The 70,273-nt window shown below is 50.4% G+C and overlaps 4 protein-coding genes and 4 pseudogenes across 8 annotated transcripts; all 8 read left to right on the top strand.

The window, feature by feature from the left end:
- The first annotated feature begins 2,537 nt into the window (after positions 1-2,537).
- Positions 2,538-7,488, top strand: LOC306955856 (feather keratin Cos1-1/Cos1-3/Cos2-1 pseudogene; annotated as a pseudogene). The gene is made up of 3 exons: positions 2,538-2,566; positions 6,760-6,832; positions 7,162-7,488. The product of its transcript is annotated as a feather keratin Cos1-1/Cos1-3/Cos2-1 pseudogene (transcript).
- A 2,660-nt stretch (positions 7,489-10,148) lies between these two features.
- Positions 10,149-10,896, top strand: LOC306955936 (feather keratin Cos1-1/Cos1-3/Cos2-1-like; annotated as a pseudogene). Its single transcript has 2 exons — positions 10,149-10,247; positions 10,570-10,896. The product of its transcript is annotated as a feather keratin Cos1-1/Cos1-3/Cos2-1-like (transcript).
- Positions 10,897-21,246: 10,350 nt separating this feature from the next.
- On the top strand, positions 21,247-21,963 carry LOC306955817 (feather beta keratin-like; the record flags this gene model as incomplete). The annotated part of the gene is made up of 2 exons (XM_079547188.1): positions 21,247-21,325; positions 21,656-21,963. 2 exons carry the CDS (start codon positions 21,247-21,249, stop codon positions 21,961-21,963), a joined length of 387 nt encoding a protein of 128 aa, XP_079403314.1.
- Positions 21,964-27,176: 5,213 nt separating this feature from the next.
- Positions 27,177-27,482, top strand: LOC306955855 (feather keratin Cos1-1/Cos1-3/Cos2-1 pseudogene; annotated as a pseudogene). Its single transcript has one exon. The product of its transcript is annotated as a feather keratin Cos1-1/Cos1-3/Cos2-1 pseudogene (transcript).
- An 8,675-nt stretch (positions 27,483-36,157) lies between these two features.
- Positions 36,158-36,893, top strand: LOC306955893 (feather keratin Cos1-1/Cos1-3/Cos2-1-like; the record flags this gene model as incomplete). The annotated part of the gene is made up of 2 exons (XM_079547263.1): positions 36,158-36,236; positions 36,586-36,893. 2 exons carry the CDS (start codon positions 36,158-36,160, stop codon positions 36,891-36,893), a joined length of 387 nt encoding a protein of 128 aa, XP_079403389.1.
- Positions 36,894-53,237: 16,344 nt separating this feature from the next.
- LOC306955652 (feather keratin Cos1-1/Cos1-3/Cos2-1-like) lies at positions 53,238-53,957 on the top strand (the record flags this gene model as incomplete). The annotated part of the gene is made up of 2 exons (XM_079546978.1): positions 53,238-53,316; positions 53,650-53,957. The coding sequence occupies 2 exons, from the start codon at positions 53,238-53,240 to the stop codon at positions 53,955-53,957; spliced, it is 387 nt and encodes a 128-aa protein (XP_079403104.1).
- An 8,732-nt stretch (positions 53,958-62,689) lies between these two features.
- LOC306955757 (feather keratin Cos1-1/Cos1-3/Cos2-1-like) lies at positions 62,690-63,421 on the top strand (the record flags this gene model as incomplete). Its single annotated transcript, XM_079547121.1, has 2 exons — positions 62,690-62,768; positions 63,114-63,421. The coding sequence occupies 2 exons, from the start codon at positions 62,690-62,692 to the stop codon at positions 63,419-63,421; spliced, it is 387 nt and encodes a 128-aa protein (XP_079403247.1).
- Positions 63,422-66,898: 3,477 nt separating this feature from the next.
- LOC306955854 (feather keratin Cos1-2 pseudogene) lies at positions 66,899-67,204 on the top strand (annotated as a pseudogene). Its single transcript has one exon. The product of its transcript is annotated as a feather keratin Cos1-2 pseudogene (transcript).
- Positions 67,205-70,273: the final 3,069 nt, after the last annotated feature.

Below are 70,273 nucleotides of genomic sequence, written 5' to 3'. Positions count from 1 at the left end.
CAGGATTGGCCAGCCTGCTGTTTGCTGGCCAACAGATGCGTGCAGTCACCCACTCCTCTCACACACATCCCCACACTCGTGCTCATCCCTCAGACATTGCCATGGCATCTCAGCCTGCCAATCCTCCTCTCCCAGGCTTTGTGATTCCTTACCCACCTCTCTCTAAGACTTGAATACTCTCCTCCCGGTCACTGGTTTAATCCTGATGTGCTCAGGATGTTGTTTTGGTTGCTGGCACCCAGATCTCTCCTGCACAGCAGTCTCAGCATCTACTGGCCTCGACCTTGAGGTGCTCCCACATGAGAAAGAGAGCACAGTTTATTTCAGCACTGCACAGACAAGTCAGGGCTTATTAAGGAGACAGGTTGGGCAGTGGTGCTCAGGCATAGGGCTCATCCCAGCAGGTGTACTGACTGGAAATTTGTGACCTCCCTCCTCTGCACTGCATTACCTTGTTCCTTTCTGCAACCTTTTTGTGACACCTTTGACCTTTATATAAACATTCATTAAAATGTCTGCATAGCCCCACGAGTCCCTCAAGAGCATTCCCTATCTTTCTTTTCATCTTATTGCTTGTGACTCACAAAGCTCAGGCTCAATGACTTCAAGTCTATGAAACGTAGTTCCCTATATGTCCATCAGTTAGGGGTTGAAGAGTTCTATCTGCCTCGTCTCCCTTTTGAATGACCTTAAGAATGACCCTTACAGACTGGGGTCATTCTGTACTTTGTCTATCAGTTTCTTTTACTTGTAATTCCCTTTAAGCTCATAAGGGACTTGATCCATAGCCTTCAAGAACCAATAGCCCTCACAGCCAAACACGTTACAGTGGCCTCTGCTGAAACTGCACCTCACTGCCAGCGGCCCTGAATCCCCTCACAGAATCACGTCGCCTGAGAATAGAGCTATTGTGGGGATCGCTTGAAAGTGTCTGTGACCTCGACATGCCGTGTTCATGAGGGTGTGCAGCTGGAACGCCTTTCTCCGGAGGATGCCGAGCGGTGCGAGGGACGCGTTCCATGTCAGCACTGCCAGCTCGGCGGCGCCGGGAGGGAGGAGCGGCAGCGCCCCCTGCGGGCCCGGACGGCACTGTGCCCCCGCCCCGCCCCAAGCGGTTCGTGCCCGGCCGCAGCCCCGGCTTCGCTTCCCGTGCGCCCACGGCGCAGTAATACAGCGCCGCGTCCCCGAGCCGGGGCCGGGCGAGACACAGGGCGCTGGAGCGGCGGTCTGCCGACACCCACAGCTGCCCCTCGGGGTCCGGCACCTCCTTGGAGCCTTTAGCTGTGCTGACGATGAATACGAGTCCTCGGTCCCGGAGCTGACGGTACCAGTAGATGTATTCATATGACTGTATGTTGGGGTGTGAGCAGGTGATGTTGATGCCGGTGCCCTCGGTAGTCTCTGCCGCTGGCTCCTGCTGCACCTGGGCTCTGCTCACAGCCACTGCCGAGAAGAAAAGAAGCAGCAAAATCAGAAGAATCGTTTTCTCCCATAGCAATTTCTTGCATGAATAGAGAGGTGCACGAGGTCGGAAAGAAGCTTAAGGGACAGAGGCGTTCGCGACCCCGTCCCCCCGCAGCCCCGCAGTCCGGCCCCGCCGGCGGCAGCCCCGCGCACCCAGGAGCACCGCGGCCAGCCCCGCCAGCCCCGCGGCCCGGCACTGCCGCATCCCGCCGCTCCGCCGCCCGCGCCGCGCTGCCCCCGCCAGCCCCGGCTCTGCTCCGCCCGCGCCGCCTCCTCCCCGCCGCCGCCGCCGCCGCTAGCTCCGCCCCGGGCTGCTCCAGACCGCCTCGCTGTCTTTCGCGTGTCTCTTAATGCCATGTACAACATCTGCTTCAAGGGACATATCTGAAGAAGGAGCAAATGGAGTGCAGTTGGTCAGTAATTCCCTGAGTTCCCTTTCTCGGTCCTTCTACATGTTTCAGATGCATGTTTTTTGTTTTTGTTTTTTTTTTTTGTAGGTACGTCTTCAACTCATGGACACAAGTATGTTGAACTGGAACAAGATTTCCATAAGGATTTCTCCCTTATAGGGAATAATGTTCCACTCTCCAAAACTCTGAGAAGAGATTCAGGGAACTGGGAGGCCTGGGGACAAGTCTTATTCATGGGAACTGAGGAAAAGAAGCATTCAGTATTCCAGTGTTTTCCATTTTGCTTCTCACCATTTCCACTGCCTCAGAGACCAATGAGTATACATTCTCCTCAACCAGAGCAGTTTGCATCCCTGTCAGACACAATAGAGGCAAGTGCTCACAAGAGGAAACAACGTTCAGATGCATGGGATATGATGCAGTCATCTGAGAAACCCATTCAGGAGAAATTCCAGAGAAATTTCAGATTAGGACAGTGGCCTAACAGCGTTCCTAGTGATGTGTGGTACACAGAGAGACTGTGAAGAGAGGGAATTGCAGTGGGAGCCTAGCAAAAAACTTTGAAGCCATTGACCTTGACTAGACAAGCTTTGCATTTAGGAATTGAGGAGCCCTTCTGTTATCTCTGAGGAACTGCAGTGATGGAATCAGCTGGAGTGCACCATGCCCAGCTGTGCTCTGTGTGCCAGAAGGTAAATGTCAGAAACAGAGTTCCATCATAGATGGAGAAGATGGAGCTCTCTATGGAAATGTTCTGCACAGTGTGATTTGGGTAAATCTACTGGTTGTGTCTGATGCTGAAGAAAGATGGGGTTCCCAGCACCAGAATGAAGCTGTGATGTATTTTCTGACACTAGACCTCTTCCCATTGTATCTTAATAAATCCAACACTTAATTTCACACTTTGTTGATGTGCCTTCCTTTGGGGACCTGGAAAGGATCCTGAACAACTTCTGCTCCCGTATTCTCCCCCCAGGGCAAAACAGGAGGAGGCAAAGGAGGCTAGCAGAATTTTCCTGAGAGCAGCATGAAGTGGAATAAAGTCACACCCAAGAACTGGGCTACTTTTTGCCAGAAGGGCCCCAAGGAGCCCCTACAGAGTGACTCAACATGACATGACATTGTCTTTGCTGGACTCTTCCAGTGCAGGAGCTGAATCTTTTGTCCAAATGGATTTGTGTTGTCCAGAAATACTTGAGTCTCTCTTTCAGCCATTGTAAGGTGCCTTCAGCAAGGACTGAACGTGGCATAAAGCTGGAAATGAAAGTGAACAGCACAGGTAAACAATGTGCTGCCTATGCCTGCGATATTTTGCATTCAATTGGACCTTCTCAGAAAATATTCTTGTTGTTCTTTCCCCTCAGAGATCTCTACTAGCACCCCTCAAAACCAGCCTCAAGTGACCTGCTTGCCTCTCTACAATTCTTGGCTAGGAAATATGGGCCCTGAAGCAACACCGCTGTAGGAATGATTCTTGTCTGTTCCTGCTGCTCCCACACTCAGTGTCTACTCTGGGAGTGATTGTATTTCCTTCTTCAGACTCATTAAATATTTGCAGCACCCTTTATTGTGTCCTTCCCTGCTTCTGTGGAAGAAGGGTGGTTTCTTCTTAATCCAACAGCAGTGGCAAAAGCTAACTGGACATAGCAGTGGTTGTCTCAGGATAAGAGAAACAAGAAGATGTAATGTATGCAAAGGAACAGTTGAAACAGTTGAATCTGGCAACTGCCAAAGCATTTGGTCTGGGAATGTTTTTTGAGGGATAAGTTTTCAAAGCATGGCAAGTGTGTGTTTCTCCCTGTGGGGAGATGTAAACTGATACTGAAATTCCCCTGCATTCCCCAGGCTTTGTGCACCTGCTGTCAGATCTCCTGCACTGCAGCCAAGCCTCAACAGTGCAGAAGGGCTGCTGCTGGGAGGTGTCAGGTGAGGATGCATTTGGGGGATGATGGCAGGGCTGGATTTGGACAGTGTTGCATGTGAGGGTGTCCCAGTCACAGCACTCTTCAGCACAGTGCCTTCCTTGGTCCACTTGTTTCCAAGAGGAGAGAATCCACAAGTTCCCTTTGTGTTGCATTTCCTGCTGTTTTCCACCTAGAGACTTGCAGTCATACCTTCTTTCTGGCCACTCCTGGCCACGCACACTTCAGGTACAGGTATGCACTCATCACTCATGCTCATGCACACACATGTCTGGAGAGGCAGGGGCTGAGGCCTTGTGGAGCTGACTGAGGAGACACTAGGGACCTTTCTGGCAGATCAAGGCTGCAGTGCTCTGAGCAGGACAAGGCTCCAGATGAGCTGCCAGCACGGTTTGCAGATGTGCAGATATGGCCCAGTGGGAGGAGCCCAAGGAGGTCATGCAATTTCCCACAAGGCAATGGCATGAGGAAGAGAATTGAAACCAGACATCCAGGCCACCTGCCTGAAACAATTGGAGCGAGTTGGGATGGAGAAAAAGAGGAAGACATGGCAGACCCGCATGCAGGGAAGCCCCAGGCCAGCATCACTTGCCTGCGATGGATCCATCTCAGCACTTTGAGTCCTCTGCCATCACTCACTCATTCCTGGCCCAGAAGTCCTGGGGCCTCTCAATCCCAGCACTCAGAAGAAGCCTGCAGGAGGGAATGGTTGTGGCACAAGCCAGAAAATGAACAAGAGCACGAAGGGAAGCAGCCACACAGCTCATGTCAGTGACTACACTCCATTCTTCACAAGCACCACAGAAAATTGTCACTTCCATGAAGGCTATGCCTGGGCCTGGGCAGGGCAGTGCAGGGTCTCCATTAAAGGCAGCTCGATTCCTTCACCCTCTAATCAACATCTCTCACCTCTTTCTTCCTGGTATCCACGTGAGTCTGAAGCCCTTCTCCCATGTCCTTTGCTGATCATGCCTGTGTGGGGCTTGGCTGAGATGTATTTTCCACTGACAGAGACAGCAGCCTTGTTGCATCTGGCCAGGCTTTTCACATCACACCTGCATAAAGTGAAGACAATCTTTTACCCCTTTCTTCATTTTTATACGGCCATAAGCATCTTCCTTTGGATTAAAGGCTGAGATTCCTGGGATTGTTAACTTGGAGGAGTCAAAGAGGGGATCATATCAGTGCTTATAAATACCGAAAGGGAAGGTGTCAAGAGGATGGGACCAAGAACTTTTTATAGTGCCCAGTGTGGGAACGCGCACCAACACTCTCACAGGAATCTCCATCCGAGCATGGGAAAGGACTTCTTTACTTTGAGCATGAAAAAGCAGAGCACTGGAACCAGCTGCCCAAAGAGCTTTTGGAATCTCCTTCTCAGCAGATACTGAAAACCCACCTGACCCCTTTGATCAAAAGCTGCAATGACACTGTGGCAGAACTCCACTGTCATACCTGTGCCCCCTCCTGTCATGGTTCTAGATCTGGTTCTATCTGCCTCCTTCCACAGCTCCTTCCTACAGAACACTGCTGTGAGATCCTGCATCTCTGCTGCCGTTGGCAGCATCCTCAGCAGTGATGGAGTCCCCATCAGTTCTGGGCACAGTGAACTGTCTTGTACTTCCACATGCTACAGCAGCAGATGGTTTCCCGCTGTTCTAAAGACACTCATGAGAGCCCAGGCAAGGTTCCCTCTGAATCCAGAAGATATGAGGACTGAGTTCCTGGCCATTGATGTCAGAAAGGCTGATTGTCCAGTGCTTTCTTCTAAAAACAGGGCAGCTAGGGCTCACTGGAAACAAAACTAAAGTCTAATTTCCCCATCTTCTACTCTCTCTTCTCTCTTTCCTTTCTTCTGTGCATGTAGACTTGAACACCCCAAAAGCCTTCCTGGACTTCTGCTGGCTGCTCTCCCTTTGTAGGGCAGTCAAATAAGTTTTCTGTGGAATCTCCTCAATAGATGATGGGCACAAATTTCTGTCAGCTCCTGGTTCCTGTTTACACTGACAGAGCTCTCTCGAAGTGAGATCATTTCTCTCTTCAGAGTCCTTACAGTTTGTTTGTATCCCAAACTTTGCCTCCACATGATCCTTTTTGTGGTAGACTCATGTAGCCAAGAAAGAAGGGCAATCTTTATTATCAGAGGATAAGCTGAGGACATGAAGGGAGACTTTCATCCTCAGGAGAAATGGAGAGACGTGGATTTGATAAATGGTGAACTCCATGGAGAAGCAATGGGTTGGATGCTTGTAGTCAAGAGGAAATGTCTACCCTGGCTTCTCTGACAACGTGTCCTGTGTCTACCATTTCTCTTTACTTACTTTTAACATCGATTCTTTTAATAATCCCTTTTCCTCAAAGATTTCTTTTAGTAAGACCTACAAAGAGTCTGGTCTGACCTACTTTTGATTTTTTGCACCCCTCTTTGCTACAGCAACAAAGAAATGGTCCTGTGATACCCAGGAGATTTCTCTTCTGATCATAAAAATGGAAATGGGACAGTCAAGTCTTCTGGGAACTGCAGTTCATTCTTCTCTTCTGAGACAGGTAAAGGAACTATCAACAATCCATGGAACTACACAATTAACTCTTTAACTCCCAGTGCACTACATGATTTTATGATATGGAACACAGATAACAGAAATTGTAAAACCATGACTGCCCCACTGCACTGAATCAGGCTGGCTTCACTTGCCTCCTCCAGACCTGATCAATTCTAGAGCTGAGGCACTGGCCTCACCACTGCAATTCTGCCCTATGAATCTTTGAGCCTTTAATCACAGCACTTCAAAGAATTCTTTATTAGAGAATGGTCACATCATAAACCTGGAAATGAAATCGCAGCACTGTAAGAAATCAAAAAACCAGCCCACATAATGAGAAGGGACATCTTGCATTGAAAATTAGCTACTCACAAAATTATGGCCTATGAAAACGGTGCCTCTGGACCTGCAGTGATGAAGGACCAGTATAAAAGGCAGCCCAGTTCCCATCTCTTCCATCCACTTCTCTTCCCTTCTCCTTGTTGGGAACCAGGTAAGTGTGAGGCCCTTTTTTCTCCTCTTAAATGAATAGAAATGTTATCAGATAGTGGAGCTCTACACTGTGAGAGAACATGGAGGAGATTATGTCTGCTCAGGAAGTGCTTGGAACACCAGCTCATATGGCTTTAGATTTATGCACTCTAAGAGACTCTTGCACGGCCATTCAGTTCTTTGTGGGTCCCTGCATAATGAAGAGATGTGACCTTCTTTCTCAGCCTACCCCTCTAACCTTCGCAGTTCCCTTGTCTTCTTTGTGAGAGGCGACCCAGGCTGCCCCTCACATATCCTCATGCTCTACTTCCTTCTATCCCTCTCTCCCAGGTGCACCTCCATCCCTGAGACATGTCCTGCTACACCCAGTGTGTGCCATGCCGGCCCTGCGGCCCGACCCCTCTGGCCAGCAGCTGCAATGAGCCCTGTGTCAGGCAGTGCCAGAACTCCACCATCATCATTGAGCCCTCTCCCGTGGTGGTGACCCTGCCCGGACCCATCCTCAGCTCCTTCCCGCAGAACACCGTTGTGGGCTCCTCCACCTCCGCTGCTGTTGGCCGCATCCTCAGCTCTGAGGGCGTGCCCATCACCTCGGGGGGCTTTGACTTGTCCGGCTTGGGCAGCCTCTCCTGTGGCAGAAGGTGCCCGCCCTACTGAAGCCACTGGTCCCGGAGAAATTCTTCCAGAAAACAGGAACGTGGTGCTGGATCAACAAGACATCTTCAAGCCCCTGCATTCAGATTACCTGACCATCCTCAACTACTCTAGGAAGTACTGGCAGGAAGAGGCATGCCTGGGCTTCCAGTAAAGCTGGCTCATGCCTCCGCTTCTGTTCCTCTCCCCACATACCTACCTCCTTCTCCAGTTTTTCTTTCTATTTCTCTTTTTTTTTTTTTTTTTTTTCCCCCTGTGCCCCTCTTTGCATGAACTCAGTCTTTGAACTTAAACATGGGATCAGGCAAATCTTGCACTGTGAAGCCTCCTCTGAGGGTGATTTCATTTTCCTCTGTAAACATTCATTAAAGATTTCTGCATCTCATTTGAGCATTTGATGTTTATTTCCACTGTGTATGGCCCCCAGAACTACCCAGGGAGAATGGCTCTGCTCCTGGGAGGTATAAGATGAGAGGTTAAGGAGATCCTTCTCCATTCGTAGAAGAATGGGATGATGTGATACATGAAATAGAAACAGAAATGTGTGGAGCTCTCTAGGGTGTCCAGCACAGCTCCGGCTGTCAGTTGTGTTGTCCTGCCAACCTCAAACATGGGTGTGTTTAACTCACATTGGCTTCAGTCAAGAGCTGCTGCGGACGCAGTGCTCGTTTCTGTGGAGAGCTCAGGGCGGCGCACCGCGGTCAGGATGGAGTTTGGCGGCCATGCAGGCAGCGCCCCCTGCGGGCCCGGACGGCACTGTGCCCCCGCCCCGCCCCAAGCGGTTCGTGCCCGGCCGCAGCCCCGGCTTCGCTTCCGTGGGTCCACGGCGCAGTAATACAGCGCCGCGTCCCCGAGCCGGGGCCGGGCGAGACGCAGGACGCTGGAGCGGCGGTCTGCCGACACCCACAGCTGCCCCTCCGGGTCCGGCACCTTCTTGGAGCCTGTAACGGCGCTGACGAGGAATGAGGGGGCTCGGCCCGGTAGCTGACAGTACCAGTAGATGTAGCTGGCTTGTATACTGGGGTGTGAGCAGGTGATGTTGATGCCGGTGCCCTCGGTGGTCTCTGCCAACGGCTCCTGCTGCACCTGGGCTCTGCTCACAGCCACTGCCGAGAAGAGAAGCAGCAGCAAACTCAGAAAATCCATTTTCTTCCGCAGAAATTTCATGCAGGAGGAGAGAGAGGTGCACGAGGTCAGAAAGATGCCAATCATTCAGAGGCGAGCGCGGCCCCGTCCCCCCGCAGCCCCGCAGTCCGGCCCCGCCGGCGGCAGCCCCGCGCACCCAGCAGCACCGCGGCCAGCCCCGACAGCCCCGCGGCCCGGCACTGCCGCATCCCGCCGCTCCGCCGCCCGCGCCGCGCTGCCCCCGCCAGCCCCGGCTCTGCTCCGCCCGCGCCGCCTCCTCCTCGCCGCTGCCGCCGCCGCCGCCAGCTCCGCCCCGGGCTGCTCCAAACCGCCTCGCTGTCTTTCGCGTGTCTCTTAATGGCATCTAAAGACATCTGCATGCATGGGGGATGAGCTCCACCTATCATGTATATGTTTCAAAAAACATCCTCAACTTATATTCATTACTTATGTTGCACATACACAAATGCTTTCCCATACAGTATACAGATATTCCATACTTCCACATAAAATCATGGACATACGGTTCTGCCTCATAGCGCACATTCCACATTTTTGTGCTGGTGATCCCACAGCCTCTGGATGAAGTCATTACACTTCCTCCCTGTGTTCACTGCATGAACCCCATGTCCAACAATGCTCAGTTAGCTCTTGGCCTCACTCACACAATACTTGCTTACAAAAAATGAGCTGGTTCAAAGCAGAACTTCCCTCACCTACTCAATACAAGATGTTCAGCATATCACTGTTATCTGGTTAGTACAAGGGCACAGATTCTTCCTGTTACCTAAACAGAGTCCAGTGTATCCTTCAAGGAGCATTGGCAAGCTGAACAATATTGCCACAACTGGCATCACTAGGAAAAAAATAGTTTAATGTGAAGGTGGTCAATGAATCCTGGCAAAGAATTTCTAGAGATGTGGATGATGCCTCATGCTTGTCGGGGTTGGCAGACATTTTAATAACGCTTTCATGACCATGCTTTTCCTTGTGGTTAGCACTAATGACGTCAGGTAGTTGAAGCTGATGATATTTGCAAGTGCCTTCCAATTCCTCTCCTGTCTATTAGCTCTGCTAGCAGGAAGACAGAGATTAACAGAATCTTTTGGCAGCCTGAAGTGCCCCTGATGTGACCAGGACAGCTGTTATGTGGAACACACAAGTCAAACACATACTCAACTCCTCATGTGCACATACGTGGAGTCATGCAAAACTCTGTACCCACAGGCAACTGCATAAATCCACTTGCACGCAGGCTCCAGTTATTTCACACTAATCATGCTGATATCATTTGGATTTGCTGGATTCTTCCAGCACGTGAACTGAGTGCTCTGCCCACACTGATGTGTGCTACCTGGAAATACTTGGGTTTTTCTTCCTGCCACTCAAAAGATGCCTTTCATGGGCAAAGGGAGTGACATAAATCAGGATGTGACAAGTAGCAGCAACACAGGAAACCAACACACAGCCCATAACATTAGCTGAGATGTTTTGCATTCAAAGAGATTCTTGTCATAAAATAATCACTGCTTCTAGGGATGCCTCTGGAAATGGGGCAGTTTGAGTCCACTATAAAAGCCAGCCCAGCTCCTTGCTCTCCCATATACTTCTCTTGCCTTCTTCATCTGGGGAACCAGGTGAGTGTGAAGCCCCTTCTTGTTCTCTTGCTTCTCCAAACAGAGTTCTGAGCTCAGCAGAACTCTCAGCTGCTATTAGTTCTGTTCCATGCCTGTTTCTGCTTGTCATGATTGAGAAGTAGGGAGAATGATTGTCATGGGAGGAGGGTGGTAAATAGGTGGGTTATGGTCTTGGGCCCAGTAACCTTCATTGGACTCTGTCAAGATGAGACCAAGAATCCCTTGGACATCCCTAAGTTCCCAGCACTGCATGTACATTGATTTCCTCATAGTGTGATGCTCGGCTGGTCCTCACGCATCCCCATGTTCTGCTTCCAAACAGGTGCACCTCCATCCCTGAGACATGTCCTGCTGTGACCAGTGTGTGCCATGCCGGCCCTGCGGCCCGACCCCTCTGGCCAGCAGCTGCAATGAGCCCTGTGTCAGGCAGTGCCAGAACTCCACCATCGTCATCCAGCCCTCTCCCGTGGTGGTGACCCTGCCCGGACCCATCCTCAGCTCCTTCCCGCAGAACACCGTTGTGGGCTCCTCCACCTCCGCTGCTGTTGGCAGTATCCTCAGCTCTGAGGGCGTGCCCATCACCTCGGGGGGCTTTGACCTCTCCTGCATTTCCAACCGCAGCTGTGGCAGAAGGTGCCCCCCCTGCTAAAGGTGTTGGATGCTGACCCAGGCAAGGACCACCAGAAATGCTGAAAATGGCATTTGAGAGAATAAAAAATGTTGTGCTCCTGTTTTCGCCCCACAAGACAGAGATGTATAGGCCAGCCTGGAGTCTCTGACAACATGGAGAAAGTCTGCTGATACTCTTTTTCTTCCTATCTAACATTATTACTGTATTTTCCCTTTAGACATCTCTGTTAGTAACCCCAAAATGCACCCTTAGTAACCTGCTTACCTCCCTAAAACCCTGGGCTGGGAGACAGGACTCTGTGGCAATGCTGCCATAGGAAAGAGGAACTGATTCCTGTCTGCTCCTGCTGCTCGCTGTGCACAGGGCCTCTGCTTGGGGTGGCATCATTTCTCTTCAGACTCATTAAACACTTTCTGCATCTCTTCTTATTTTTTTCTGCATTGGTGTTTGTTTGTTGTTGTTTTTCCCTCCACTTGCGTAGAGGGTGGCCAAAGGAGAAAGCAATGCCTTTGATGAGAACAAGCCAGGAAAACTCCATCACTCCTCTGTTTACTGGAGGTCAGTGCACACTGCAGACATTCACTTTCCAAGCACTCTCTCTTGAAGGAGAGGAAGAGATTCCAGGATGTTCCTCCACCACCAATGACCATCAGTCCCTGCCTTGATGTGTTTCTCCTTAACAGTTCTCCTTGACCCTTCAGAAAATCATGTGAATGGGAATGCTGATGAATGTCATTCTCAGGAGATGATTTCTGTGCCTGGGGAAGGCCCAGGGAAGCCAGAACTCCCATCAAACTCTTTGGGAAGAGTGTTCCTCTTGGTTTGGGTGGAGCTGTGCTGGGGAAGAAGACTCAGAGAATGATGTTTCCAAAGACCATCAGCAACTGGGAAGGCAAATTTGTCTCATGTTTGATGACATTCTGTCTCCTCCATTTTCCTATGTATTCAACCTCCAGATCCAGGGAGCAAAACTCTGCGGTGCCTGTGGATGGACTGTGGGTAAAGCATCCCTCTACAGTTGTAACACCTTCTGCAGAGCTCCTGTCTGGCCCACATTTTTCCAAGTTACCTATGGCTGAATGGATGCACAAGTCAGTACTGCTACCAGCTACAAGCCTACCCTTCTCCAGGACAGACCCTCTGTGAGAGCAGAAATCACCACCTGCACTGAGACATGTCAGTGCATCTAGATTCTGCACTCAGCAGCATCCGTGTACTTTCCCTCAGTCACATGGGAATGCATCAGCCCAAATACAGAACACTGTCTTCTCCCAGGTACCAAGATCCTTCGGTGTACCCTGAGCCCTGGGGATGAAACAGCCCTTGTGCTCCATGTAGTACTGCTGCTCTCCAATAACGGATCAGGTTCTTTTCACATCAGCACATTGTGGGGATCTGTGTTATGGGTGCTTTACTTTCACACAGATTCCACATGCTGCCAGCACCACAGGATTGGGATGCAGCATGGGGTCATTCCTGCATGTTGCAAGGATGACAGCACCATTCCTGGGGATAGGTTCTGTGCCAGGCAGTGTTGGCCCATGTGAGATTCAGTCTGGAATGCTGCATCCAGGCCTGGGGTCCTCAGCATGAGAAGGATGCAGAGCTGCAGGAGTGGCTCCAGAGGAGAACTACGGAGATCCTCAAAGGGCTGGAGCACATTGCCTGAGAAGTTGAGGGAGATGGGAATGTTCAGCTTGGAGACAAGAAGGCTCTGGGGAGACATCTTTGCAGCCTTCTTGTATTAACAGGAGCTTCAAAACTGCAGGAAAACTGGGATTGTACATGGTCTGATAGACAACACTGAGAGTGACGAAACATGGATGTGGGCTCCTCCACCTCCGCTGCTGTTGGCAGCATCCTCAGCTCTGAGGGCGTGCCCATCACCTCGGGGGGCTTTGACTTGTCCGGCTTGGGCAGCCGCTCCTGTGGCAGAAGGTGCCCGCCCTGCTGAAGCCGCTGGTCCCGGAGAAATTCTTCCATGAGCCACGAACGTGGCGCTGAATGAAGAAGGAATTCTTCAATCCTGTGCTTACAGAGCACCCGTTTGTGCTCACTACTCTAGGAATTGGCGAGAGGAAAGGGCAATCCTGGGCTTTCTGAAAACATGGCTTATGTCTCTCTATTCCTGCACCCACCTTTTTCTCTCCATTTTTTTTTCTTCCTTCATTTTGTTTTTTTCCTCCATACTCCCCTTGAGAGCCTCTGCTGGGAAACAAGGCCCCATGCACTGCATGAACTCAATCAGGTGAATCCTGTACTGTGGAGGCCCTGCTCTGAGTGATTTCCGTTCTGTCTTTAAATATTAAGTAAAGATGTTGGCATCTCACTTTGAGCTTTCAGTGTAAACTCCCACCATGTATGGTCTCTGGAACGGCCCGGGGAGAATGGTTTTGCCCTTGGTGGGTATAAGAGGAGGGTTTAAACTGACCCTTCTCTATTCCCAGAAGAAAGGGAGGTTAAGTCACACTACAGAGGCTCTGTCACTGGTCACTAAACCTTGCAGCAGAAGGAGATATCCCTGGCTACTGCAGTGGAAGTGACAATCAGACTTTAACTTGCAGTGTACCTTCCCACATCTACAGCCACACGTCCTGCAAATGGAGATCACAACCACTGATGTCCCCTCATGAAAGTGGGAATGTGGGGGAGGCCATGGGTGAAAGCCATCCAGCAGGCTTTTGGGAATGGAAATCCCTTTTTCACATCTGTGCTTCAGTGGGGAAGAAGGAGAAGATAGAAGATGGAACAGGACTGCGTGAATGTCCCTCTGGTGTCAAACACACCTCATGCAGTCACTCCTGCAGCTCCCACAAATACGCGGCGTGCTGACCTGCCCACCTCAGGCTCAGCTCTGTCTGATTGACATTGGCGGCAGTGAATCACGGCTGCTATGGGTGCAGCGCTCGTTTCTGTCGAGAACTCAGGGCGGTGCACCCCGGTCAGGATGGAGTTTGGCGGCCATGCAGGCAGCGCCCCCTGCGGGCCCGGACGGCACTGTGCCCCCGCCCCGCCCCAAGCGGTTCGTGCCCGGCCGCAGCCCCGGCTTCGCTTCCGTGGGTCCACGGCGCAGTAATACAGCGCCGCGTCCCCGAGCCGGGGCCGGGCGAGACGCAGGACGCTGGAGCGGCGGTCTGCCGACACCCACAGCTGCCCCTCCGGGTCCGGCACCTCCTTGGAGTCTGTAACAGCGCTGACGAGGAATGCTGGTCCTTGGCCCGGGAGCTGACGGTACCAATAGATGTACCTGGCTTGTATATTGGGGTGTGAGCAGGTGATGTTGATACCGGTGCCCTCGCTAGTCTCTGCCGACGGCTCCTGTTGCACCTGGGCTCTGCTCACAGCCACTGCCGAGAAGAAAAGAAGCAGCAAAATCAGAAGAATCGTTTTCTCCCACAGCAATTTCTTGCATGAAGAGAGAGGTGCACGAGGTCGGAAAGAAGCCGAACAGACAGAGGCATTCGCGACCCCAGCCCCGCAGTCCGGCCCCGCAGTCCGGCCCCGCCGGCGGCAGCCCCGCGCACCCAGCAGCACCGCGGCCAGCCCCGCCAGCCCCGCGGCCCGGCACTGCCGCATCCCGCCGCTCCGCCGCCCGCGCCGCGCTGCCCCCGCCAGCCCCGGCTCTGCTCCGCCCGCGCCGCCTCCTCCCCGCCGCCGCCGCCGCCGCCGCCGCCGCCGCCGCCAGCTCCGCCCCGGGGCTGCGCCCTGCGCCGGCGGCACTCGGGCTTGCTGCGGGCTGCCAGTGCTGGGCGCCTGTGCGCGTGTAACGGGGTTTGGGTTTTGCGTGTACTGCAGCGTAGCCCGGACTCTGCGGTGTAGGCGGAGATCTGGGCGACGGCTGGGAAACCTCCTCTGGCACAGGGGAAACAAGCTGCCCTCCTGAAGCACCCGTAGAGAGGAGGGCTGGCGAGAGCAGACAGGACGGGAACGGTCGGGGAGAACGACGCGGCCGAATCCTGCTCCTCACGCTGTGCCCGGCGCTGCCGCAGATCCAAAGCCCGGCATCGGAAACGGGTCGTGTGCTGCTGCCCGGGAACGCGGCACCCCGAGAGCTCCCCGAGCCCCGGAGCTGCTGCCGCCCGTGGTGCTGCTGTCGCCGCTCGAGGAGCCCGAGAAAGGCCGGCAGCGGCGCCGGGCGGGCGGCTGTGAGTGTGGAGCATCAGGCTTTGACACTTTGACTTTTACACTCCTTTTTGAAGTATATATAAATGCTTATAATGCACTTCGTCCAGTCTTGTTGAAGATTAATGGGAAATCAAACAGTACTGTTTCAGCACTGATCCGTGAGAGACTCCTTTATTGATTCCTGTTCCCAGCTGTGCTCTGACTTGCAGCCACAACGGTTAGAGCACAGCAGATCGTCTAGTTTTCCACCTACGTTATTGCACACTTACCCTTGCCATAATTCACCGATTTAGTGGTGAGGGGACTATAGGACAGGCTGTCAAAACGATCTCATCATAATCTAAGCACATGACATTCCCTGTCCTTAGTTTTTCAATCTTGTATGTGATTTGCCTGCTGTATAACCAGGCTGCCTGCCACCTATTACTGTGTTGTTCCCTGTGTCTTTGACAATGGCATCTGAAGACATTTCCTCTGAAACACTGTAGGAAGGAGTGAATGGAATACAACTGATATGTTGATCTCTGCATCCTTGGCTTGACAAGTCTGCACTGTTGGGCCTTGCATTTAGGAATTGAGAAGCCCTTCCCTTATCCCTGAGGAACTGCGGTAATGGAATCAGCTGGAGTGCACCATGCCCAGCTGTGCTCCGTGTGCTGGACGGAATAATGTCAGAAACAGAGTTCTCTCATGTGAAAAGAAGATGGAGCTTCTATGGAAAGGGTCTGCACAGTGTGACTTGGGTAAATCCACTGGTTCTGTCCGATGCAGAACAAAGATGGGGTTCCCAGCACCAGAAGGGAGTTGGGATTTATTTGCTGTCTCTAGACCTCTCCCTATTGTGTTTTACTAAATACAGCACTTATTTTCACAGTTTACTGCTGTGCCTTTCTTTGGGGATCTGGAAAGAATGCCACCCAACTTCTGGTCCCATTCTCTCATCCCTGGGACAGAACAGGAGGAGGAAAAAGAGTCCAGCAGAATTTTCCTGAGAGCAGTGTGAGAGATGAAGTCATGACCAGGAGCTGGGCCACTTCTTGCAAGAAGGGCCTCAAAGAGCTACTAAGGAGTGACCCAAGCTGATATTTCCCTTTCTTGGACTCTTCCAGTGCATTTTGCCCAAATGGATTTGTACTGACCAGAAATGCTTGAGTCTCTCTTCCAGCTACTCTTAGGGTGCAAGGACTAAATAAAGCATAAAGCCTGAAAATGAAATTGAACAGCAAAGGAAAACAATGTGCTGTCTATATCTGCACTGTTTTGCATTCAAGCGGAGCTTCTTAGAGAATATTATTGTTGTCTTTTCTCCTCAGAGATCTCTGTTGTACCCCTCAACACCAGCCTCAAGTGACCTGCTTGCCTCCCTGAAATGAGGGCCCTGTGGCAACACTGCTGTAGGAATAATTCTTGTCTGTTCCTGCTGCTCCCCACACTCAGTGTCTGCTCTGGGAGTGATTTTATTTCCTTCTTCGGACTCATTAAATATTTGCAGCACCCTTTATTGTGTCCTTCCCTGCTTCTGTGGAAGAAGGGTGGTTTCTTCTTAATCCAACAGCAGTGGCAAAAGCTAACTGGACATAGCAGTGGTTGTCTCAGGATAAGAGAAACAAGAAGATGTAATGTATGCAAAGGAACAGTTGAATCTGGCAACTGCCAAAGCATTTGGTCTAGGCATGTTTTTTGAGGGATAAGTTTTCAAAGCATGGCAAGTGTGTGTTTCTCCCTGTGGGGAGATGTAAACTGATACTGAAATTCCCCTGCATTCCCCAGGCTTTGTGCACCTGCAGTCAGATCTCCTGCACTGCAGCCAAGCCTCAACAGTGCAGAAGGGCTGCTGCTGGGAGGTGTCAGGTGAGGCTTTATTTGGGGATGATGGCAGGGCTGGATTTGGATGCCGGTGGGGGTGTCCCAACCACAACATTCATCAGTGCAGTGTCATCAGCAGCCAGTTGTTCCCAAGAGGAGAGAATCCACATGTTCCCTGTGTCTTGCCTTTCCTGTTGTTTTCTACCTAGAAGCCTTCAGTCACACCTTCAGCCAGGCCAATCCTGGCTCCCTTTTTTGTTGAAAGAAACACAGCGTCCACAAATCATCTCATCATCTGTGAAATGCAGGGAATCATGGAATCATAGCATATGCTGAGGTAGAACAGACAAAGACATGTAGCCTTAATGGAAGCTAAACCACAATCCTTTTGAGTCCTGCCTCAATTCCAACACAGTCTTTTGTATCTTTTCAAAGAAATCTCTTAAAAAGTGGTGAAATGGAAGCACAAGTGCAGAATTCCTTTTGGTGAGTGTCAGAAACTACCATGAAAGCAGAGCACTTTGGTCAGTAAGGACAGGAACCATGAAATTCCTCTCCCAAAGGCCAGGGTCCCAGCACCAGAGGGGAAGTGCACAGTGATATTACTGCTGTAATTGTGTATGTGAATCAAAGGGCAACACTGAGAAGATTAGACAGTCAGTGATCCTCAGATAACTGCCTTTCACCTGCAAATACAAGTGCTTTTCCTGATGACACAGAAATTCTCCAGTTTTGGGAACAATGCTTTACCAGATCTCAAGAAGATGAACTTGCTAAGGAGGACATACACTGGGGTCCTCAGGTGCCTTTTACTTCCCACGGTGACAAAGGTGAGGCCATTCCCATCAAGATTAGGAGACATGTGGAAGAGAAAAGAAAAACACAACCATGTGTCAACTGGTGTGGTCTGATTAAATCATAAATATCAATTTGGTCACCAATGTCCTGCTCTCCTTTGCTATGACTCTAGCAATGACAGCATGATCACTGCTGTTTCATTGAAGCCATTGTCCCCAGTGTCACTACATCGCTCCTACTGGTCTCTCTAGGTGTTCCCTTCTCTCCCAGTTGCTGCATCCTCTGACAAACAGTCCTCTGAAAATAGGACTACTTAATCCCAAAGAAGCCAACAGATTCCCATAGAAACTTCTTTCCACCTGAGCCAGAAGATGGGATGGCCTTATAGAAGCAAATGAGTGTTGGAAATGCTGGGGGCACCAGGGAAAGACTAGATCTAGGCTGCAGGCTCTAATCAGCTACACACAAACACATCAGCCTTCCCTGCACTTTTTCAGACTTTAGATGCCCAGGCTGCACCAGTACGACACCAGTACACAGATGGGACTCTGTGGGCTTCGGGACCAGCTGAACCTGTGCACATGGTTAGTCCAATTCTGTGTACATGTGCACTTGCACATCCCATGTGTGCAAACACACAAACGCACCTGTGCCTGCATACAGGTATTCTTAGATCAATGCTCTTACACAAGCACATTCAAACAGTGCGCAGAAACACAAAACACAGAAACAAAAGCTCACACACACTTCAGGTACGTGTGTGCACTCATCACTCATGCTCGTGCACACACATGGCTGGAGAAGCAGAACGTCAGGCCATGCAGAGCTGACTGAGGAGACACTGGGGACTTTTGTGGTAGGGTAAGGCTGCAGTGCTCTGAGCAGGACAAGGCTCCAGATGAGCTGCCAGCACAGTTTGAAGACGTGCAGGGATGGCCCAGTGAGAGGAACCCAAGGAGGTCACACAGTTTGACGGAATGAGGAAGAGAATTGAAACAGGTGAAATTGGTGAGCAGTCCAGCCCACCTGCCATGGCATCTAAACACAGGAGACCACTGGAGATGCTTGGGATGGAGAAAAAGAGGAAGACTTGACAGATCTGCATGCAAGGTAGCCCCAGGCCTGCATCACTTGCCTGAGATGGATCCATCTCAGCACTTTGAGTCCTCTGCCATCACTCACTCATTCCTGGCCCAGAAGTCCTGGGGCCTCTCAATTTCAGCACTCAGAAGAAGCCTGCAGGAGGGAATGGTTGTGGCATAAGCAAGGAAATGAACAAACAGCATTAAGGGAAGCAGCCACACAGCTCATGTCAGTGACTGTTTTCCATTCTTCACAAGCACCTTAGAAAATTGTCACTTCCATGAAGGCTATGCCTGCGCTTGGGGCATTGCAGGGTCACCATAATTCCTTGGATTCCTTCACCCTATAATCAACATCTCGCACCTATTTCTTCTTGGTAACCACGTGGGCCTGAAACCCTTCTCCCGCATTATTTTTGATTATGCAGATACCTTATGTGCTGGGTTCTGGTGCTGATTCTTATGGGAGGGAGAGGGTAGGAGGAGGACTGTGTCAGAATCTTTGTGGGGCTTGTCTCAGACAGATTTTCCAATAAGAGAGACAGGAGCCTCATTGCATTTGGCTTTTCCTTTTAGATCATCTATGGATGAAGCAAAGACTGCATTTTGTATATTTCTGCAATTTCTGCAATATATTCTGCATTTTGTCTATTTCTGCAAAAATAAGTATCTTCCTTTTGACCAAAGGCTGAGAGTCTTGGGACTGTTTAGCCTGGAGAAGACAAAGAGGAGATCTTAACAATGCTTATAAATATGGAAATGGCAGGTGTCAAGAGGATGCAGCTAGATCCTTTTCAGAGGTGCCCAGTGACAGAACAAGTGGGAAAAAGCACAAACTAGTACACAGGAAGCTCCATCCAAACATGGAAAATATCTTCTTCACTTTGAGCATGAGTGAGCAGAGCACTGGAACAAGCAGCCCAGAGAGATTTTGGAATCTCCTTTTCTGGAGATATTCAAAACCTACCTGGATGCTTTCCTGTTCAGCCTGATCTAGGGAAAATTCTCTGATTCCATTAGCCAAAAAAATGCTACATTGGTGTGCTCATGGGAGGGTGGTGGTCTGCTCCTCATATGTCCCTGTGATCTGCTTTCTCCTCAGCGTCTCTCCCACATTCAGCTTAAGCCCTGATCCTGTGCCTGCCGTACCAGCCTTGTGGCCTGACCCTGCTGGTCAAAAGCTGCAATGACACAGTGTCAGAAGACCAACGTCATCACTGTGACCCCTCCTGTGATGGTCTTGTTTGCCCCCATTGACAGCTCATTCCTGAAGAGCCATACTGTGAGATCCTCCACCTCTGCTGCCATTGGCAGCATCTGCAGCTGTTACAGTTTCTCATCAGCTCCAGGTGCTGAAAACTCTCCTACATTTACAGGTGCTGCTGCAGCAGATGATTCCCCACTCACTGAAGCCAGTGATGAGATTCCAGACCAGCTCCCCTGAGGACCCAGAAGGTGATGCTGAACTGAGGACTAAGAACGTGGCCATTGATGTCAGGAAGGCTGAGTGTCCAGTGCTCTCTTCTAAAAACAGGGCAGCTAGGTCTCTCTGAAAACATGACTAAAGCCCAATTTCTCTGTCTTCTACTCCCTCTTCTCTCTTCCCTTTCTTCTCTCCTTGTACACCTGAAGACCCCAAAAGCCTTCCTGGGGTTCTGCTGGCTGCTCTCCCTCTGTGGGGGAGGCAGACAGGCTATCAGCAGGATACCTGCAATAGAGGATGGGCACAAATTTCTGTCAGCTGCTGGTTACTGCGTGTACTGACAGCTTGCTCTCCAGGTGAGAACATTTCTCTCTTCAGAGTCCTTACAATTGTCTGCATTCCAACCTTTGCCTCTACACGATCCTTTTTCTGCTGGTCTCATGTAGACTGGAAGAAAGGCAATCTTTGTTGACAGGGGATAAGGCGAGGACATAAAGGGGGACTTTCATCCTCTGGAGAGATGGAGAGATGTGGATTTGATAGATGGTGAACTCAGTAGAGAAGCAATGGGTTGGACGGTTGCAGTTGAGAGGAAGTGTCTGCCCTGGCTTCTCTGACAATGTGTCCAGTGTCTACCATTAGGTAGATTTATCTTCTGACCAGAAAAATGGAAATGGAACAGAGAACTCTTCTGGGAACTGTAGTCCATTCTTCTCTTCTGAGACAGGTAACAAAACTATCAGCAATCCATAGAAGAAGAGAATTAGCTCTCTAACTTCAATATACTACACGATATTATGATGTGGAATACTGTGAACAAAAGTGATAAAACCATGACAGCCCCTCTGCACTGAGCTACGCTGACTTCACTTGCCTCCTCCAGATCTGATCATACTTGAGCTGAGGCTTCAGTCTCATCACTGCAATTCTGCCCTATGAATTTTTGAGCCTTTAATCACAGAACTTCAAAGAAACCTTCATTAGAGAATGGTCACACCATTAATTTGGAAATGAAAAGGTAGAACTGCAGGAAACCAAAAACCAGCCCATGTAATGAGAAGGGACAGCTTGCGTTCAAGGTTAGGTAGTCAAAGAATTAAGGCTTGTATCAACCGTGCCTGTGGACCTGCAGTGATGAAGGACCAATATAAAAGGCAGCCCAGTTCCCATCTCTTCCATCCACTTCTCTTGCCTTCTTTTGGTTGGGAACCAGGTAAGTCTGAAGCCCTCTGTTATCCTCTTAACTGAATAGAAATGTTTTCAGATAGTGGGTGCCATGCTACGGGAGACCACAGTGGAGATGATGTCTGTACAAACTCTGCTTGGGCCACAGCTTACACGGGTTTAAATTGATGCACTCAGAAAGTCTCTCTGAGTCAGAGAGCTCACTGTAGGGTCCTGGCATACTGAAGGAACGTGACCTCCTTTCTCAGCTTTCTCCTCCAGCCTTAGCAGTTGTCTTGGGTATCCAGGCTGCCTCTCACATATCCTCATGCTCTACTTCCTTCTATCCCTCTCCCCAGGGTGCACCTCCAGTCCCAAGTCATGTCCTGCTACACCCAGTGTGTGCCATGCCGGCCCTGCGGCCCGACCCCTCTGGCCAGCAGCTGCAATGAGCCCTGTGTCAGGCAGTGCCAGGACTCCACCATTGCCATCGAGCCCTCTCCCGTGGTGGTGACCCTGCCCGGACCCATCCTCAGCTCCTTCCCGCAGAACACCGTTGTGGGCTCCTCCACCTCCGCTGCTGTTGGCAGCATCCTCAGCTCTGAGGGCGTGCCCATCACCTCGGGGGGCTTTGACTTGTCCGGCTTGGGCAGCCGCTCCTGTGGCAGAAGGTGCCCGCCCTGCTGAAGCCGCTGGTCCTGGAGAAATTCTTCCAGAAAACAGGAACGTGGTGCTGGATCAACAAGACGTCTTCAAGCCCCTGCATTCAGAATACCTGACCATCCTCAGCTATTCTATGAAATGCTGTCAGGAAGGGGCAATCCTGGGCTTTCTGACAGCCTGCCTCATGTCTCAGCTGTCATTCCTCATTCCTACTTATCTCTGTCTCCACATCTTCTCTGATTTTTTTTTTTTTTTTTCCTGTTAACCTCTAGGATGTGAGATTCCTCAGAACCAGTCCATACTCTGATAGAAAATAAGCCATGTGCCCTGCATGAAATCAAACATGGGCTCATGGGAATCCTGTACTGTGGAGCCTCTGCTCTGAGTGATCTCATTTTCCTATTTAAACATTCATTAAAACTTTCTGCATTTTAATTTAAGTCTTTGATATTTCTTCCGACGTGCACAGCCTCCAGAGGTACAAAGAGAAAGACTTTGCTCCTCGAGTGTATAGGATGAATGTTTATGGAGGTCCTTCTCCATTCCCAGGAGAATGAGAGGTAATAACACACTGTAGAGACTGCTCTCTTTAGCTTTGCACCTGCAGTTGAAGAAGAGTGTTTATGCCTACAACTGCCCCCAAAGAGAACACAGCCTCTGCAGCACTCACAGGAAAAACTGTGCGGAGGGCCATACGAACATAGCATCCTGCAGCCTCTGAGGAACAGGGCTCCTCCTGCTCTCATATGTACTGCCCTGGGGAAGGACAAGAGTGTAGGAGATGGAATAGGACTGTGTGGATGTAAAACACAGCTTGTGTTGTCAGTTATGCCAGCCTACCTACCTCAAACACAGCTGTGTCTGATTGACACTGGTGGCAGCGACTGGCTGCTACGGTCGCTTTGCTCGAGAGCTCAGGGCGGCGCACCGCGGTCAGGATGGAGTTTGGCGGCCATGCAGGCAGCGCCCCCTGCGGGCCCGGACGGCACTGTGCCCCCGCCCCGCCCCAAGCGGTTCGTGCCCGGCCGCAGCCCCGGCTTCGCTTCCGTGCGCCCACGGCGCAGTAATACAGCGCCGCGTCCCCGAGCCGGGGCCGGGCGAGACGCAGGACGCTGGAGCGGCGGTCTGCCGACACCCACAGCTGCCCCTCGGGGTCCGGCACCTCCTTGGAGCCTTTTAAAGCGCTGACGAGGAATGCTGGTCCTCGGCCCGGTAGCTGACGGTACCAGTAGATGGAATAGCCGATCTGTATGTTGGGGTGTGAGCAGGTGATGTTGACTGCAGCCCCCTCGGTTGTCTCTGCCAACGGCTCCTGTTGCACCTGAGCTCTGCTCACAGCCACTGCCGAGAAGAAAAGAAGCAGCAAACTCAGAAAATCCATTTTCTCCCCCAGAAATTTCATGAAGGAGCAGAGAGGTGCACGAGGTCGGAAAGAAGCCGAACAGACAGAGGCGAGCACGGCCCCGGCCCCAGCCCCGCGCACCCAGGAGTCCCGCGGCCCGGCACTGCCGCATCCCGCCGCTCCGCCGCCCGCGCCGCCTCCTCCCCGCCGCCAGCTCCGCCCCGGGCTGCTCCAAACCACCTCGCTGTCAGTAGGATGTCACGTAGTGGCATCTTAATTTACCTGCTCCAAAATACACCGTTGAGGAAGGTATTAATGGAGTGTAGTTCGTCAGTAGTTCCCTGAAACTGCAGTATAGGAAGTTCCACACAAATATGAGCAATAACTTCTTTACAGTGAGGTGACGGAGCACTGGAACAGGCTGCCCAGGGAGGTGGTGGAGTCTCCTTCTCTGGAGATGTTCAAGACCTGCCTGGATGCCGACCTGTGCGACCTGCTCTAGGGAACCTGCTTTGGCAGGGGGTTGGACTCGATGATCTCTGGAGGTCCCTTCCAACCCCTACAATTCTGTGATTCTGTGATTCTGTGAGTTCCCTTTCTCAGTCCTGCTAAATGTTTCTGATGCATGTTGCTTTTCCTAGCTACGACAACCATCCCTGAACTGTCATGACCTCTGAGGGATGACAGAGAGCTGCATGACAACAACATCACCAGATCAATCACCTTGGATGCATCCCAGATCATTTCAAGGGCACAAGTATGTCCGACTGGATTAAGTTCTCTGGTAGGTTTTCTTCCTGTATAGGGAGTGCTTCTTCACTACCATGTATTCTGTGAAAGAAGCTCAGGGGCCCTGTAGATCTGTCTAAAAGAACTATCATGAAAATGGATGAAAACCATGCATTCATTATATATTCATATGTATATTCACTTCTCACTATTTCTGGCATCTCATGGTCCAGAGGACATACAATCTCCTTAGCTTTCTTTTTGCTGCCATAATAGATTTAAGGATGCTTTTCTTACAGTTCTTCCTGGCAAGTTTTCATCTCAGGCTGCCCTGTGGTGCTTCTGACTGTATCTCTGCTTGGGCAGCAATGTCTCAGGGTTGCTCACACTGAGACTGCCCCTTTTTTCAAATTCAGAAATCTCCAGAATTCCTCATGTCCAGCCATACTGCCCATCCTGCGTTTATTAGGGTGGCTAAAGTCACTGCTGTCTGGAAGCAGAAATGCATGGAAGAGTTGCAAGGGATTGTGCACTGATATGCAGACAACCTTTTGGAGTCCTTCTACAGCACTGGAGTTGCCATTCCTTGCCAAGGAAATCAAACAGCTGAGACTTCAGCAAATTGGAGAATCCACTACCAAAGGGAGGTGTCTCCTTTAAGTCTCACACAACTTTTCTCCTTCCTCCAGTCACAAAACTTGAGTTCAGCCTCTTCTGATGAGCCCCCTCAATGGATCTAATACATTCTCCCCAGTGTCCAGAGGGCTGTGCCTCTACTGAAGCTCCATGTCTGTGACTGAAGCAAGAGTGTTGTTCTTCTTCCAGTATATCACCATCTTCCAGCCTCAACCATCCTGACTGCCTCTCTGAATGGCCTGTTTGCCATCGACTCCACCTGCTGTGCCTTCTTTGCTTTGTGCTGTTGAGGCTCTAGTCTTAGACTGGGGACACCCTTGAAGTGTATCTGAGCACCTGAGAAGCACAGACATCCTGCAGGGATCAGGGTGTGCTGGCTGACATCAGGCTCAAGGAGAACCAACATTGTGCCCTGGGAGCAAAGTGGTCCAACTGAATTTTCATGCATACTAAACACTCCATAGTCTTCAGTTCAAAAAACATCAATTATTCATCATAGTTTTGTTGTGTCCTCAAATGGAATGCATTTCCTAGTTCTGGGCTCCAAAACATAAGTTTTTAAATGTTTTTAAAGCAGCCAGAGGAGGACAGCAGAGCTGATAGTGGGGCTGGAAGGCATATCCTACGAGGAGAGCATGAGATCATTTGGGTTGTCCAGTTTGGTGAACACAAAACTTTGAGGCAGCCCCATTGCTCACTTCTACTTATTAGGAAGGAAAGCAGAGAGGGAGGTGCTGGTCTTTTCAGCCTGGTAACTGATGACCAGACATGTGCAGGAATGGCACAAAACTTCACCAGATGTTCAGGCCAGATAGTCGTGATACTGTCAATCGTTCAAACATGAAACACCCTAAGACTCAAATTGGAGTGTTAGAAAGCAGAAATTCTTTATTTTGGGTGCTGGATGCATGGGGGATGAGCTCCACCTATCATGCATAAGTTTCAAAAAAGATTCTCAGCTTATATTCATTACTTATGTTACACATACACAAATGCTTTCCCATACAGTATAGAGATATTGCATACTTCCACATAAAATCATTGACGTGGGATTCAGCCTCCTCCCACAAGTTCAATCTTTTTGTGGTGATGGTTGCACAAGCCTCTGGATGAAGTCATTACACTTCCTCCCTGTGTTCACTGCATGAACCCCATGTCCAACAATGCTCAGTTAGCTCTTGGCCTCACTCACACAATACTTGCTTACAAAAAATGAGCTGATTCAAGGCAGAACTTCCCTCACCTACTCAATACAAGATGTTCAGCATATCACTGTTATCTGGTTGGTACAAGGGCACAGATTCTTCCTGTTATCTAAGCAGAGTCCAGTGTATCCAGCAAGGAGCATTGGCCAGCTTGTTGCAGCTTGCATCACTAGAAAAAGAATAGATTGATGTGAAGGTGGTCAAACACTGGATCAGGCTTCCTGGAGAGGTGGATGAAGGCCCATGCCTGTCGGTGTTGACACATTTTCATAATGCTTTCATTATCATGCCTTTCCTTGTGGTTAGCACTATTGGGGTCAGACAATTGAACCTGATGATATTTGCAGGTGCCTTCCAGTTCCTCTCTTCTCCATTAGCTCTGTTAGCAGGAAGACGGAGATTAGCAGAATCTTTTGGTATCCTGAAGTGCCTCTGATGTGACCGGGACAGGTGTTGCTATGTGGGACACACAAGTCACACAAACACTCAGCTGCTGATGCACACACGTGTGGAATCATGCAAACCTCTGTAAACACAGGCAACTGCATAAATCCAGCACACAGGCTCTGGTTGTTTCACACCACTGCCCTACTAATCACGCTGACATCTTTTGCCTTTGCTCGATTCTTCCAGCACGTGAACTGAGTGTTCTGCCCACACTGATGTGTGCTGCTCGGAAATGCTTGGGTCTTTCTTCTTGCCACTCAAAAGATGCCTTCCATGAGCAATGGGAGTGACATATCAGGATGTGACAAGTAGCAGCAACACAGGAAGCCAACACACAGCCCATACCAATAGCTGGGATGTTTTGCATTCAAGAGGTTCTTGTCACAAAATAATCACTGCTTCTAGGGATGCTTCTGGAAATGGGACATCTTGGGTCCACTATAAAAGCCAGCCCAGCTCCTTGCTCTCTCATCCACTTCTCCTTCCTCCGTCTTCTTGGGAGCCAGGTGAGTGCGAAGCCCCTTCTTGTTCTGTTCTCTTCCTTCTCCAAACAGAGCTCTGAGCTCAGCGGAAATCACAGCTGCTATTAGTTCTGTTCCATGCCTGTTTCTGCTTGTCATGATGGAGAAGTGGGGAGAATGTCATAGCCTGCTGTAATCAGATGTCTTGTGGACTAGGGTCTGGGCAGTACTTGGATAGGTCCCAGTGGCTTTCATTGGGCTCTGTCAGGATGAGACCAAGAATCCCTTGGACATCCCTGAACTGTCTTCAGCTCCCAGCACTGCATGTGCATTGATTCCCTCTTAGTGTGATGCTAGGCTGGTCCTCACGCATCCCCATGTTCTGCTTCCAAACAGGTGCACCTCCATCCCTGAGACATGTCCTGCTGTGACCAGTGTGTGCCATGCCAGCCCTGCGGCCCGACCCCTCTGGCCAGCAGCTGCAATGAGCCCTGTGTCAGGCAGTGCCAGAACTCCACCATCGTCATCCAGCCCTCTCCCGTGGTGGTGACCCTGCCCGGACCCATCCTCAGCTCCTTCCCGCAGAACACCGCCGTGGGCTCCTCCACCTCCGCTGCTGTTGGCAGCATCCTCAGCTCTGAGGGCGTGCCCATCACCTCGGGGGGCTTTGACCTCTCCTGCATTTCCAACCGCAGCAGTGGCAGAAGGTGCCCCCCCTGCTAAATGCGCTGGATGATGTCCCAGGCAAGGACCCTCAGGAATGCTAAGCATGGACCAAAGAACAAATGTTGTGATGCTGGTTTTGCCCTGGAAGACAGACATGTACTGGCAAGCCTGGAGTCTCTGACAACATGGAGAATGTCTACTCATACTGTCTTTCACTCACTCTTTCTATCCAATTTCATTATTGTCTTTTCCCTTTAGACATGTCTGTTAGTATCCACAAAATGAACCCTGAGTGAAATTCTCATGTCTCTTAAATTCTGTGCTGAAATACAGTTCTCTGTGGCCATGCTGCTGTAAGAAAGGGGAACTGATTCTTGTCTACATCTACTGCTCTTCTTGCAATGACTTAATTTCTCCTCAGACTTATTAAACACTTTCTGCATCATTTAGCTTTTCCTTCTCTGCTGGTGTTTTTTTTTTTTCCCCATCTCTGTAGAGATGGCAGGGAAGAAAGGGATGTCTTTGGTGAGAACAAGCTAGGGAGATTCTGCCACTCCTCTGGTTATTGGAGGCCATTGTACAGTGCTGGCATTCATCTTCCAAGCACATTTTATTGAAGGAGAGGAAGACATTCCTAGATGTTCCTCCTCCACCAGTGACCATCAGTCCCTGTCTTGCAGTGTTTCTCCTTACACAGGTATTGACCCTTGAGCATGCCAAGTGAATGGAAACCTTGACAAATGACATCCTCAAGAGAAGATCCTCTGCATTGGAGAGTCTCTGCGAAGACAGAAGTTTCACGCACACTGGGGAAATTCTGGCTTTGGGAGGAGCAGTGTTAGGGAAGGAGACTCAGAGAAAGTTGTTTCCAAAGGCCATCAAGAACTGGGAAGGCATAGCTTTCTTGAAGTTGTACCTCTGTCTCTATTCCATTTTCCCATGCCTTCCACTCACCCCATCACTGAGGGTACAGCTTTCCTGTGTAATTCTAGCAGCCTTCAGCAGAGCTCCTGGCCTTGCCATACTTTTGCCAAGTTGTCTATGGTCGAGGGCTTCCACAGGGCAGTCTGTAGTACAGAAGTCTGGTAGTATTGCCTATCGTATTGCCTGTTGTATTGGAGCCCCCAGTCCCTCTCAGCTCAACACTCCCATGGGTGCAGCAAGGCCCAGGATAGTGACTCATGCCCGAACACTCATGGCTTCTCAGTGGTGTCATGTCTTCCCCAAGCACGGAACTCTGCTCTTCAGGCTCAGGAACCACAAGGCCTTCAAAGTGCTGCAACCTTTCTGCACTCTACAGGATCTCTGTACTTCTCCCAGGCACACAGGTCATGAACCAGCCCAAACACAGGACTCACGCTGCCCCAGGTCCCGCAGCTGCTGCTGCCCATGGTGCTGCTGTCGCCGCTCGAGGAGCCCGAGAAGGGCCAGAAGCAGCGCCGGGATGGGGGGCTGTGAGTGTGGAGCATCAGGCTTTGAATGGCATGGTTATAGATTCCCTGACAGTGTTCAGCTGGATCCAAAGCTGAGTCCGGATCACAGAGACATCCACACCGTAAAATCTCTTTTAGGGAGGATTCAGCCAATCCATCCCCACCCTCATCAGCCCACACACAGCCTGTGAGCAGTCAATTGACTTCAGCTGCATGTACTAAATGCCACATTTCCCTCACCCTTGGCAGTACAGCTGGGCGGTTATGGGGATAAAAACTTGCCCTTGCCACATTGGGTTGTGGCTCAAGAACCACCTCTGTTCCATTAGACAATCATGGGCCCCTGCTCTTGTAGCAGCACACAGCACACAGCACACAGCACACAGCACACAGCACACAGCAGGGACATCTTTAGCCCCAGTCTGACTCCCCAGTTTGGCACCAAAACCACTCGTGCCACTCTCCCCAGTAACTGGTAATTTCTCCATCCGGTGTGCACAGGACAGAGTGAGATGGTGCAGAGTTAAGAAAAGATTGATTGAAAGGACACAACAGACTGTGATGATCAGTCACATGGCTCAACCAGATCTGAGGGGCCCCTGCTGCATGCCCCTCTATCACTCCTCATATGTTCATGTCTTTCTCTGTATACCCCTACATGATATATTATAAGTCTGTCTCACACCAATCCCTGTCCATGTCCTGATTCACAGCTGCATCTCTTGCAAAGGCCAGGTTCATCTTCCTGGAAACAGACCTGTGGTTTCTAGATTCCTCATCATCTTGGGTGAATGTGAGATTTATTTCTTTCCATCATTTCTATGGTATCCTTGAGTGTCTGTTTGTCTCTGTATGCTGCTTGATTGGTTCCCCTTTTCTCTCATCCTGTTTCATGATGTTCTGACAGCTCTTCCCATTCAGGGGCCCTCCACACACATGCTCATAGTGCCCTTTGTCCAGTCATGAAGAGCAAGTATGGAAAATTAAAGACCACTGGTACAGCACTGATCTGTGAGAGACCCTGTAATAGATTCCAGTCCCTAGCTGTACTCTGAATTGCAGCCACAACCGTTTGAGCACAGCAGATCATCCAGTTTTCCACCTACATAACTATGCATTAACCCTTGCCACAACTCACTCATTTGGTTGTGTGGGGACTATACAACAGGCAGTCAAAGCAGTCTCACCAAAATCTAAGCATACAACGTTCACTGTCCTCAGTTTTTCAATCTTGTATGTGATTTACCTTCTGCACGACCAGGCTGGCTGCTGCGAATCATTGTGTTGTCCTTTGCATATTTAACAATGGCATCTGAAGACATTTCCTCTGAAACACTGTAGGAAGGAGTGAAAGGAATGCATCTGATGTGTTCTTCCCGGCATCCATGGCTAGACAATCTGTGGGGCAATGCATTTAGGAATTGAGCAGCCCTTCCCTTATCCCTGAGGAACTGCGGTAATGGAATCAGCTGGAGTGCACCATGCCCAGCTGTGCTCCGTGTGCCTGAGGGTATAATGACAGAAACAGAGTTCCATCATTGAAGGAGAAGATGGAGCTCTCTATGGAAATGTTCTGCACAGTGTGACTTGGGTAAATCCAGTGGTTCTGTCTGATGCAGAACAAAGATGGGGTTCCCAGCACCAGGAGTTGGGATTTATTTGCTGACTCTAGACCTCTTCCTATTATGTCTTACTAAAACCACCACTTTATTTCACAATTTACTGTCATGCTTTTCTTCTGGAATCTGTAAAAGATCCTGCACAACTTCTGTCCCTACGTTCTCATGTCTGGGGCAGAATAGGAAGAGGCAAAAGAGGGCAGCAGGATTTTCCTGAGAGCACTGTGAGGTGGGATGAGGTCACACTCAGGAGCTGTGCAGCAGCTCAATCTTAGGAGTCTCCTTTCTTGCCACTGAAAAGATGCCTTCAATGAGGATCAAACGTAGCATAATGTGGGCAATGAAATTGCAATGCACAGGAAACCAACATACAGTCTGGAATGTTTTGCATTCAAGATGAACTTGTCAGAAAATAATCACTGCTGGAAGTGATGCCTCTGGACATGGATCAGCTTGAGTCCACTACAAAAGGCAGTGCATCTCATTGCCCTCTCATCTACTACTCTTACGGCCTTCTCCATGGGAACCAGGTGAGTGTAAAGCCCCTTCTTATTGACCTCCTCCTCCAAATGGAGGACTCAGCTGCTCTCGGTTCTGTCCCATGCCAAATCTTGGGACTGCTTTTCATGGGAGAGTGAAGTGTTGAGAAGATTTGTCATGGAGGCAACCTGCACCTGAACTGAGAAACTTTATGAGCTAGAGTCTGGACAGTAGCTGCATAGATCCTGCTGGTTATTTCTAGGCTCTGGCAGGATGAAACCAAAAACCCTTAACTATCCATCTCCCAGAGGTGTATATACCTTAGCTCCCTCATGGCATGATTGCAGTTTGCTCCTCATGCGAGATGCCCCTTCACCTGGGTAGACCTCCAGTCCCAAGACATGTCCTGCTACACCCAGTGTGTGCCATGCCAGCCCTGTGTCCCCACCTCCTGGCCAGCAGCTGCAATGAGCCCTGTGTCAGGCAGTGCCAGAACTCCACCATCGTCATCCAGCCCTCTCCCGTGGTGGTGACTCTGCCCGGACCCATCCTCAGCTCCTTCCTGCAGAACAAGATGTTATGGGCTCCTCCACCTCCGCTGCCGTTGGCAGCATCCTCAGCTCTGAGGGTGTGCCCATCACCTCGGGGGGCTTTGACCCCTCCTGCATTTCCGGTAATGTGGCAGAAGTGCCCCCCCAGCCAAAGGTGCTGGACACTGCCCCAGACAAAGGCAGCCATGAACGCTGAACACGGCACTGGACAGAACAAGAAAGTAAGAGGCCAGACTGACTTCTCTGCCAACACGGAGAAAGTCTATCAATACTGTCTTTCCCTATCTTTTCCTGTCTAATATCACTGCTGTCTTTTCCCCTCAGAGACCTCTTTTAGTACATTCAAAACCAGCTGTGAGCTACCTGCTTGCCTCTCTATAATTCTTGGAGGGTAAATCTGGGCCCTGTGGCAATGCTGCCGTAGGAATGATTCTTGTCTGTTCCTGCCACTCCCCACACTCAGTGTCCACTCTTGGGGTGATTTGATTTCCTTCTTCAGACTCATTAAATATTTGCTGCATCCTTTCGTGTGCCCTTCCCAGTTTATTTCTCCCCCCCCTCCATCTGTGCATAGATCACTGCTCTAGATATTGCAGACCAGTGCACACTGCAGAGATCTCATCTTTCAGGCACTGTCTTTTGAAGCAGAGTAAGTCATCGCTACTTACTCCATAAACAATGCCAGTGAGACCTTGCCTTGCTGAGTCTCTGCTTAGACATGTCATAGAACCATCGAATCCTAGAATGATTTGAATTGGAAGGGACCTTTAAGATCATCTAGTTCCAACCCCCCCTCTGATAGGCAAGGACACTTCCCTCTATACCAGGTTGCTCCAAGTCCGATCCAGCCTGCCCTTGGGTGATTCCATGACAGGGGCATTTACAACCTCACTTGTCCAACTTGTGACAGTGTCTCACTACCCCTCACTGTAAAGAATTTCTTCCTGATATCTAGCCTAAATATACGCTTTTACAGTTTAAAACCATTTCCCCTCATCCTGTCATTGTTGACATAGTCTACCTAGATTGCCCTTGACTCCGTCTCCCACAGTATATTCCTGGAGATGCTGACAGACCGTGGTTAGGTATTCTGTTGGCTGGGCAAAAAGCTGGCCCAGAGAGTGATAGTGGATGGATTTAAATCCAGCTGGAGACATGTCATGTGTGGTGATTCCCAGAGTTCAGTGTTGGGGACGCTCCACTTCGGTGTCACTGTTACTGATCTGGATGAAGGAATTGAGTGCACTTTCAGCAAGTTTTAGATAACACCAATTTGGGATGAAGTGACCATGAACAAGGCCATATGCCAAGTCCTGCTTTTTGGTGACAGCTACTCCAGGAATGGCTACAGGCTTGGGGCAGAGTGGCTGGAAAGCTGTACGGAGGAAAAGGTTCTGGGGACACTGACTGATAGCTGTGCCTGGGCCTGGGGCAGTGCAGGGTCTCCATTAAAGGCAGCTCGATTCCTTCACCCTCTAATCAACATCTCTCACCTCTTTCTTCCTGGTATCCACGTGAGTCTGAAGCTCTTCTCCCACGTCCTTTGCTGATCATGCCTGTGTGGGGCTTGGCTGAGATGTATTTTCCACTGACAGAGACAGCAGCCTTGTTGCATCTGGCCAGGCTTTTCACATCACTCCTGCATAAAGTGAAGACAATCTTTTACCCCTTTCTTCATTTTTATACGGCCATAAGCATCTTCCTTTGGATTAAAGGCTGAGATTCCTGGGATTGTTAACTTGGAGGAGTTGAAGAGAGGATCACATCAATGCTTATAAGTATCAAAATGGCAGGTGTCAAGAGAATGGGGCCAGGATCGTTTCAGTAGTGCCCAGTGTGGGAACAGGCACAAACAGGAATACCATCCGAACATGGGAAAGGACTTCTTTACTTTGAGCATGAAAGAGCAGAGCACTGGAACCAGCTGCCCAGGGAGCCTTTGGTGTCTCTTTCCCGGGAGATACTGAAAACCCACCTGGGTGCTTTCCTGTTCTGCCTGATCTAGGAAACACGCTTTAGCATGGGAGTTGAATTAGATGATGTTAAGATGTCCCTTCCAATCTCTACAATTCTGTGATTCTACCAGGCAGCCAAAATGGTCCATTGAGTGTTCCTGGCAGGATGACAAACTGCTCCTCACGTGTCCCTGCGCTCTGTTTTCTCCCTGCAGTCTCTGGCAGGTAAAACTTCAGCTCTGATCCATGTCCTCCTATGACCAGTGCCTGCCATGCCCAGTACCTGCCGTGTTGGCCTTGGTTGCACACGAGGGGAAATGTCTACCCTGGCTTCTCTGACAGCATGGCCAATGTCTACCATTACTCTCTTCCACTCACTCTTGCTCTCAAGTTTCTTTACAATCTTTTTTCCTCAAAGACCTGTTTTAGATCCTCCTACAAACAGTCTGGACTGACATATTTGTCTCTCTCCATTTTTGGGACTGGTAGATGGATCCCCCATAGGAACTCCTCTTTTTATAGGGTAACAGTGTCTTGTTTTCTCCTGCTGCTTACCACACTAGAGGCTTTTACTTTGATGCATTCTCGAGCGTTTCCGCCTGTTATGCTTACAACTGCATAGAAATGGTCTTAGGAAAAAACAATTGCTTTGGTGGGAATTAGCTGAGGGCACTCTTTCACCCCTCTAGGCAGTGAAGGTTGGGACACACTGAAGAGATTCATCTTTCATGCACTGTCTCTTAAAGCTGAGAAAGAAATCCTTGATTACACTATAAGGAAAAAAAATCAGTCCTTACCTTGCTGTGTCATGTGAAAGAAAATATCTTTATGCAGGACACTATCTCATCAGCCATGAGGGGTTTGTTGGAAATTTGAAAATCAAAGACACAAATGGCAGCAGTGACCATGAACTCACAGAATCACTGAAGGCCTTGGTTTGGAAGGGATCTCAAAGGTCATCTAGTTTCAAATAACATGCTGAGGGCACAGATGACAACAGCTAAATCAGGCATGAGAACAAGTTACCAGGTCTCCATCCAACCTAGCCTTGAATGTGGGTGATAGGGCACCCACAAATTCTCTGGGCTGCCTCTTCCAGCACTTCACCACCAAGTCAGCAAAAGGGTGTATCTGGGGCTGCATAACCAGATACAGTTCTCCAGATGGGACTGACAATCACCTACCTTGCCCAGCTGGGCACCTCCCTTTTCATCCAGCCCTGGATAATTTTGGACTTCTGGGCTGCAAGTGCACACTCCTGGCTCATGTCAAGTTTTTCACCTACCAGGATCCCTAAGTTCTTCTTTGCAGGGCTGCTGTCAAGACATCCTTCTCTCAGTCTCTATCGATACAACTTACACTTGGCCTTGTTGAACCTCATGGTGTTCATAAGGGTTCATCCTTCAAGCTTGCGCAGGTCCCTTTGGATGGATCTCTTCATTCTGTTATATCAACTGCACCACTAAACTTGGTGTCATCTGCAAACTTGCTGAAGATGCACTCGATCCCATTATCTATGTTATTATTAAACAGCTTCTCAATGACATGAACACAGGGATTGAGTGCACCCACTGTAACTATGAGAGACTATCTGAAGAAGTGCAACCAGGAGAGCAAGGAATGTGAATTTCCCCCCTGCTTTTGTGAAACCCCACAGAAAATAGAGCGTTCAGCTGTGCATCCCCAGCATAAGAAAGATACTGACCAGTTGGAGTGACTCCAGAGAAGGGCCATGAAGGTGGTCAGACAGCTGGAAAACTTCTGCTATGAGAGATTTGTTGTTGTTTATCCTAGTGAGGAGAAGACTCTGGGGAGACTTTAGAGCAGCATTCCATTATGTGAAGAGTGCTCACAAGAGAGATGGGGAGGGTTTCTTAATCAATGGAAGTAATGACAGGACAAGGTGCAATGGCTTTCAAGTAAAAAAGAGCAGAATTAGGTGAGATATGAGGAAGAAATTCTTTACTGTGAGGATGTTGAGGCACTGGAACAGGTTGCCCAGAGATGTGGTGGATGCCCCACTGTGGGAAGTGTTCAGTGATGGGCTGGATGGGACTCCAAGACATGTGATCTAGTGGAAAGTATGCCTGCTTGTGGAGGAAAAAGAACCGGATGATCTTTAAGGAACATTCAACACAAAATATTCTACAAGTCTGTGAAAATGTTTTGTATTGTGTTGTTTTTTTTTGTAAGCTGAAAGATTGCACAGAGATGGTACAATCCAAAACAGTCATAGACTCTTTTCTGAGGGCACTGTTACATGAGGTAGTGTTAGATCCAGGCAGAAAACACACAAAAATGGAAAAGCCAAGATAAGAGAATCACAAGTCTAATCCTCATGTACAGGAACCAGCTGATGCTTGCTGGAGCTTCTTCCTGAGGATGGTACATCCAACAGCCCCACTGCAGTGAACCAGGCTGAAGTCACTTGCCTGCTCTGGACCCATCCAGCACTTGAGCCGAGCCGTCTGCCTCACCAGTGCAATCCTGCCCTACAAATCTTTGGGCCTTTCATTGCAGCACTTCAAAGCATCCTTCATTAGAGAATGAGCACGGCAAATAATCTGGAAATGAAAAGGTAGCACTGCAGGAAATCAAAACACAGCCCATATGATGAGAAGGGCTGGCATGCATTCCAGCTTGGCTTGTCAGAAAATTATTGCCTCTATCAAGGGTGTTTCTGGGCCTGCAGCAATGAAGGACCAGTATAAAAGGCAACCCAGATCCCAGCTATCCTATCCTCTTCTCTTGTCTCCTTCTTGTTGGGAACGAGGTAAGTGTGAAGCCCTCTTTCTAATTCTTAGTGAGATTTTGCCTCAATAGAAATGTTATCAGATAGTGGAGCTCCATGCTATGGAAGACAATAGAGGGGATAATGTCAGTGCAGAGAGTGCTTGGGACACAGCTCACATGGCTGTAGATTTATACAGTCCATGAGAGTCTCCCTGGTCCATACTGCTCTTTCTAGGGCCCTGGCACAATGAAGGGATGTGGCCAGCTGTCACAGCCTCCTCCTCCATCCTGAGAAGTTGCCTTGGCTCCTTGACTCAAGCTACCCTTCCCATACCTTGGTTCTCTTTTTCATTCTATCTATCCTTTCCAGGTGCACCTCCAGTCCCAAGTCATGTCCTGCTACACCCAGTGTGTGCCATGCCGGCCCTGCGGCCCGACCCCTCTGGCCAGCAGCTGCAATGAGCCCTGTGTCAGGCAGTGCCAGAACTCCACCATTGCCATCGAGCCCTCTCCCGTGGTGGTGACCCTGCCCGGACCCATCCTCAGCTCCTTCCCGCAGAACACCGTTGTGGGCTCCTCCACCTCCGCTGCTGTTGGCCGCATCCTCAGCTCTGAGGGCGTGCCCATCACCTCGGGGGGCTTTGACTTGTCCGGCTTGGGCAGCCGCTCCTGTGGCAGAAGGTGCCCGCCCTGCTGAAGCCGCTGGTCCTGGAGAAATTCTTCCAGAAAACAGGAACGTGGTGCTGGATCAACAAGACATCTTCAAGCCCCTGCATTCAGAATACCTGACCATCCTCAGCTATTCCATGAAATGCTGTCAGGAAGAGGCAATCCTGGGCTTTATGTCAACTTGCCTCATGTCTCAGCTGCCATTCCTCATTCCTACCTATCTTTGTGTCCACTTTTTCTCTGATTTATTCTTTCCTATGATCCTGTGAGATGTGAGTTTCCTCAGAACCGGTCCATTCTCTGCTAGAAAATAAGACACGTGCCTAGCATGAACTCAAACAAATATGGGATCATGGGAATCCTGTACTGTGGAGCCTCTGCTTGGAGTGATCTCATTTTCTTATTTAAAAATTCATTAAAGATTTCTGCATCTTAGTTTTTTGATATTCTTTCTCACCGTGTGTGGCCTCCAAAGATGCCCAGAGAGAATGGATTTGCTCCTGGCAGGTATAGGATGAATGTTTATAGAGATCCTTCTCCATTCCCAAAAGAATGAGAGGGTATGAGATACTGCAGAGGCTTGTCTCTTCAGCATTGTCTCTTGCAGCTGAACAAGATATACCTGGCAGTGCAACTATTGGAGGCAACTATTGGCCTCTGACTGTAGTGTTTATGCATACAGCTACCTGCACAAGAGAGAACACAGCCTCTGCAGTGATCACAGGAAAAGCTGTGACTGTGTGGAAGGTCATGGGAATAAGCAACCCTGTGGGCTCGTAAGAACAGGGCTCTTCTGCTCTGAGATGTACTGCACTGGGGAAGAAGCAGAGAGCACGAGATGAAATAGAACTGTGTGAATGTCTTTCCGTTGTCAGGCACAGCTTGCGTTGTCTGTAATGCCATCTCGTCCAACTCAAAAGTAACTCTGACTGACATGGGCCTCAGTCAGTGGCTGCTATGGGTGCAGCGCTCGTTTCTGTGGAGAGCTCAGGGCGGCGCACCCCGGTCAGGATGGAGTTTGGCGGCCATGCAGGCAGCGCCCCCTGCGGGCCCGGACGGCACTGTGCCCCCGCCCCGCCCCAAGCGGTTCGTGCCCGGCCGCAGCCCCGGCTTCGCTTCCGTGGGTCCACGGCGCAGTAATACAGCGCCGCGTCCCCGAGCCGCGGCCGGGCGAGACGCAGGGCGCTGGAGCGGCGGTCTGCCGACACCCACAGCTGCCCCTCCGGGTCCGGCACCTCCTTGGAGCCTTTAACGGCGCTGACGAGGAATGCTGGTCCTTGGCCTGGGAGCTGACGGTACCACTGGATGTATTCATATGACTGTATGTTGGGGTGTGAGCAGGTGATGTTGATGCCGGTGCCCTCGGTGGTCTCTACCGACGGCTCCTGCTGCACCTGGGCTCTGCTCACAGCTACTGCCGAGAAGAAAAGAAGCAGCAAAATCAGAAAAATCGTTTTCTCCCACAGCAATTTCTTGCATGAAGAGAGAGGTGCACGAGGTCGGAAAGGAGCCGACGGGACAGAGGCATTCGCGACCCCAGCCCCGCAGTCCGGCCCCGCAGTCCGGCCCCGCCGGCGGCAGCCCCGCGCACCCAGCAGCACCGCGGCCAGCCCCGACAGCCCCGTGGCCCGGCACTGCCGCATCCCGCCGCTCCGCCGCCCGCGCCGCGCTGCCCCCGCCAGCCCCGGCTCTGCTCCGCCCGCGCCGCCTCCTCCCCGCCCCCGCCGGCCGCCGCCGCCGCCAGCTCCGCCCCCGGGGCTGCGCCCTGCGCCGGCGGCACTCGGGCTTGCTGCGGGCTGCCAGTGCTGGGCGCCTGTGCACGTGTAACGGAGATCCAAAGCCCGGCATCGGAAACGGGTCGTGTGCTGCTGCCCGGGAACGCGGCACCCCGAGAGCTCCCCGAGCCCCGGGTCCCGCAGCTGCTGCCGCCCGTGGTGCTGCTGTCGCCGCTCGAGGAGCCCGAGAAAGGCCGGCAGTGGAGCCGAACTGGAGGCAGGGAAAGTGGAGCATCAGGATTTGAAAGCGTGGAAGAAGCCTAGAGGGAGCCTGTAGCCACGGTTACAAATTTTCTGACAGTGTTTTAATCGGATCCAAAGCTGAGCCCGGATCTCAGAGACATCCGCTCCATAAAATCGTGTTTCGGGGGGATTCAGACAGTCCATCCCCAACTCCAGATGCACTTGCTAACGCCACATCTCTCTCACGCTTGGCAGTACAGCCGGGTGGTTATGGGGATAAAACCTGCCCCTGCCACATTTGGTTGGTGCTCAAGAACCACCCCTGTTCCATTACACAATTATGGAGCCCTCTTCTGTAGTAACACAGCACATGGCAGGGACATCTTCAGCCCCAGTCTGACTCCAGCACCAAAACCACTCATGCCACTCTCCCCAGTAACTGCTAATTTATCCATCCATAGTACACAGGACACAGTAAGATGGTGCAGAGTTAAGAAAAGACTGATTATGGGGACAGGAGAGTCTGTGGGGATCAATCATATGGCTCAACCAGATCTGATGGGCTCCAGCTGCACATGTTCTCATACGTTAATCCCTTTCCATGAATATTCCAAACAGCAATTCTATAGGTCTGTCTCACACCAATCCCTGTCCATGTCCTGATTCACAGCTGCATGTCTTGCAAAGGCCAGGTTCGTCTTCCTGGAAACAGACCTGTGGTTTCTTGATATCACATCAGCTGGTGTGAATAATGACATTTATTTCTTCCCATCATTTCCATATACTCTTTTCGTGCTGTTGGCATGTTGTTGCCTGGATCCTCTTTCTACTCCTTTGGCTTTGGGAGGAGCAATGTTGGGGAAGGAAACTCAGAGAAAGGCATTTCCAAAGGCCATCAAGAACAGGGAAGGTATAGTTTTCTTGGGGTTCACCCTCTGTGTCTATTCCACTTTCCCATCCCTTCTACTCACCCATCACTGAGCTTCTCTGTGTGGTCCCAGCAGCTGTCACAGAGCTCCTGGTCCTGCCATTAATTTGCCAAGTTGCCTATGGTCAAGGGCTTTCGCCAGTCAGCAGTGCTACCAGCTACAGTAGGCCACAGATTGCAGCCCACAGTCCCTCTGAACTCAACACTCCCATGGGTACAGGAGAGCCCAAGACAGGGACTCATGCCTAAACACTCATGGCTTCTCAGTGGTGTCATGTCTTCCCCAAGCATGGAACTGTTCTCCTCAGGCTCAGGAAATGTAAGGCATTCAAAGTGCCCCAACCCTTCAACCCTTCTGCACTGAAGATTCCGTGTGAGAGCAGATATCCTCATTTCCACTGGAACATGGCAATGAGAGTGTGAGATGTTTCTGCACTCAATAGGATCTTTGTACTTCCCCTAGTCACACATGGCATGCACAAACCCAAATAAAGGACTCACACTGGAGTGTCATTCCCCAGACACCAAGATCCTCTCATATTCCCTGTGTGCCAGGTATGAAATAGCCTTTGTGCTCTGTGCAGTATCTCTGATGCCCACACACACACATGCAACTTCACACATCAGCACAGCCTACGGATCTCCTTTGTGAGGGCTTTGCTTTCACTCAGATTCTGTGTGATGCCAGCAGCACAGCAATGGCACTGAAAATCATTTCTACGTGACATCAGGATGGCAGCATCTCTCCTCAGGCCAGCAGTTGTATCAGGCAGTGCTGGCTCAGGTGGGATCACAAGACAAAGAGCATCAGAACCAAGCCCATCAAAGCCCAGTGTAACCACAAAGAAGAGCTCTTACCCCTCGCCAAGGACACAATAGCACAGTCCTCCCCTTGCTCTGCTGCAAGTGTACAACTCTACAGTCCAACCTACTATTCTCCTCCTGCCTTGTCAGGCTCCTTGAAGGTCCAGTGCATTCAAAGGATGGAGCTTTCATGGTAAGCTATGTTTGGATCTGGCCTTGGCCTCTGATAGAAGGGGATCCATGCTGAGATGGCAGGGACAGGTGAAGAATGCCTTCTGGTGAGTGAAAGTAGAGGGAATAGAGAGAACTCTGGAGGTGATGCAGATGTAGGAAACTATCATGAAAAGCACAGTGTAAGGACGAGGATGACAACAGGAACCATAAAGCCCAGAATAAAGCCTGACGGGATCCCCGCAGGCCAGCCCCAGAAGAGGCCCCTCATCCCAGTAGAAACTGACAGTGATATTCCTGGTACCCAGCCTGTAGCCAGGCAACAAGGACCATGTTGAGACCCACAGGTACTGATCGCTCCCTGCTGTGACAAAGGTGAGGCCAGGGTCAGGAGAGACATGGAGCAGATAATGACAAACAGGAGCATGTGACAGCTGGGATGCTCTGTTTAGCCCAGGAGAATGCACTGAATCAGAAAAGTCCTGTTCTCCTTTGCCATGGCCCTGTGCTTTCAGAAGGAGGTGATGTCAGAGTGAGGTTTTCCAGCTCCATAAGACCAGCAGCAGACTTCACACAGGATGCCATTTCCTGGCTTACGTGGTGCTCTCATGGCCTCTGCTGATCACTGCTGGAAGCAATCTCTCTCCATCTCCTTTCTCGCTCACTTCTTCCACAGACACAGGTGTACAAAGATTTGTTCATCCTTCTCAGGCATCCATTCACCCATTCTTTACCTCAAGAGCGATCCTGGAAGAAAAACACAAATTATAGTCTCAAGTATAGAATTTTTCTTGTTCCTGACTTTTTCTCTTCTGACTCATACTTGGCTCAGAAATCCTTGGTCCTCTCAATCCTAATACTCAGAAGAAGCTTCTGTGAGGGAATGGGTGTAACAGAGTCCAGAAATTGAAAAGGCAGCGTAAGTGGAAACAGCCACACAGCCCGTATCCTTAGCTGGGATGTTTTCCATTCATTACATGGGCTACAGAGCACGGTCTCTTTTGTCTATAGCACTCCCAGGTCTAGAGCAGTGCAGGGCCATCATACTAACAACAAAAGTGTCCTCTCCTCTCTGGATCAAGTCAAGAAATCCTCTTACCTCTCTGAGACATGCCCTGCCATGAACAGTGGGTGCCATGCCCATCCGATGGTACGACCTCACCAGCCATCACCTGAAAGCAGCCCTGTGTCAGGCACAGTAAAAACCATACTGTCATCATTAAATCCCTCCCCATGATTGCAGCCCTGCTTGGCCTCAACGTCAGTGCATACCTACAGAACACCTCTGTGGGAACCTCCACCTCTGCAGCAATTGACAGCATCCTCAGCTGTGATGCAGTCTCCATCACTTCTGGGTGCTTTGATCTCTTCCGAATTTCCAGACACTACGATGGCAGAAGGTGCCCACCATGCTCAATGCTAAGTTCCCCATTTTCTACCCTTTTCTCTCTTTTCCTTGTATTCCCTTCTTCTGGGTGTATAATTTCCCCATGGCCAACCTGAGTTCTATGGGACAAACGGATTCATTTTTAAATCTTGACCAGGGGGGATGTGCACAGATTTTTGGCAGTTCTGGTGCTGCCTACACAACATGGCCCTGTGGAAGAAAACTCATTTCCCTCTTCATTGTCACTGATGTTACCTGCATCCCAGTCCCAGCCTCCATGAGATCCTTTTAATAGTGATCTCAAGTTGCTAGGATTGAAGGGCAGCCCTGGACTGCACATGATAATGTGAGGATTTCATCATGTGGAAAGCATTCGTGTGGAAGAATTACTGCTAGAAAACCATGCATCCTCTTCTCTGCTCCTCCGAACCCTGAGATTTCTACATGGAACTTAGGGAAGGAAGTTTTTACTTCTTACTGAAGCATGCTGAGACCGAGCCTCCTGTTTGTGAGTGAGCAAGAGGCAGAAAACCACCTCCCAGCCCCAAGACGACAGAGCTGCCGGAAATGACTCTGCTGGCTGCACAGGCAGGGCACTCACTGCCATAGCAACACCCACAGGTAACAACACCAGTTCTCTTATAAGCCCGAAGCTCAGAGCCAAGCCCTGTTCCTCCTCTCTGGCTAATCAGGACTGCAGTTCCCCAGTGGAAGCACACACCTTCACCCACTGGCTCACAAGCACTCCCACAATCACAGCCCATCAGCGTGAGCACGGGCCCTCAGCACATCCAATACCCCTGCCTGGAGCCTGGCATCCCTTACCCTGCATGTGGTCTCCTCCTTTGCTCAGGATTGGCCAGCCTGCTGTTTGCTGGCCAACAGATGCGTGCAGTCACCCACTCCTCTCACACACATCCCCACACTCATGCTGATCCCTCAGACATTGCCATGGGATCTCAGCCTGCCAATCCTCCTCTCCCAGGCTTTGTGTTTCCTTACCCACCTCTCTCCCAGACTTGAATACTCTTTCCTCCCAGTCACTGGTTTAATCCTGATGTGCTGTGGTTGTTGTTTTGGTTGTTGGTACCCAGATCTCTTCTGCACAGCAATCTCTGCATCTACTGGCCTCGACCTTGAGGTGCTCCCACATGAGAAAGAGAGCCCAGTTTCAGTGTTGCACAGACAAGTCAGGATTTAATAAGGAGACAGGATGGACTGCATTGATCAAGCACAGGGCTCATCCATATATGCAGATGTACTGACTGGAACTTTTGTCCTTTTTCCCTACAGTGCATCCCCTTATTCCTCCACCCTCCTCTCTCACCATTCCCTAAACATTCTTTAAAATGTTTGCATAGCCCCACAAGTCCCTCTAGAGCACTCCTAATTTTCATTTTCATATTGTCTCTTGTCACTCACAAAGCTCAACCTCATCTAATTCAAATCTAACACATGGAGTTCCCCAATGGCACATCATGAGGGGCTGAAGAGGTATAGTTTCACCAATTATCATCCTATTTGGTTAGAGATCGGGGTCATCCTGTGCTTTGTTTATCAGTTTCATTTTACTTGTAATTCCCTTTAAGCTGATAAGGGACTTGATCCACAGCCTTCACGAGCCTGTAGCCCTCACTGCGAACACATCTTACAGTGGCCTCAGCTGAATTCACACCTCACTGCCAGAGGCCCTGAATCTTGTCACACAGTCTCATACTCTCAAAACAGAGCCACTGAGGAGATCACATGCAGATGTCTGTGACACCAGCACTCATGAAAGTGTGCGGCTGGAACGCCTTTCTCCGGACGATGCCGAGCGGTGCGAGGGACGCGTTCCATGTCAGCACTGCCAGCTCGGCGGCGCCGGGAGGGAGGAGCGGCAGCGCCCCCTGCGGGCCCGGACGGCACTGTGCCCCCGCCCCGCCCCAAGCGGTTCGTGCCCGGCCGCAGCCCCGGCTTCGCTTCCGTGCGCCCACGGCGCAGTAATACAGCGCCGCGTCCCCGAGCCGGGGCCGGGCGAGACGCAGGACGCTGGAGCGGCGGTCTGCCGACACCCACAGCTGCCCCTCCGGGTCCGGCACCTCCTTGGAGCCTTTAACGGCGCTGACGAGGAATGCGGGGCCTCGGCCCGGGAGCTGACGGTACCACTGAATGACTTCGTTGAACTGTGTGTTGGGGTGTGAGCAGGTCATGTTGATGCCGATGCCCTCGCTGGTCTCTACCGACGGCTCCTGCTGCACCTGGGCTCTGCTCACAGCCACTGATGAGAAGATAAGAAGAAGTAAACTCAGAAAATTCCTTTGCTGCTACAGAAAATATAACACGGGATCCAAGCCAGCAGGAAAAACCACTGAGGGGAAAAGGTCGTGAAGTAAGCACCAGTGTGGGAAGGGCTATCTATAGGCAGGAGAGCAGGGGGAAAGGGCAGACGGGAGAGAACAGTGGGCTGAGCTCTGTGGAGAAAGTCAGGCTGAATGCAGAGGAGAGAAGAGCACGAGGTCAGAAACGAAACGGACAACCAGAGGCAAGCGAATTTCAGGAATTTCATGCCAGAGGATAGAGTGGTGCCCTCGCTGTTCAGAAAGAAGCCGGACAGACAGAGACGAGCGCGGCCCCGGCCCCCCGCAACCCCCGCAGTCCGGCCCCGCCGGCATCAGCCCCGCGCACCCAGCAACATCGCGGCCAGCCCCGCCAGCCCCGCGGCCCGGCACTGCCGCATCCCGCCGCTCCGCCGCCCGCGCCGCGCTGCCCCCGCCAGCCCCGGCTCTGCTCCGCCCGCGCCGCCTCCTCCCCGCCGCCGCCGCCAGCTCCGCCCCGGGGCTGAGCTCAGCTTCGGCGTCACTCGGGCTTGCTCCGGGCTGCCAATGCTGGGCGCCTTTGCGCGGGTAACGGGGTTTGGGCTTTGCGTGTCCTGCAGCGCAGCCAGGGCTCTGCGGTGTAGGCGGAGAGCTGAGGAACAGCTGCAAAAGCCCCTGCAGTATAGAAGAAAGCAGCTGCTCGCCTGCAGTGTCCCCAGCGAGAGTGTCAGGCGGTAACACAGACGGGACTGGAATGGTCGGGGAGCGCAACGCGGCCGAATCCTACTCCACCGCTGTGCACAGCGATGCCGCAGATCCAAAGCCCGGCAGCGGGAACGGGTCGTGTGCTGCTGCCCGGAACGCGGCACCCCGAGAGCTCCCCGAGCCCCGGGGTCCCGCAGCTGCTGCTGCCCGTGGTGCTGCTGTCGCCGCTCGAGGAGCCCGAGAAAGGCCGGCAGCGGCGCCGAGCGGGCCGCTGGGAATGTGCAGCATCGGGCTTTGAATGTGTGGGAGAAGCCAAGAGGGAGGCTGGAGGCACAGAGTCCCTGACCAGTGTTCAGCCGGATCCAAAGCTGAGCCCGGATCTCAGGGACATCCACTCCGTAAAATCTCTTTTTTGGTTGTTTAGTCAGTCCATCCCTACCCCCATCAGCCCACACACAGCATGTGAGCAGTGAATTGACTCCACCTGCTTGTGCTGAATGCCACATCTCTCTCTCTCGGCAGTACAGCTGGGTGGTTATGGGGATAGAACCTGCCCCTGCGGCATTTGGTTGTGGCTCAAGAACCACCCCTTTTCTGTTAGACAATCATGGACCTCTCTTCTTGTAGCAGCACACAGCACATGCCAAGGACATCTTCAAAGCCTATTGCTTCCAGCAGCTGTCATTAAATCTACTCATGCCACTCTTTATAGATTCCTGTCCCCAGCTCTACTATGAATAGCAGTTAGCACAGCCTGAGCCCAGCAGATCATCTAGTTTTCCACCCGCATTATTGTACACTTACCCTTGCCATAACTCACCCTTTTGGTTGTGAGGGGACTACAAAAAAGGCAATCAAAATTATCTCACCAAAATCTAAGCACATAACATTCACTGCCCTCCATTTTTCAGTCTTGTACAGGATGCATTGAGGTTGCTCCGGCATGCTTTGCTCTGTGTGTAACCAGGCTGGCTGCTGCTAATCACTGTCTTGTCCTTAGTATGTTTGACATACTAATATTGAGATATTTCCTCTGAAACACTGTAGGAAGGAGCAAAGGGAATAAAGTTGGCATGTTGTTCCCTGGATCCTCTTTCTTCTGCCTTCTGAAGATGGCTGTGATTGCTTTGAATGGAATACATCTGATGTGTTGCTCCCTGAATCCTTGGCTTGACAAGTCTCTGTTGGGCATTGCATTTAGCAAAGGAGAAGCTCCTCCCTTATCCCTGAGGAACTTCAGTAATGGAATCAGCTGGAGTGCACCATACCCAGCTGTGCTCTGTGTGCCTGAGGGTATAATGTCAGAAACAGAGTTCCATCATAGATGGAGAAGATGGAGCTCTCTATGGAAATGTTCTGCACAGTGTGATTTGGGTAAATCTACTGGTTGTGTCTGATGCAGAACAAAGATGGGGTTCCCAGCACCAGAATGAAGCTGTGATGTATTTTCTGACACTAGACCTCTTCCCATTGAATCTTAATAAATCCAACACTTAATTTCACACTTGGTTGTTCTGCCTTTCTTCGGGCATCTGGAAAGGATCCTGAACAACTTCTGCTCCCATGCTCTCATCCCTGGGGCAAGAGAGGCCAGCCGAATTTTCTTGAGAGCAGTGTGAGGTGGGCTAAGATCATATCCAAGAGCTGGGCCACTTCTTGCCAGAAGGGCCCCAAGGAGCCCCTTAAGGAGTGATTCTGCATGATGCCATTTGCCTTTGTTGTACTCTTCCAGCACAAGAGCAGAGGTGTATGTCCTGTAAACGCTTGAGTCTCTCTATCAATCATTCATAGGTTGCCTTCAGCAAGGACTGAACATAGCATAAAGCTGGAAATGAAACTGAACAGCACAGGAAATAAATGTGCTGTCTGTATCAGGAATGTTTTGCATTCGATTGGATTTCCTCAGAAAATATTATAGTTGTCTTTTCCCCTCAGAGATCTCTATTAGTGCCCTTCAAAACCAGCCTCAAGTGACCTGCTCGCCTTCCATACAGTTCTTGGCTCCCTGAAATGAGGGCCCTGTGGCAACACTGCTGTAGGAATGATTCTTGTCTGTTCCTGCTGCTCCCCACACTCAGTGTCTGCTCTGGGAGTGATTTTATTTCCTTCTTCGGACTCATTAAATATTTGCAGCACCCTTTATTGTGTCCTTCCCTGCTTCTGTGGAAGAAGGGTGGTTTCTTCTTAATCCAACAGCAGTGGCAAAAGCTAACTGGACATAGCAGTGGTTGTCTCAGGATAAGAGAAACAAGAAGATGTAATGTATGCAAAGGAACAGTTGAATCTGGCAACTGCCAAAGCATTTGGTCTGGGAATGTTTTTTGAGGGATAAGTTTTCAAAGCATGGCAAGTGTGTGTTTCTCCCTGTGGGGAGATGTAAACTGATACTGAAATTCCCCTGCATTCCCCAGGCTTTGTGCACCTGCAGTCAGATCTCCTGCACTGCAGCCAAGCCTCAACAGTGCAGAAGGGCTGCTGCTGGGAGGTGTCAGGTGAGGCTTTATTTGGGGATGATGGCAGGGCTGGATTTGGATGCCGGTGGGGGTGTCCCAACCACAACATTCATCAGTGCAGTGTCATCAGCAGCCAGTTGTTCCCAAGAGGAGAGAATCCACATGTTCCCTGTGTCTTGCCTTTCCTGTTGTTTTCTACCTAGAAGCCTTCAGTCACACCTTCAGCCAGGCCAATCCTGGCTCCCTTTTTTGTTGAAAGAAACACAGCGTCCACAAATCATCTCATCATCTGTGAAATGCAGGGAATCATGGAATCATAGCATATGCTGAGGTAGAACAGACAAAGACATGTAGCCTTAATGGAAGCTAAACCACAATCCTTTTGAGTCCTGCCTCAATTCCAACACAGTCTTTTGTATCTTTTCAAAGAAATCTCTTAAAAAGTGGTGAAATGGAAGCACAGGTGCAGAATTCCTTTTGGTGAGTGTCAGAAACTACCATGAAAGCAGAGCACTTTGGTCAGTAAGGACAGGAACTATGAAATTCCTCTCCCAAAGGCCAGGGTCCCAGCACCAGAGGGGAAGTGCACAGTGATAATACTGCTGTAATTGTGTATGTGAATCAAAGGGCAACACTGAGAAGATTAGACAGTCAGTGATCCTCAGATGACAGCCTTTCACCTGCAAATACAAGTGCTTTTCCTGATGACACAGAAATTCTCCAGTTTTGGGAACAATGCTTTACCAGATCTCAAGAAGATGAACTTGCTAAGGAGGACATACACTGGGGTCCTCAGGTGCCTTTTACTTCCCACGGGGACAAAGGTGAGGCCATTCCCATCAAGATTAGGAGACGTGGAAGAGAAAAGAAAAACACAACCATGTGTCAACTGGTGTGGTCTGATTAAATCATGAATATCAATTTGGTCACCAATGTCCTGCTCTCCTTTGCTATGACTCTAGCAATGACAGCATGATCACTGCTGTTTCATTGAAGCCATTGTCCCCAGTGTCACTACATCGCTCCTACTGGTCTCTCTAGGTGTTCCCTTCTCTCCCAGTTGCTGCATCCTCTGACAAACAGTCCTCTGAAAATAGGACTACTTAATCCCAAAGAAGCCAACAGATTCCCATAGAAACTTCTTTCCACCTGAGCCAGAAGATGGGATGGCCTTATAGAAGCAAATGAGTGTTGGAAATGCTGGGGGCACCAGGGAAAGACTAGATCTAGGCTGCAGGCTCTAATCAGCTACACACAAACACATCAGCCTTCCCTGCACTTTTTCAGACTTTAGATGCCCAGGCTGCACCAGTACCTGACACCAGTACACAGATGGGACTTTGTGGGCTTCAGGACCAGCTGAACCTGTGCACATGGTTAGTCCAATTCTGTGTACATGTGCACTTGCACATCCCATGTGTGCAAACACACAAACGCACCTGTGCCTGCATACAGGTATTCTTAGATCAATGCTCTTACACAAGCACATTCAAACAGTGCGCAGAAACACAAAACACAGAAACAAAAGCTCACACACACTTCAGGTACGTGTGTGCACTCATCACTCATGCTCGTGCACACACATGGCTGGAGAAGCAGAACGTCAGGCCATGCAGAGCTGACTGAGGAGACACTGGGGACTTTTGTGGTAGGGTAAGGCTGCAGTGCTCTGAGCAGGACAAGGCTCCAGATGAGCTGCCAGCACAGTTTGCAGATGTGCAGGGACAGCCCAGTGAACGGGACCCCAAGGAGGTCATGCAGTTTCACCACAAGGCAGTGGGATGAGGAAGAGAATTGAAACCCTGCAGTCCAGCCCATGTTCCTTGGAATCTGAACACGTCCAGACCACTGGAGCGAGTTGGGATGGAGAAAAAGAGGAAGACATGGCAGATCTGCATGCAGGGAAGCCCCAGGCCAGCATCACTTGCCTGAGATGGATCCATCTCAGCACTTGAGCTGAGTCCTTTGCCATCACTCACTCATTCCTGGCCCAGAAGTCCTGGGGCCTCTCAATCCCAGCACTCAGAAGAAGCCTGCATGACGGAAAGGTTGTGGCATAAGCCAGGGAATGAACAAGCATCATGAAGGGAAGCAGCCACACAGCTCATGTCAGTGACTACACTCCATTCATCACAAGCACCACAGAAAATTGTCACTTCCATGAAGGCTATGCCTGGGCCTGGGGCAGTGCAGGGTCTCCATTAAAGGCAGCTCGATTCCTTCACCCTCTAATCAACATCTCTCACTTATTTCCTCTCGGTAACCACACGAGTCTGAAGTCCTTCTCCCACATTCTTTTCTGATTATGCCTGAATGGAGCTTGGTTGAGGTGCATTTTCCGCTGAGAGAGAGACAGCAGCCTTGTTGAAACTGACCAGGCTTTTCACATCATGCCCCTTTGTTCATTTTTATAGGTCCATAAGCTTCTTCCTTGGGATCAATTTCTGAGAGTCCAGAGATTGTTTATCTCGGAGGAGTCGAAGAAGGGATCATATCAGTGCTTACAAAATATCAAAAGGAAAGGTGTCAAGAGTGTCAGAGACAGATTGTGTTTTTGCAGTGGAAGTTTCCAGTATTTTCTGTAGATAGCATAGGATAAGTAACCTTTTACAAAGAAAACTCCTGAACAGAGTAAAGTTGAGACTGGGTCCTTCCAATCTGGGTAGAAGTGGCACAGGCACTAGGGTACAGGAGAGACAGAATGAGTAAAAATATTGCACTTTGCACTTTGGCCACAACAACCCCAGGCAGCGTTACAGGCTTGGGGATGAGTGGTTGGATGATTGTGAAGAGGAAAGGGACCTGGGGGTGTTGGTTGATGCTCGGCTGAACATGAGCCGACAGTGTGCCCAGGCCCTGGAGCGTGTGCAGAGAAGGGCAACGAAACTGGTGAGGGGTCTGGAGCACAAGTCTTACGAGGAGCGGCTGAGGGAGCTGGGATTGTTCAGTCTGGAGAAGAGGAGGCTCAGGGGAGACCTCATTGCACTCTACAACTTCCTGAAGGGAGGCTGTGGTGCAAAAGGGTCTGGCCTCTTCTCCTAGGCAAATAGTAGGACCCGAGGAAATGGCAAGAAGTTATACCAGAGGAGGTTTAGGTTGGATATTAGGAGAAACTTTTTCTCTCAAAGGGTGGTCAGGCACTGGAATGGCCTGCCCAGGGAGGTGGTGGAGTCGCCGTCCCTGGTAGTGTTCAAGAGGCGCCTGGATGAGGAGCTACGAGAGATGGTTTAGTGCTTGTGGTACTGATAGGAATGGGAGGGTGGTTGGACTGGATGAACTTGCAGGTCGTTTCCAACCTTGTGATTCTGTGATTCTGTGATTCTGTGATTCAAAGATGATGGGTTGGTAACAGACATAGCATGGAAGCAGAATGTAGCTATGGAAGTGTAACATAGCTATGGAAGTGTATGTAGCAAAAGTATGGGAAGACTGTGAGCCTGAGACGCTCAGTCAGTGAGAGCCAGGGAGGCTTTACCTGCGTCGGAGGGTATATATTGCAATGGATTTCACTGACTGGTGCACAATTTCTGCCTTGTCAGTAGGGGGTGTTCGCCCACTATTGCAGTACTGAATAAAATGCCCTTCACAGAGATCTTTGCCTGATGGGAAATTTTTGATCTTGAGCACGTTTCTCATGAGTGGATGGGATCAAGATCTTTTCAGTGGTGCCCAGTGTGGGAAAAGGCACCAACTCGTACACAGGAATCTCCATCTGAACATGGCAAAGAACTTCTTTACTTTGAGTGTGAAAGAGCAGAGCACTGGAACCAGCTGCCCAAAGAGAATTTGGGATCTCCTTCTCAGCACATACTGAAAACTCACCTGGATGCTTTCCAGTTTGACCTCATCTAGGAAATGTGCTTTAGCATGGCAGTTGGACTGGATGATGTCCAGATGTCCCTTCCAATTGCTACAGTTAAGTGACTCTGTGATTCCACCAGCCAACTAAATGGCTCATCGGTGTGCTCCTGGGAGTTGCATGAATTGCTCCTCCTATGTCCCTGTGCTCTGCTTTCTCATCAGTGTCTCTCCCAGGTTCAACTTCAGCATTGACCCATGTCCTGCTGTAAGTAGTGCGTGCCATGCCAGCACATGTCCAATGCGTGCCTTCTGGCCTGACCCCTTTGGTCAAAAGCTGCATGACACAGTTCCAGAACTCCACTGTCATACCTGTGCCCCCTTCTGTATCACAGACAGTCCTGTCTGCCTCCTTCCACAGCTCCTTCCTGCAGAACGCTGCTCTGAGATCCTCCACCTCTGCTGCCGTTGGCAGCATCCTCAGCAGTGATGGAGTCCCCATCAGTTCTGGGTACAGTGAACTCTCCTGCTTTGTCAGATGCTACTGCAGCAGATGGTTTCCTGCTGTGCTAAAGCCACTGATGAGAGCCCAGGTCATGTCCCCTCTGAACCCAGAAAGTATGCTGAACTGAGGACTGAGATCCTGGCCATGGATGTCAGGAAGGCTGAGTGTCCAGTGCTCTCTTCTAAAAACAGGGCAGCTAGGGCTCACTGGAAACAAAACTAAAGTCTAATTTCCCCATCTTCTACTCTCTCTTTTCTCTTCCTTTTCTTCTACATGTAGATCTGAAGACCTCAAAAGCCTTCCTGGGGTTTGTTGGCTGCTCTCCCTCTGCAGGGCACATCCAGATAGGTTTTTTGTGGATTCTTTTCAATTGACGATGGGCACAAATTTTTGTCAGCTCCTGGTAACTGCCTGCACTGATAGGGTAATCTCAAAGTGAAATCATTTCTCTCTTCAGAGTCCTTACAGTTGTTTGTATCCACACCTTTGCCTCCACGTTTCATTTTTGTGGTTGTCTCATATAGCCAAGGAAGAAAGGCAATCTTTATTGTCAGAGGATAAGCTGAGGACATGAAGGGAGACTTTCATCCTCAGGAGAAATGGAGAGATGTGGATTTGATAAATGGTGAACTCCATGGAGAAGCAATGGGTTGGATGGTTGCAGTTGAGAGGAAGTGTCTGCCCTGGCTTCTCTGACAACACGTCCAGTGTCTGCCACTATACTCTTCTACATACTTTTAGCATCAATTCTGTTTACAATCCCTTTTTCTGAAAGATCTCCTTTAGTTACACCTACAAAGAGTCTGAACTGACCAACGGTTGATATTTTGCTATTCTCTTTGATGCAGCAAAAAAAGAAACGGTCCATACCCAGGAGATTTCTCTTCTGATCATAAAAATGGAAATGGAACAGTCAAGTCTTCTGGGAACTGCAGTTCATTCTTCTCTTCTGAGACAGGTAAAGGAACTATCAGCAATCCATGGTACTCCAGAATTAACACTTTCACTCCCAGTGCACAACACGATGATATGGTATGGAACGCCGATAACAGAAATTGTAAACCATGACCGTCCCACTGCACTGAATCAGGCTGACTTCACTTGCCTCCTCCAGACCTGATCAACACTAGAGCTGAGGCATTGGCCTCACCACGGCAATTGTGCCCTATGAATCTTTGAGCCTTTAATCACAGCACTTCAAAGAATCCTTTATTAGAGAATGGTCATACCATAAATCTGGAAATGAAAAGGTAGCACTGCAGGAAACCAAAAACCAGCCCATGTAATGAGAAGGGACAGCTTGCGTTCAAGGTTAGGTAGTCAAAGAATTAAGGCTTGTATCAACCGTGCCTGTGAACCTGCAGCGATGAAGGACCAGTATAAAAGGCAGCCCAGTTCCCATCTGTGCCATCAGCTTCTCTTGCCTTCTTCTGGTTGGGAATCAGGTAAGTGTGAAGCTCTCTCTCCCTTTAACTGAATAGAAATGTAATCAGATAGTGGATCTCCATGCTTTGGGATATCATGTCTGCTCAGAGAGTATTTGGGACACAGCTTACACGGCTTTGGATCGATGCACTCAAAGAGAGGCTCTCTGAGACAACTCACTGTAGGGTGCTGGCATGCTGAAGGGATGTGACCTCATTTCTCAGCCTTCTCCTCTAGCCTTAGTTGTTGCCTCGTCTCCTTTGTGAGAGGCTACTCAGGCTGTCCCTCAACATATCCATTCTCTGTTCTTCATCTGTCTTTCTGTCTCTCCTAGGTGCACCTCCAGTCCCAAGTCATGTCCTGCTACACCCAGTGTGTGCCATGCCGGCCCTGCGGCCCGACCCCTCTGGCCAGCAGCTGCAATGAGCCCTGTGTCAGGCAGTGCCAGAACTCCACCATCATCATTGAGCCCTCTCCCGTGGTGGTGACCCTGCCCGGACCCATCCTCAGCTCCTTCCCGCAGAACACCGTTGTGGGCTCCTCCACCTCCGCTGCTGTTGGCCGCATCCTCAGCTCTGAGGGCGTGCCCATCACCTCAGGGGGCTTTGACTTGTCCGGCTTGGGCAGCCGCTCCTGTGGCAGAAGGTGCCCGCCCTGCTGAAGCCGCTGGTCCTGGAGAAATTCGTCCATGAGCCACGAACACGATGCTGGATCAAGAAGGAATCTTCAAGCCCCTGCTTTCAGAATTCCTGACCCTGCATGGGTACTCAAGGAAATGCTGAAAGCAAGAGGCAATTCCATGGTTTCTGAAGACATGGCTCATGTCTATTTTGATTGTCCTCTACCAAACCCTTTATCTCCATTTTCTTTTCTTCTCTTCTTTTTCCCCCTCCCTTTATCTTTTATGGGCCATGAGACTCCTCAGAACCATCCTGTTCCCTTCCAAAAAGGCAGGCACAGGCCTTGCATGACCTCAGACTTGGGGTTGGATTAATCTTGCACTGTGGAGCCTCTGCTCGGTAAGACTTCATTTTCCTCTGTAAACATTCATTAAAGATTTCTGCATCTCATTTGAGCTTTTGATTCTTCAATCCACCATGTATGGCCTCCTCAACTGCCCAGGGATCATTGCTTTGCTCTTGGTAGGTAGGAGGTGAGTGTATGTGGAGACCCTTCACCACTGCCAGAAGAATGGGAGGTTGTGACACTCTGCAGAGGCTGCTCTCTTGGGCACTGTCCCTTGCAGCAGATCTCTCTGCCTATGGCAGAACAGGGTACTATCGGCCTGTTCCTTGCAACGTTTCTGCCCAAAGCTAAGCCCAGAAGTATTTTAAAGGGAGAACACAACCTCTGCTCAGCTTACGGAAAAAGACACAATTGTGTGGGAGGCCATGGGTGTAAGTCACCTCGCTGGCTCTTAGGAACAGGTCTCCTCCTGTTCTCATCAGATTGGCACTGGGGAAGCAAGAGAGGATAGCAGACATACTAGAATTCTGACGAGGTCTCCGTGGTGTACAACAGAGCTTGTATCGTCATTTATGCCATTTTTGTCACCTAAGACATAGGTGTGTCTGAATCACATGGGCCTCAGCGAATCACGGCTGCGGACGCAGTGCTCGTTTCTGTGGAGAGCTCAGGGCGGCGCACCCCGGTCAGGATGGAGTTTGGCGGCCATGCAGGCAGCGCCCCCTGCGGGCCCGGACGGCACTGTGCCCCCGCCCCGCCCCAAGCGGTTCGTGCCCGGCCGCAGCCCCGGCTTCGCTTCCGTGGGTCCACGGCGCAGTAATACAGCGCCGCGTCCCCGAGCCGGGGCCGGGCGAGACGCAGGGCGCTGGAGCGGCGGTCTGCCGACACCCACAACTGCCCCTCCGGGTCCGGCACCTGCTTGGAGCCTTTTAAAGCGCTGACGATGAATGCAGGTCCTCGGCCCGGGAGCTGACGGTACCAGTAGATGACCTCGTTGGACCGTATATTGGGGTGTGAGCAGGTGATGTTGATGCCCGTGCCCTCGCTGGTCGCTGCCGACGGCTCCTGCTGCACCTGAGCTCTGCTCACAGCCACTGCCGAGAAGAGAAGCAGCAGCAAACTCAGAAAATCCATTTTCTTCCGCAGAAATTTCATGCAGGAGGAGAGAGAGGTGCACGAGGTCAGAAAGATGCCAATCATACAGAGGCGAGCGCGGCCCCGTCCCCCCGCAGCCCCGCAGTCCGGCCCCGCCGGCGGCAGCCCCGCGCACCCAGCAGCACCGCGGCCAGCCCCGCCAGCCCCGCGGCCCGGCACTGCCGCATCCCGCCGCTCCGCCGCTCGCGCCGCGCTGCCCCCGCCAGCCCCGGCTCTGCTCCGCCCGCGCCGCCTCCTCCCCGCCGCCGCCGCCGCCGCCAGCTCCGCCCCGGGCTGCTCCAAACCGCCTCGCTCTCTTTGGGATGTCGCATAATGGTATCTAAAGTCATCTGCTCCAAGGCACATTCCTGAGGAAGGAGTGAATGGAGTAGTTTCCTGAGTTCCCTTTCTCAGTCCTTCTAGATGTTTTTGATGCATGTTGCTTTTCCTAGCTATGACAAACATCCCTCAACTGTCATGGTTCCTGAAGGATGATAGGGAGCTGCATCACAATGACATCACCTGATCAATCACCTTGGGTGCATCCCAGATCATTTCAAGGGCAGAAGCATGTCCAACTGGATTAAGCTCTGGTAGGTTTTCTTTGTTTTTAGGCAGTGCTTCTTCATTCCCATGAATGAAGCTCAGGGGCCTTGTAGGTCTGTCTGAAAGAATTATCATGAAAATGGATGAAAAAGAAGCATTCATTATATTACACATTCACTTCTCCCTATTTCTGGCATCTCACGGTCCAGTGGACATACAATTTCCTTAGCTTCCTTTTTTCTGCCACAGGAGAGTTAAGGATGTTTTTTTCAGTGTTCTTCCCAGAAAGTTTTCATCTCAGGCTGCCCTGTGGTGCTTCTGACTGTATCTCTGCTTGGGCAGCAATGTCTCTGGTTTGCTCACACTTAAACTGCCCCTTTTTGAATTCAGAAATCACTAGATTTCCTCCTGTCCAACTATACTGCTCATCCAGCATTTATTGGGGTGGCTAAAGTCACTGCTGTCTGGAAGCAGAAATGCATGGAGGAGTTGCAAGGGATTGTACACTGATACGCAGACAAACTTTTAGAGTCCTTCTGCAGCACTGGAGTTGCCATTCCTTGCCAAGGAAATCAAACAGCTGAGACTTCAGCAAACTGGAGAATCCACTACCAAAGGGAGGTGTCTCTTTGTCTTTAAAGACTTTGTCTTTAAGTCTCACACAACTTTTCTCCTTCCTCCAGTCACAAAGCTTGAGTTCAGCCTCTTCTGATGAGCCCCTTCAATGGATCTAATACATTCTCCCCAGTGTCCAGACGGCTGTGCCTCTTCTGAAGCTCCATGTCTGTGACTGAAGCAAGAGTGTTGTTCTTCTTCCAGGATGTTCCTTCCTTGCTTTGTACTGTTGAGGCTCTAGTCTTAGACTGGAGACCCTTTTGAAGTGCAGCCGAGCACCTGAGAAGCACAGACATCCTGAAGGGATCTGGGTGTGCTGGCTGACATCAGACTCAAGAAGAGCCAACATTGTGCCCTGGCAGCAAAGTGAATTTTAGAATGCATTACACACTCCACAGACAACTATTCAAAAAAGGAATTTCTCCCACTGCAGTTAGTCTTGGCATGTCTTTGCCTGGTATCTATTTGGCTGTTCTGGGCTCCACAAAGTAAGAAGGATGTTCAAGGATGTTCACCAATGCTCAATTAGCTCATTGCCTTGATAACACAGTACTTGATTTCATAATATTATCTGAATCGAAGTGGAACTTCCCATATTTACTCAGTTCAAGATCTTAGGCATATCACTGTAATCTACTTTGTACAAGGACTCAGATTCTTCATGTTTTCTGAACAGACTCCAGAGTCTCCATCAAGGAGCATTGGCAAGTTGAACAGTATTGCCACAACTTGTATCACGAGGAAAAAATAGATTTATGTGAAAGTGGTCAAACACTGGATCAGGCTTCATGGAGAGGTGCTTGGTGCCCCATGCCTGTCAGGGTTGAGAGACATTGTGATAATGCTTTTATGAACATGCTTTTCCTTGTGGTTAGTGCTACTGGAGTCAGACAATTGAACCTGATGATATTTGCATGTGCCTTCCAGTTCCTCTCCTGTCCATTAGCTCTGTTAGCAGGAAGACAGAGATTAACAGAATCTTTTGGTATCCTGAAGTGCCCTTGATGTGACCAGGACAGGCGTTTCTATGCAGGATGCACAAGTCACACAAACACTCAGCTGCTGATGCACACACGTGTGGAATCATGCAAACCTCTGTACCCACAGGCAACTGCATAAATCCAACACACAGGCTCTTGTTATTTCTCACCAATGTCCTACTAAGCATGCTGATATCTTTTGACTTTGCTGGATTCTTCCAGCACGTGAGCTGAGTGCTCTGCCCACACTGATGTGTGCTGCCTGGAAATGCTTGGGTTTTTCTTCCTGCTACTCAAAAGATGCCTTTCATGAGCAATGGGAATGACATAAATCAGGATGTGAGAAGTAGCAAAACCAACACACAGCCCATACCAATAGCTGGGATGTTTTGCATTCAAGAGGTTCTTCTCACAAAATAATCACTGCTTCTAGGGATGCCTCTGGAAATGGGGCAGCTTGGATCCACTATAAAAGCCAGCCCAGCTCCTTGCTCTCTCATGCACTTCTCTCACCTCCATTTTCTTGGGAACCAGGTGAGTGCGAAGCCCCTTCTTGTTCTGTTCTCTTCCTTCTCCAAACAGAGCTCTGAGCTCAGCGGAAATCACAGCTGCTATTAGTTCTGTTCCATGCCTGTTTCTGCTTGTCATGATGGAGAAGTGGGAAGAATGTCATAGCCTGCTGTAATCAGATGTCTTGTGGACTAGGGTCTGGGCAGTACTTGGATAGGTCCCAGTGGCTTTCATTGGGCTCTGTCAGGATGAGACCAAGAATCCCTTGGACATCCCTGAACTGTCTTCAGCTCCAAGCTCTGCCTGAGTATTGTTTCCTTATAGTGTGATGCTAGGCTGCTCCTCACGCATCCCCATGTTCTGCTTCCTCCCTGCTCTCCCCAAACAGGTGCACCTCCATCCCTGAGACATGTCCTGCTGTGACCAGTGCGTGCCATGCCGGCCCTGCGGCCCGACCCCTCTGGCCAGCAGCTGCAATGAGCCCTGTGTCAGGCAGTGCCAGAACTCCACCATCGTCATCCAGCCCTCTCCCGTGGTGGTGACCCTGCCCGGACCCATCCTCAGCTCCTTCCCACAGAACACCGCCGTGGGCTCCTCTACCTCCGCTGCTGTTGGCAGCATCCTCAGCTCTGAGGGCGTGCCCATCACCTCGGGGGGCTTTGACCTCTCCTGCATTTCCAACCGCAGCTGTGGCAGAAGGTGACCCTGCTAAAGGTGCTGGATGCTGACCCATACAAGGACCCCCAGGAATGCTGAGCGTGGTATTGGACAGAAAATGAATTGTGCTGTTTTTGCCTTGCAAGACAGACATGCTGTGGCCATTATGCATCTCTGTTAACATGAGGAATGTCTACCGATAGTCTCTTTCACTCTCTATCTGATATCATTCTTGTCTTTCCACTTTAGAGATCACTGTTAGTACCCCCAAAATGCTCCCTGAGTGATCTGCTCATCTCCCAAAAACTCTGGCCTGGGAGAGAACTCTGTGGCCATGCTGCTGTAGAAAAGGTGAACAGATTCTTGTCTGCTCCTGTTGCTCAACACACACAGAGCTCTTCTTTGTGTGATATTTCTCTCCTCAGACTCATTAAACGCTTCTGCATCCCTTAGTGTTCTCTTCGGTGCTGGTAGTTTTTTTTACCCCATAAGTGTAGAGATGGACAAAAGGGAAGGGGATGTCTTTGGTGAGAACAAGCTAGGGAGATTGCCTCACTCCTTGAGTTAATGGAGGTCTATGCACAGGAGGGGAAGACATTCCTCAGCGTTCCTCCACCGCCAATGACCATCATTCTCTGCCTAGCCATGTTTCTCCTTACACAGGTCTCCTTGAACCTTGGGCATGTCAAGTGAATGGAGATCTCCAGAAATGACATCCTCAGGAGAGGATCTCTGTGCATTGGGGAGGCCCAGCAAAGACAGTAGTCCCACAAACTCTGGGGAAATCTATTCAACTGGCTTTGTGAGGAGCAGAATTTGGGAAGGAGACTCAGAAAAAGGTGTCCTCAAAGGCCATCAAGAAGTGGGAAGGCATAGTTTCTTTGGGGTTGGCCCTCTGTCTCTATTCCATTTTCCCATCCCTTCCTCCCACCCATTACTGAGGGTACAGCTTCCCTGCATGCTCCTAGCAGCCCAGCAGAGCTACTGGCCCTGCCATACTTTTTCCAAGCAGCCTATGTTTGAGAGCTTCCACAGGGAATTATTACTACCTGATACAGAAGGCCACACATTGGAGCCCCCAGTCTCTCTGAGCCCACCACAGCCCAGTGTAACCATAAGGAATAGTTCTGTCCTGGTCCCTAGCCAGGGATCTCTACACAATAGCACGGTCCTCCTTTTACCGTGTTGAAGGTGTAAGTCTCTAAGGCCCAACCTCCTGCTCTCTTCCTGCCCGCCAAGATCCTTGAAGGTCCAGTGCATTCAAGGGATGGAGCTTCCTGGTAAGCTATGTTTGGATCTGGCCTTGGCCTCTGATAGAAGGGGATCCATGCTGAGATGGGCAGGACAGGTGAAGAATGCCTTCTGGTGAGTGAAAGTAGAGGGAATAGAGAGAACTCTGGAGGTGATGCAGATGTAGGAAACTATCATGAAAAGCACAGTGTAAGGACGATGATGACAACAGGAACCATAAAGCCCAGAATAAAGCCTGACGGGATCCCCGCAGGCCAGCCCCAGAAGAGGCCCCTCATCCCAGTAGAAACTGACAGTGATATTCCTGGTACCCAGCCTGTAGCCAGGCAACAAGGACCATGTTGAGACCCACAGGTACTGATCGCTCCCTGCTGTGACAAAGGTGAGGCCAGGGTCAGGAGAGACATGGAGCAGATAATGACAAACAGGAGCATGTGACAGCTGGGATGCTCTGTTTAGCCCAGGAGAATGCACTGAATCAGAAAAGTCCTGTTCTCCTTTGCCATGGCCCTGTGCTTTCAGAAGGAGGTGATGTCAGAGGGAGGTTTTCCAGCTCAATGAGAGCAGCAGCAGACTTCAAACAGCAGCAAACTTCAAACAGCCTTTTCCTGGCTTACATGGTGCTCTCATGGCCTCTGCTGATCACTGCTGGAAGCAATCTCTCTCCATCTCCTCTCTCACTCACTTCTTCCACAGACACAGGTATACAAAGATTTGTTCATCCTTCTCCAGGCATCCATTCATCCATTCCTTACCTCAAGAGAAATACAAATTATAGTCTCAAGTATAGAATTTTTCTTGTTCCTGACTTTTTCTCTTCTGACTCATACATGGCTCAGAAATCCTTGGTTCTCTCAATCCTAATACTCAGAAGAAGCTTCTGTGAGGGAATGGGTGTAACAGAGTCCAGAAAATGAAAAGGCAGCGTAAGTGGAAACAGCCACACAGCCCGTATCATTAGCTGGGATGTTTTCCATTCATTACATGGGCTACAGTCAATGGTCCCTCCTGAGGATAGTCACCCCAGGCCAAGGGCCGTGCAGGGCCAACATATTAACAAAAAAGTGTCCTCTCTGGATGAAGCCAAGAAACTTTCTTTACGCTCTGAGACACGCCTTGCTACATACCATGTCTGCCATACCCACCTGCCATTGTACTATGGTACAACCTCACCAGCCAACAGCTGCAAGTAACACTGGGTAAGGCACAGTAAAAACCATACAGTTACCATTGAACCCCTTCCCATGACAGTGGCCCTGCTTGGCCTCATCCTCAGCTCTGTGTTCCACCAGGTAACCACTGTGGACTGTGGTAACACCAGGAACACCACTATGGGATCCTCCACCTCTGCAGCGATTGATTTTATCCTCAGCTGTGATGGAGTCTCCATCACTTCTGGGTGCTTTGATCGCTCCTGAATTTCCAGACACTACTATGACAGAAAGTGCCCCCATGCTCAATGCTATGTTCGTCATCTTCTACTCTTTCCTCTCTTTCTCTTGTATTCCCTTCTTTTGAGTGGATAAGTCTTCATAGCCACCCTGGGTGATATGGGACTGACAGGTGGATGTTCTTTCCAATTGCTACAGTTAAGTGACTCTGTGATTCTACCAGCCAACTAAAATGATTCATTGGTGTGCTCCTGGGAGTTTCTCCAGTTTCAGCGTTCCTGGACTTCTGCTGGCTGCTCTCTCTTTGTAGGGCAGTCAAATAAGTTTTCTGTGGAATCTCCTCAATAGATGATAGTCACAAATTTCTGTCAGCTCCTGGTTCCTGCTTACACTGACAGAGTTCTCTCAAAGTGAGATCATTTCTCTCTTCAGAGTCCTTACAGTTTGTTTGTATCCCAAACTTTGCCTCCACATGATCCTTTTTGTGGTAGACTCATGTAGCCAAGAAAGAAAGGCAATCTTTATTGTCAGAGGATAAGCTGAGGACATGAAGGGAGACTTTCATCCACAGGAGAAATGGAGAGACGTGGATTTGATAAATGGTGAACTCCATGGAGAAGCAATGGGTTGGATGGTTGTAGTCAAGAGGAAATGTCTACCCTGGCTTCTCTGACAACGTGTCCTGTGTCTACCATTTCTCTTTACTTACTTTTAACATCGATTCTTTTAATAATCCCTTTTCCTCAAAGATTTCTTTTAGTAAGACCTACAAAGAGTCTGGTCTGACCTACCTTTGATTTTTTGCATCCCTCTTTGCTACAGCAACAAAGAAATGGTCCTGTGATACCCAGGAGATTTCTCTTCTGATCATAAAAATGGAAATGGAACAGTCAAGTCTTCTGGGAACTGCAGTTCATTCTTCTCTTCTGAGACAGGTAAAGGAACTATCAACAATCCATGGTACTCCAGAATTAACACTTTCACTCCCAGTGCACAACACGATGATATGGTATGGAACGCCGATAACAGAAATTGTAAAACCATGACAATCCCACTGCACTGAATCAGGCTGACTTCACTTGCCTCCTCCAGACCTGATCAACACTAGAGCTGAGGCACTGGCCTCACCACGGCAATTGTGCCCTATGAATCTTTGAGCCTTTAATCACAGCGCTTAAAGAATCCTTCATTAGAGAATGGGCACGTCATAAATCTGGAAATGAAAAGGTAGCACTGCAGGAAATCAAAAACCAGCCCACATAATGAGAAGGGACAGCTTGCATTGAAGATTACCTAGTCAGAAAATTAGTGTCCATGTCAACTGTGCCTCTGGACCTGCAGCAATGAAGGACCAATATAAAAGGCAGCCCAGTTCCCAGCTCTCCCATCCACTTCTCTTGCCTTCTCTTCGTTGGAAACCAGGTAAGTGTGAAACCCTCTCTTCTCTTGCCTCAATAGAAATACTATCACATAGTGGATCTCCATGCCATGGGAGACCACAGAGGTCATAATGTCTGCTCAGGGAGTGCTTGTGACACTGCTGACATGGCGGTAGATTTGTGCACTCAAAGAGAGTCTCTCTGGGTCAGACAACTAATCATAGGGCCCTGGCATGCTGAAGGGATGTGACCTCCTTTCTCAGCCTTTTCCTCCAGCCTTAGCAGTTCCCTTGTCTCCTTTGGGAGAGGCTGCCCTGGCTGTCCCTCACATACCCTCATGCTCTAATTCCTTCTATCCCTCTCTCCTAGGTGCACCTCCAGTCCCAAGTCATGTCCTGCTACACCCAGTGTGTGCCATGCCGGCCATGCGGCCCGACCCCTCTGGCCAGCAGCTGCAATGAGCCCTGTGTCAGGCAGTGCCAGAACTCCACCATCATCATTGAGCCCTCTCCCGTGGTGGTGACCCTGCCTGGACCCATCCTCAGCTCCTTCCCGCAGAACACCGTTGTGGGCTCCTCCACCTCCGCTGCTGTTGGCAGCATCCTCAGCTCTGAGGGCGTGCCCATCACCTCGGGGGGCTTTGACTTGTCCGGCTTGGGCAGCCGCTCCTGTGGCAGAAGGTGCCCACCCTACTGAAGCTGCTGGTCCTGGAGAAATTCTTCCTGAAACCATGAACATGATGCAGGATCACCTGACCATGCTCAGCTACTCAAGGAAATGCTGAGAGCAAGACGCAAGCCTGGGCTTTCTGAAAACATGGCTCATGGCTCTTTTTCTTTTCTTCTACCTCTATTTTCTTCCTTCCTATCACCCCACCCCCCCAAACCACCACCCCTGTTTTGTTTTCCTTCTCCGCCAATGGGCAATGAGGCTTCTCAGAACTAGTGTGTTCCCTGCTGAAGGAAGTCATGCATAAGCTCAAACAAGGGACTGGATGAATCCTGTACTCTGGAGCCTCTGTTCAGTGTGACCTCATTTTCCTCTGTAAACATTCATTAAAGATTTCTGAATCTCATTTCAGCTTTTGATTTTTTCTTTCCACTGTGTATGGCCTCCAGTGTGGCCAAGGGAGAATGCTTCTGCTCTTGGTTGGTATAAGATGGGTGTTTAAGGAGACCATTCTCCATTCCCAGAAGAATGGGAGGCTGTGACACACTGCAGAGGCTACTCTCTTGGACACCATCCCTTGCAGCTGAACAAGATATCCCTGGCTATGGCAGACCTGTGCCTGAATGCGGCTGTATTTACATCTTCACACTCACAAAGACACATGCAAACAATGCTTGCACAGAAATAGAAGCTCGTGTACGCTTTAGGTACATGTGAGCCCCCACCATGCACGGTCAAGCATAGACACAGCCGAAGAGACAGGGGCTGAGGTCATGAGGAGCTGAGTCAGGAGACACTGGGGACCTTTGTGGCAGGGCAAGGCTGCCACAAGTCTCCTGATGAGCTGCCAGCACAATCTGCATATGTGCAGGGCAACCCAGTGAGAGGAGTCCTAGGGGATCAAGCAATTTCTCCATAGGGTAGCAGAATGAGGAAGAGAAATGAAACCCAGCAGTCCAGCCCACTGGACTGGTGTCATGGTTTTACGATTTCTGTTGTAGGCATTCCACATCATAATTTCATGCAGTGCACTGGGACTTAAAGAGTTACTGCTGCAGTTCTGTGGATTGCTGATACTACCTGAATACCCGAGTATCTGAGGTGAGAAGAACTACAGATCCCAGAAGACTTCACCATTGTGTTATCCATTCAGAGGGAAAGAGAAAACTGATCGGGAGTCATGGGATGTTGTCTTTCTGGTCATCTCTGTGGTGTGTTCACCAAAGCCGTTCATTCCTGGCTACAGCCCTGGCTCGTCACCCCATGCTACCAACACGTAGTAATACACTGTCGCGTCCCCAAGCCGGGGCGAGGTGAGCCACATGGCACTGGAGCAGTGGTCTGCAGACACCAATGGCCGCCCTGCTGTGTCTGGTGCCTCCTTGAGGCCTTTAGAAACATTCACATGAATGCAGGTTCTCGACCCGGGAGCTGAGGGTACCAGCGGATGTAATCTCTGGGCTGTACTTCACCTGGAATAGAACTGGCTGTTCTGGGCTCCACAAAGTAAGAAGGATATCCAAGGTGCTTTAAAGCATCCAGAGGAGGGCAGCAGAGCTGATAGTGGGTCTGGAATGCATTTCCTGTGAGGAGAGCCTGAGGACATGCGGGTTGTCCAGTTTGGAGAACACAAAGCTAAGAGGCAGCCTCACTGCTCTCTACAACTTCCTAGGAAGGAAAGCAGAGACGGAGGTGCCGGTCTCTTCACCCTGGTAACTGATGACCAGACATTGTGGGAATGGCACAAAACTGCACCAGGAGATGTTCAGACCAGATAATGGTGACACTGTATATCAGTTGGTCATGAAACACTCTAAGACTCAAACTGGAGTGTTAGAAAGCAGGCATTCTTTATTTGTGGTGCTGGATGCATGGGGGATGAGCTCCACCTGTCATGCATGAAAAGATCCTCAGCTTATATTCATTACTAATGTTACACATGCAAATGTTTTCCCTTAGAGAACATAGATATTCCGTACTTCCCCGCAGAATTATTAACATTGGGTTCTGCTTTGTCACACATGTTCACTGTGTGGTGGTGGTCGCACAACTCTCTGAATGAAGTCAGTACTCTTACACAAGTGTTCACAACATGAACCCCATAACCAACAATGCTCAGTTAGCTCATGGCTTCACTCACACAATATTTGCTTAAAAAAAAAAGAGCTGATTCAAAGCAGAACTTCCCTCACCTACTTGATACAAGCAGTTCAGTATATCACCATTATCTGGTTGCTACAAGGGCACAGATTCTTCCTGTTATCTGAACAGACTCCAGAGTCTCCATCAAGGAACATTGGCAAGTTGAACAATATTGCTGGAACTTGTATCACGAGGAAAAAATAGATATATGTGAAAGTGGTCAAACACTGGATCAGGCTTCATGGAGAGGTGCTTGGTGCCCCATGCCTGTCAGGGTTGAGAGACATTGTGATAATGCTTTTATGAACATGCTTTTCCTTGTGGTTAGTGCTACTGGGGTCAGACAATTGAACCTGATGATATTTGCATGTGCCTTCCAGTTCCTCTCCTCTCCATTAGCTCTGTTAGCAGGAAGACACAGATTAACAGAATCTCTTGGTATCCTGAAGTGCCCTCGATGTGACCAGGACATGTGTTATTATGTGAACACACAAGTCACACAAACACTCACCAGCTCATGCACACGTGTGAAATAATGCAAACCATATACCCGTAGGCACTTGCATAAATCCAGCACACAGGCTCTTGTTATTTCACACTGATGGCCTACTAAACATGCTGTTATCATGCTTTTACTGGATTCTTTCAGCATGGGACCCGAGTGTTCTGCCCACACTAACATGTGCTGTCTGGAAATGCTTGGGCTTTTCTTCCTGCTACTCAAAAGATGCCTTCCATGAACAATAGGAATGACATCAGGATCTGAAAAAACAGCAGCACAGGAAACCAACACACAGCCCATACCAATAGCTGGGATGTCTTGCATTCAAGAGGTTCTTGTCATAAAATAATCACTGCTTCTAGGGATGCCTCTGGAAATGGGGCAGCTTGGATCCACTATAAAAGCCTGTCCAGCTCCTTGCTCTCTCATGCACTTCTCTCACCTCCATTTTCTTGGGAATCAGGTGAGTGTGAAGCCCCTTCTTGTTCTCTTCATTCTCCAAAATGAGTTCTGAGTTCAGTGGAACTCTCAGCTGCTATTAGCTTTATTCCATGCCTGGCTCTGCTTGTCATGAAAAAAAGGGAAGTGGGGAGAATGTTTGTCATGGGAAGAGGGTGGGATTGCAAGGAGGTAACTTGTAGGCTAGGATCTAGGCAGTACTTGGATAGGTCCCAGTGGCTTTCATTGGGCTCTGTCAGGATGAGACCAAGAATCCCTTGGACATCCTTGAACTGTCTTCAGCTCCAAGCTCTGCCTGAGTATTGTTTCCTTATAGTGTGATGCTAGGCTGCTCCTCACGCATCCCCATGTTCTGCTTCCTCCCTGCTCTCCCCAGACAGGTGCACCTCCATCCTTGAGACATGTCCTGCTGTGACCAGTGCGTGCCATGCCGGCCCTGCGGCCCGACCCCTCTGGCCAGCAGCTGCAATGAGCCCTGTGTCAGGCAGTGCCAGCCCTCCACCATCGTCATCCAGCCCTCTCCCGTGGTGGTGACCCTGCCCGGACCCATCCTCAGCTCCTTCCCACAGAACACCGCTGTGGGCTCCTCCACCTCCGCTGCTGTTGGCAGCATCCTCAGCTCTGAGGGCGTGCCCATCACCTCGGGGGGCTTTGACCTCTCTTGCATTTCCAACCGCAGCTGTGGCAGAAGGTGCCCCCCCTGCTAAAGGTGCTGGGCACGGCTCCAGACAAGGACTACAGGAATGCTGAACATGACTCTGGACTGAAGAACAAATGTTGTGCTATTGTTGCCCTGCAAGACAGACATGTACAGGCCAGCCTTGAGCCTCTGACAACGTGGAGGAAGTCTACTGATACTCTCTTATACTCACTCTTCCTATTTAATATCTTTATTATCTTTTCCCTTTAGACATCTCTGTTAGTACCCCCAAAAATGAACCCTGACTGACCTGCTCATCTCCCAAAAACTCCAGGCTGGGAAAAAGGACTCTGTGGCAATGCTGCCATAGGAAAGGGGAACTGATTCCTGTCTGCTCCTGCTGCTCACTGCGCACAGGGCCTCTGCTTGGGGTTGCATAATTTCTCTCATCAGACTCATTAAACACTTTCTGCATCCCTTAGTGTTTCCTTCTTTGTTGGTGTATATTTTCTCCCCCCCTACCTGTGTAGAAATGGCCAAAGGAGAAAGCAATGCCTTTGGTGAGAACAAGCTCCTCTGGTTACTGGAGGTCAATGCACACTGCAGACACACACTTTTCAAGCACTCTCTGTTGAAGGAGAGGAAGAGATTCCAGGATGTTCCTTGTAGTCTGGAAAAGAGAAGGCTCAAGGGAGACCTTAATGCTCTCTAGGTATAGAGAGCATTAAGGTCTCCCTTGAGCCTTCTCTTTTTCTTCCTACCTGAAGAGAGGATGTAGTGAGCTGGGGGTCGGCCTCTTCTCTTGTGTAACCAGCAACAGGAGTAGAGGGAATGGCTTCAAGCTGCACCAGGGGAAATTCAGGCTGGACATTAGGAAATACTACTTCTCTGAAAGAGTGGTCAGGCACTGGAATGGGCTGCCCAGGGAGGTGGTGGAGTCACTGACTCTGGAGGTGTTCAAGGAAAGTTTGGATTTTGTGTTGAGGGACATGGTTTAGTGAGAACTGTTGGTGATTGGTGGATGGTTGGACTGGATGATCTTGTAGGCCTTTTCCAACCTGGGTGGTTCTGTGATTCCTCCACCACCAATGACCATCAGTCCCTGCCTTGATGTGTTTCTCCTTAACAGATGACCCTTGAGAACATCACATGAATGGGTTTGCTCATGAATGTCATTCTCAGGAGATGATTTCTGCGCCTGGGGAAGGCCCAGGGAAGCCAGAACTCCCATCAAACTCCCATCAAACTCTTTGGGAAGAGTGTTCCTCTTGGTTTGGGTGGAGCTGTGCTGGGGAAGAAGACTCAGAGAATGATGTTTCCCAAGGCCATCAGCAACTGGGAAGGCAAATTTGTCTCGTGTTTGATGGCATTCTGTCTCCTCCATTTTCCCATGTATTCAACCTTCAGATCCAGGGAGCAAAACTCTGCAGCGCCTGTGGATGGACTGTGGGTAAAGCATCCCTCTACAGTTGTAACACCTTCTGCAGAGCTCCTGTCTGGCCCACATTTTTCCAAGTTACCTATGGCTGAATGGATGCACAAGTCAGTACTGCTACCAGCTACAAGCCTACCCTTCTCCAGGACAGACCCTCTGAGAGCAGAAATCACCACCATCACTGAGACATGTCAGTGATTTAGGACTGGATTCTGCATTCAGCAGCATCTGTGTACATTCCTTCAATCACATGGGGAATGCATCAGCCCAAATACAGAACAGAGAGATGTCTTCTCCCAGGTAACAGGATCCTCAAACATGGGATCAGGCAAATCCTGTACTGTGGAGGCCCTTCTCAGAGTGAGCTCCTTTTCCTCTTTTAACACTAGGTAAAGATGGTGACCTTTCTCTATTCCCTGAAGAAAGAAAGGTTAAGATGCACTACAGAAGCTGCTGTCTTGGTCACTAAACCTTGCAGCAGAAGGAGATATCCCTGGCTATTGCAGTGGAAGTGACAATCAGAATTTCACTTGCAGTGTACCTTCCCACATCTACAGCCACACGTCCTGCAAATGGAGATCATAACCACTGATGTCCCCACATGAAAAACTAGGAGTGTGTGAGAGGCCACAGGCAAAAGCCATCCAGCAGGCTTTTGGGAATGGAAATCCCTTATTCATATATGTGCTTCAGTGGGGAAGGAGAAGAAGACAGAAGATGGAACAGGACTGCGTGAATGTCCCTCTGGTGTCAAACACACCTCATGCAGTCACTCCTGCAGCTCCCACAAATACGCGGCGTGCTGACCTGCCCACCTCAGGCTCAGCTCTGTCTGATTGACATTGGCGGCAGTGAATCACGGCTGCTGCGGGTGCAGTGCTCGTTCTCCAGACCTCAGGGCGGAGCACCGCGGTCAGGATGGAGTTTGGCGGCCATGCAGGCAGCGCCCCCTGCGGGCCCGGACGGCACTGTGCCCCCGCCCCGCCCCAAGCCGTTCGTGCCCGGCCGCAGCCCCGGCTTCGCTTCCCGTGTGCCCACGGCACAGTAATACAGCGCCGCGTCCCCGAGCCGGGGCCGGGCGAGACACAGGGCGCTGGAGCGGCGGTCTGCCGACACCCACAGCTGCCCCTCCGGATCCAGAACCTGCTTGGAGCCTTTAACGGCGCTGACGAGGAATGCGGGGCCTCGGCCCGGGAGCTGACGGTACCAGTAGATGTACCCGTCGGGCTGTATGTTGGGGTGTGAGCAGGTGATGTTGATGCCGGTGCCCGCGCTGATCTCTGCCGACGGCTCCTGTTGCACCTGGGCTCTGCTCATAGTCACTGCCGAGAAGAAAACAAGAAGGAAACGCAGAAAATCCATTTTCTCCAATAGAAATTTTATAAAGGAGCAAAGAGGTGCACGAGCTGGGAAAGAAGCCAAAAAAACAGAGGCATTCGCGGTCCCGGTCCCTGCAGCCCCCACAGTCTGGCCCCGCCGGCGGCAGCCCCGCGCACCCAGCAGCACCGCGGCCAGCCCCGCGGCCCGGCACTGCCGCATCCCGCCGCTCCGCCGCCCGCGCCGCGCTGCCCCCGCCAGCCCCGGCTCTGCTCCGCCCGCGCCGCCTCCTCCCCGCCGCCGCCGCCGCCGCCAGCTCCGTCCCGGGGCTGAGCTCAGCTTCGGCGTCACTCGGGCTTGCTCCGGGCTGCCAATGCTGGGCGC

This window comes from Tetrao urogallus (assembly GCF_951394365.1).
Source record: "Tetrao urogallus genome assembly, chromosome: 26".
Lineage (NCBI taxonomy): Eukaryota > Metazoa > Chordata > Aves > Galliformes > Phasianidae > Tetrao > Tetrao urogallus.
The sequence above is the reverse complement of the archived record's forward strand: the minus strand, read 5'-3'. Positions and strand labels throughout refer to the sequence as shown.